The following is a 72,089-nucleotide window of genomic DNA, read 5'->3' as shown; positions in this document are numbered from 1 at the left end:
CTGATCCCTTTCATCTAGGTTATCAAATTTGTGTGCATAGAGTTGTTCATAGTATTCCTTTATTATCCTTTTAATATCCATGGGAGCTGTGGTGATGTCTCCTCTTTCATTTCTGATATTAGCAATTTATGTCCTTCCTCTTTTTTCTTCGTTATCCTGGCTAGATTATATTATATTGATCTTTTAAAAGAATCAGCTTGTGGTTTTATTGATTTTCTCTGTTGATTTCCTGTTTTCATTTTCATTGATTTCTGCTCTAATTTTTGTTATTGCTTTTCTTCTGCTTACTTTAGATTCAATTTACTGTTTTTTTCTAGTTTACTAAGGCGAAAGCTTCATTATTGATTTTAGATTTTTCTTCTTTTCTAATACATGCATTCGATGCTATAAATGTCCCTCTAAGCACTGCTTTTGCTACATTCCACAAATTTTGGTAAGTTATATTTTCATTTTTATTTAGTTCAGATTTTTTTTAATTTCTCATGAGACATCTTCTTTGATGGATGTGTTATAAAGAAATGTATTGTTTAATTTCCATATATTTGGGGATTTTCCTTTTATCTTTCTGTTATAGATTTCTAGTTTAATACCATTGTGTCTGGGAGCAAGCATTGTATGATTTCCATTCTTTTAAATTTGTAAAGTGTGTTTATGGCCTAGAATGTGATCTATCTTGGTGAATGTTTCATATGAGCTTGAGAAGAATATGTATTCTGTGGTTGCTGGGTCAAGTAGTCTGCAGATGTCCATTTTATCTGGTTGATTAATGGTGTTGTTAAGTTCAACTATGTCATTACTGATTTTATGCCATTTGGATCTGTCCATTTCTGATAGAAGGGTGCCAAAGTCTCCAACTATGATAGTGGGTTCATCTATCTTTCCTTTCAGTTCTATCAGTTTTTCTCTGTTGTTATGTGGATACTTGTTGATGATATCATATCTTCTTGGAGAATTGACCTCTTTATTGTTATGTAATACCCTTGTTTATTCCTGGTAGCTTTCTTTGCTTTGTGTTCTACTCTGTCTGAAATTAATATACCTACTCCCACTTTCTTTTGATTAATGTTAGCTAGTAGATTTTTCTCTGTTTACTTTTAATTTACTTTCATATGCCTTCATATTTAAAATAAGTTTCTTGTAGACAACATATATTTGGTTCTTGTTTTTTGATCCACTCTGACAATCTCTGCCTTATAACTGGTGTGTTTTAAGTGATTATTGATATGGTGGGATTAATATCTAGCATATTTGTTAATATTTTCTCTTTCTTATCCTTATTTTTTGTTCCTATTTTTGTCTTCCACTGTTTTCCTGCCTTTTGTGGTTTTAGTTGAAAACTTTATATGATTCCTTTTTCTCCTTTCTTAGCATATCAATTATACTTCTTTTCTTTACTTATTTTAGTAGCTGCCACAGATTTTGCAATATATATTCACAATTAATCCAAGTCCGCTTCCAAATAACACTATACTGCTTCCCAGCTAGATCGAGTTCCTTATGATAACAATAAAATGCTAATTTCTCTCTTGCATCCATTATATTATTGCTATCATTCACTTCACTTATACATAAGCATACGTAAGCATAAACATATACAGAAGCATACATAATCAAATACATTATTGCTATTATTATTTTTGAACAAAAATAATATCTATAAATAATAATAAATAAATCTAAAAAAATAATAAAAAATAGATAAAAAATTATCTATTATATGAAGAATAAGAAAAATAAAAATTTTTATTTTACCTTTACTTAGCATTTCTCTGATGCTTTCCTTTCTTTATATAGATCTGAGTTTCTGACCTATATCATTTTCCTCTTCTGTAAAGAACTTATTTTAACATTTCTTGCAAGGCAGGTCTACTGGAAACAAATTCCCACAATTTTTGTTTGTTTGAGGAAGTCTTTATTTTCCCCATTTTAATAGCTTGACATTTATTGAATATTTCTCTCTTCTTATTGTAAGATAATAATCACAATTCCACCACACCCATACACATTTTTAAACCATCTTTAAATCCTCAATCTCACTGTAAATATTCCTCACATCTATCTACTTCTTTCCATCATCATTGCTCCCACGTAGTGTATCTTTCTGCTAGGCAACTACAATTACTTTCTAACTGATTTTAATTTGTCTGCTCTTGCCATTTACATCTATTCTTCCACAGCAACCAGAGGGATTACTTTAAAACCTAAATTACATCATGTCACTCTTTTGCTCGTTCATTGACTTCCCAGCATAAAATTCCCACGCTAGTTGAGTGATAACCCACTTTTAGGAACCAGATCTTCTTGCTCCTAATAATAATCTCTTTCTTTTAAAATTATGAGTATGGATTTTCAAACTTGAAAATAAACTTGATTTTCAAAAGAAATAAAATTGTAGTCAATGATCGTTTTCTACTAAAATGCTTTCAAAACCAATTTTTTTAAATGGGAATAAAGAGAATTTAAGACTATGATCAAGTCCAAATGTTGTCAGAAAGAAAGGGCTAATGAATACTCCTGATAAGCTGGAATACTATGAGCCAGTTCAAGAATTTTAATTGACAATCAGCTTATATAAGCTTTTTCTCTGCAAAGATTTCCATTTTAACGTTGTGCTAAAAAAAAAAATGGTACAACTAGGGTGGATTTCTTTCAAAGTGAAAGAATCTCTCAAATGTTAGGGAGGTCTTTGCATTTCTTCAGATTTCTTATTTGTTTGTTCAAGGAACACCATGCAGTCTTGACTGTCAAAGTTTGGCTGGACAAGGACGGTGTACTGAAAACATGACTTTTTGCAGTCACAAGACTCAGGTTCAAATCCAAGACACAACGTTTACTAATGTTAGGAACTCGAGCAATTAAATTAAGCTTTGTGAGCCTCAGTTTCCACATTCACATGTTATATGCACTTAATACCACAAACAATTGCTGTAAGGATTTAGCCCTACATGTTAGATCCCCTCTTTCTCAAGTGATTCAGGATTTAAAATAATTATTCTATAAATCAAGGAAACTCTAGAGTTTGCCCCTACATTTTCAGTTCCTTAATCATCTTTCCAATTTTTAATGTTGTTTAAAGACAAGCACACTAGATATGTAAAGTAGTTTAATTGAAATATGTTGTTCTTTCATTTTAATCTCTCTGACAAATCCACAAACTCGGAGTCCCTGCTAGATTTCTCTAAACTTTTAATTTGAAAATTGAAAAGAAAAAATTGCAACATGTATACTTTTTTATGCATTCTTCAGAGGACCTCAAATGTGCTCTTACGAAATTTAAAAATTGCAATGGCTTTCAGAAGCAATCTTATTGTAACATATATGACTTTTAATAAAAATACTAATTTTTATTTACTAATTTTTATTGTATGTTTAATATGTCAGACATCAGACTAAGTGATTTACCCCCATTCCCTCGTTTATTCACTACTACACCTTTGTATACATTATTTTTTTTTTTTATTTTTTTGAGGAAGGTTATCCCTGAGCTAACATCTGCTGCCAATCCTCCTCTTTTTTGCTGAGGAAGATTGGCCCTGAGTTAACATCTGTGCCCATCTTCCTCTATTTTATATGTGGAATGCTGCCACAGCATGGCTTGATAAGCAGTGCATAAGTCCCCACCCAGGATCTGAACTGGCGAACCCTGGGATGCCAAAGCAGAGTGCGTGAACTTAACTGCTACACTACCAGGCCGGCCCTTGTATACGTTATTTTTATATTCCTTTTTACATGAAGAACCTGAGATTCAGAAAGATGAAATAACTTGCTTAAATTCATAGAATAAGTAGCAATGCCAGAATCTGAACACAAGCTATATAACTAACTTCAAAGCCCACAGATTTATCCATTATGTTCTTATAAATCATTAATAAAAACACTTTTTAGAAAATGTATAAGGGTTCATCATAATCACCAGACACTGAGTCTGCCTTCTAGTGATGAGGGTGGGAAGCCCAAAGGGAGGCATTGTCCCTACTGCACAGAGATGGGTCTGAGGGTTGGGTCCCCCTGTGGGGTGTCCACTTCCAGGCCAGCTGATGACAAAAGTTCCAGTTCCAATGTTCCCTCTCTGGTTGACACAGCTAACAGCCTGTTGCATCCATAGACTCTCATAGCAAAAGCTGCCTCAGTGTAACCTTTAAGGACATGGCCAACATTTAATGACCTCTCCTGTGGGGAATGGGGTTTATTTGATGAGGCTCTGAGACAACAGTACCACATGATGCTGGAGAACTTTGCACCTGTAACCTCGCCGGCTCGTTGGTATAGAGCAGGGGATGAGGAGGCATCTTCTGTACAGAGTGTTTAGGCAGAAAAATGTCACAAGATAGGACAGCACAGCCAGGTCCCTCCATCTCAAAGGCTTGTCCCTGTGAGATATGCGTCCTGGTGGTGAAAGACGCTTTGTACCTGGCTGAGCACAGAAATCCTACACTTGTGAGGTATGTGGGAGATGATTCTGGCTCAGTGAAAACTTGCACTGGCACCAGAAGGAGCCCAGTAGAGAAAGGATATGGACAGGGCCTCCTTTGTGACGGACTGCCCTTCACCGTTGGGGAAGTTGGGGAGGACTTCCCCTGGCAACACTGGCCTTCTCTAGCACCAGCACCCCTACTTGAAGTCACACTGCGGCACCAAGTGCGGAGAGTCCCTTTATAGCAGAAAAAGTCATTATCAATGCATTGAATTCAGGAAAACTTTCAGTTGCAAATACAAACTTATTCAGCATCAGTGAATTCAGAATGGAGGAAAGGCCTCATGAGTGAGGGAAATTCTTTAGCCAAAGCTCCAACATTACTTGTCACATTGGAGACACGGCTTACCAGTACAGCGAATGTGGGAAATCTTTTAGCCCGAGCTCCATCCTGAGTAATCACCAAAGGGTTCACACTCTGAAGCAAGGCCTCATGAGTGTGACAAGTGTGCAAAATCCTTTAGAAAAAGCCCTGGCCCTATTCAATACTGGAGAGTTCACATGTGAGAAAGTCCTCATAAGTGCAATGAATGTGGAAAATTCTTTACCCTCGTATCTGACCTTGTTCAACACCAGAGAGTTCACACTGGAGAAAGGGCTCCTTGTTCAGTAAAACAACACTGGCAGAGATCCTTTGTGAGGGGGCCATTTACCTGAATTGAACCCCATGTATCTGAACATACGTAGTGCAGAGATCCTCCACTACTTCTGGGACTTTGGGAAGCTTTAACGAGCTGCATTGTACGTTTAACCTGCCCAGGCCAGGAACCTTGCCAGATTTATGTCACTGTCGGTTTCTGTGCCATAAGCCATTTCATCTCTACCACCTGGCTGGTCCCCGCTGTGTCTATTAGTCACCCCAGTGTAATAAGGGAAGGTAGATGTTTCTTCTCTTCCTCCCATTCCCTGGAGAAAATTATGATGAGTCTAAGCCCTTATCGGGGGGCCTCACTCCTCTCTGACTAGTTAGGGCATGGTCCTGACCCAAATTTGGCCAAGAAGACCCAGTCTAGTTATTGCTGGCAATTTGCAAAGAATTTTATCTTCTTCCAGTTTGGGTCAAATTTGCAATGCTGACGAAGGCCACCTAGGAAAGACTACAGCTCTTCATGGTCCTATTTGGTGGCCCAGATAGTAGTATTTTTTTGGGTCCAGAGGTCAAAGACAGGGGTGGTGTTATGACAACCTCCAGTGGTTTGGGGAGAAGGATGAATTGATTCCCTTTTTCCCAGAGGATGTCACATAATGTGCAGTACTATTGAGGGGAAGCTGCAAAGGAACCCATGAGCTCTGATGTCCAGAATTCAGTTTGCTAGTGTCACCTGTGGTAAGACTACAGGGGCCAGGCTGAAACCATAATTGGTACAGAAACACTGTGTGTGATTAATAGGGTCTGGAGGAGACTGCACCAAACTAGATAGAATGTGCCTCTTCTGAAAGTGTATCCACAGCTGTTTCAGTAGCTATGGCTACATGAGATGAGAGTACATATTTCATACCCATGGTTTTCCTGGAGTTGAGCTCATCATCAGAGAAAATAGAGTTTGTTTACTCCTATAGCCCTGGATTGTTCATCTCAAGGCCATTGATACACAATCAAGAAAATGAAAATAGAGAAAAGGGAAATCCCATAGTCCAGGACTGTGACTTTTATTACTCAGCTAGAGTTTTTGTTGAGTCAGACAGAAACGGGCTTTCTTGCTTGACAACATTTCCTGCCACTGATGGAGGGCTGCCCTTCCCAAGGCATGAAGACAGAGATGGTCAAATCAATAGAGGGTTGCCAAACCTTCCAGTTTCTGAAAAATAGTAGAACTGGACTTTATTTGAACCAATTTTTAGAAAGTTGTATTGAGGTATAACTGACATGCTATAAACTGCGCATATTTAAAGTGTGCAATGGATTAGTTTTGACATACATATAAGCCCACGAAACCATCATAATCATGTTAATGAACACAGGCATCACCCCTATATTTACCTTGTCCCCTTTTATAATCTCTCCCTGCCCTCACAAGCCCTCTAGGTGATCGTTTATTTACTTTCTTTGACATTAAGTTAGTTTGTATTTTCTAGAATTTTATATGATTGGAATCATAAAGTGTTTGCTTTTTTAATTCTAGTTTCCTTCATGCTGCATAATTATTTTAAGATTCATAAATGTTACTTATGCAAATAGTTCATTCTTTTTATTGCTGAGGAGTACTCTGCCATGTGGATATAACGCTATTTGTTTATCCATTCATCTGTTAATAGACATTTGGGCTATCTGATTTTTGGCTATTACAAATAAAGCTGCATATTTGCAGTGTACAATTTGATGTTTTGATACATGCTTAAACCCTTGAAACAAAATTTTTCTTCTTGGTCTTTTTAATCCATCCATGGTGACACATAAAATTATTGATACAAGAACATATCCTACCTTGGGAATAGATGTTTCCATATGAATATAGAAATGGAGAGGAATGCGCTATGAAGGTCCATGAAGTCTTCCCCAATCTTCCATTATCTATCATCTCATGGTCATTCTTGTGCCATTAGTCTCCACCACATTACTGGGCTATTTTACTTATAATCTCAGACATCACGTCATTTAACGCATAACCTCCTCAGAATGCATTTCTAAAATGTAATTTCATAACTTTAGTAACTATCACACAAAATGAAAATATTTTAAAATATGACAAAAAATGGATAAGGGGAATGAGTTGACAATTCACAGAATAGGAAAACTAGAACTGACTAACAAGCACATGAAAAATATCCAACCTCATTAGCAATAAAGATACAGAAATTCAAATAAAAAGAACTATTTAATTTTGTTTGTCCACATTTAGCAAAGAATTAAAAGTACAACAGCATTAGGTAGTTAGTAGAAAAATGGTCAGTCTTATACCAGTTGGTAGGAATACACATTTGTGTCACATTTTCTGAAGTTTAATCTGGCAAATCTTTTTAACCCAGAAATTTTACTTTTAAGAATTTAACCTAAGGAAATAATTAGAAAATTAAAAAAGAAAAACGTAAAAATGCAAATACCCTAAATGCTCAACAATAGGATATTATAAATAAAGTTATGTTGGTGTAGTCCTTCAACGGAATAATATTTTGCCATTTACAATGATGTTAAAATAGGTTAACAAACGCATTTCAATTCATGTGCCAAATTTTTACATATCTTATGAATAACTTCACCTGCCATGGACAAAATTATAAAATTAGTAAAATACGTATACTTTTTTATGGGTTACATTGTTATATAAATACAAGTAAGATTGATTTATTTATGTGTTTAAATGTGAACATTTTGTTGCATATTGTTAGCAAAGTCATGCATATATTGGCAATATTTTGTCAGTGGCAGTAAATTCAAACCATCAATATTCAGTTAATTATATTTTCTTTTAGATCACATGAATTTAATAGGTCAGAAAGACATTTAAAATATGTATCTTCAAAATATAATCAAAAAAGAAATTACAAATTTATATGCACCAAAACATTGATAAAGCTATAATTGATAATAATAGTAATAATAACAAAATAGTAATTGTAAATTGGAGTAACAGGAAAAGCATTTTCTGGCATTATTCTGCAACTGATCCATTATACCTTAGCCCTATTAGACTCTAATTATGATGGTTATACTGTAGTTACGTAGGAGAATGTCCCTGCTTGTTGGCCTAAAATATTTGAGGATGATGGGCATCACGTCAACAACTTACTCGCAAATGGGTCTGAGGAAAAAAGCCGCTTGTACTATTCTTTGGACGTTTCTTTAAGGTTGATATTATTTCAAAGTAAAAATTAATTTAAAATCTAATCAAGTGAACTCACTCATAAATCACACGTATAACATTACAGATGACTAGCGCAATTGACAGATTGCACCTCTGTACCTAATTTTATTTATAACAGAGTGAAGATTTAACTCCGCATCTTGTCAGTATGTTTTCACTTTCAAAGAATGAATAAACTCAGTGTTTCACAGGGTCACATACCATTCTACCTGATGTAAATATAACTATATATTCATTATTAATAGATTTATCCTATCCCGTACTCTTCAAAGGCAAATTTGGAATTTGCTATCTTATTTTTAAAAAATGGATATTCCGTTTACTAAGAACATTTTTTGTTTGGCATTTACATTATGCATTTCACTTGAAATGTAAATTTCTAAAAAGAAAGAGTGAGAGAGAACTATTAACGAAATTCTATGACACATTACTATCAGCAAGACATTTGCCATTTCTAATGTTGTTTTGTATTTTTTGAAACTGGATGAAATGTGCAAAATGTTAACTTTAAAAAGCAAGTTATTAAACCATACTTTTTGCTCACATGCCTTTCTCAAATCTAGAATTATTTTGCCTACTTGACTTTTCAATCTGGAAATTGTATTAGGTTAGTTTAACATGAGAAATTCTTATTAAACCCAGGCTGGATCCTAGTGGTAACCATCTTGCCTCACTAAGAGCTTGAAAATAATTGGTTCAATATTCAAGCATAGAATTATGCTGGAGGTAGACATCAAAGTCCTCCCTCTGCAATTTCTGGAATTTATCTATGCTAACTTTTTCCTCAACCCCACCTCCCCTACCCTCATCTTGACTTGTTTTTTGAAAACAAAGCCATTTGTGAATTTCTGGCCTTCTGGCGCCTGTCACATTCTCCTCCAAGTTTGTTCACAGCAGCTCTTCAATCACAAAAGAAAATGCTTAGACATTGAAGAATGTCATTTGTTTGGATTAATAAACTCATTTTAAAAGTACCCAGGTGATGCCTTTCAATCTTCTAAATCTCTTGTGATCTTAAGACTAGGTCTGTTTTGTTCTTTCTAGTTCAGATAACATTCTTCTGGATAAAGAAGACTACAAACAAAATAGCATCATAGAAGCTATGGATACTCAAGTTTTCACTATCGCCTGTTCCATCAGCTACTATATCTCCTCTCCATGTACATAGTTGTTGTTTTGTTTTGTTTCACTTATTTTCACACCTTACCCTCTCCATGATTTAGAAATCTCAGTGCATTAAAGACTTTGACCTTCATAAAACTCTTCTTCAAATCTTATTCCTTTCTTTTCATTTTTCTTCCCATCTTCATATAGCTGGCTCTTGCTTATTCCATTCTCAACTCCAATATCACTTCCTCAGAGGCCCCTCTTCACCCCTGGGTCTCATGGAATGCATCCTCCTCCCTACACATGTCACTCTACCCCAATTCTGTTTTATTGTTTTTGTATCACTTATCACTACATGCAATAATTATTTTTCTGTCTCCTTCAACAAGAGGTGAGCTCCATGATGGCAGGAATACTACTGTCACTTTAACTCCCCAAATAATAGGACCCAAAGGCACTGCTGTTCTGCTCTCTGGCAGAGATTAATAAACTAATGACTCCCTAAAAAAATCAATGAATGCTAAACAGACGTAGTAGTGTATTCTTTGGAATAAGTATAGTCACCTGCCATAATCTATTACCTCATTAATCCTGACAAAATCCCTATAAATTATTTAAAGGGTGTGTAGCCAGAAACATTTTTTAGTGGGAGAAAAAACTATTATGCAAAATTTGCATATTTTGCCTAAAGTTACCCATAACGTTGAGGAGAGATAAAAAAGAAGAAACTGGATTAGTGAGCTTCCATTCTAGTTTAGCTAAGGAAAATGAGAAATAGTGAGATAAATAGATGAGAAATATAGGGGAAAGGGATATCTTTTTCCTTTCTTTATTCAAGTCTGCACTGCCTCCAAAAACTAGATCAGGCAAATTCCCAGAGTCTGGTCTTAAAGAAGTTTGTCAATAGTGCTAGTCTCTCCACACACAGAAACAGCAAAGACTGAATCTTCCTTCATAGTGGGTTAGTGGGAAGACAAACTGATTTTACCTGACTATCAAGCCAGTCACTTGCCATGGCTACCATTACTTAGGGCTGCCCTTCCTGGACAGTCACTGTACTTCAGAGCAGAAGGAGACTTGATTCCCAAGCAAGGGACTGAGACACATGTTCAGGAATCTTGTGCTAGTGTTTCCCTTCCGTCCTTTCTTCCACCCTTTCAGTCAGTCTCTGTCTCCCTCTTCTCTCTCATACTCTTTCTAAGACAAACTACTGCCCACCATTCCACATGATACCTAGGTTACCTGCATAGTTACAGTTCAAAACCATAGGGCCCATCATTAGGGATTTTTCTACCTTTAGCTTGTATGTTATTTACACAGCACAATGTAAGGTCCAACCTTTGTAAGTTTAAAACGTTGATAGCAATTAGGAAACGTAAATTCCAAAGGTGAGTGAAAGCAAGCTAGGATATTTACACAAAAGCAAAAGTCTTGAAAAGACAACTTCAGTGTCAGGATTCAATTAAAAAGCTTGATACTTTGAGTTATTGCTATATATCCAAATATATTTAAAAACAAAATTGAACAAGCAATAACTTTTTTTAAAAAAGGAGCATCTGTAAAAATACCCTTGCCATAACTTCCCCAAATACTTGTGGCCTTATGTGAGTCAAAGGGCAAATGAAAGGGTAAAAGGCTGCTTTGATCAGATATAGCCCCAGAAGTTCTAGTGTGTTCCCAAATAAATTAGAGAATGTTCACGAAATGTACTCAATAAATTCTAAAGCACTAAGCTAATGTTACTTATTATTTTTAGATCATCTAGAGGAATGAGATTCATAAATACAAGACAGCTCAAGATCAATGACAGTAACTTGAGTATTTTTTTCATCCTAAAAGTTAACTTAATTGTCCCCACTTGAAATAAATGTGTCTATTCGTAGCCCTCTGACATAAAGATGGCCTGTTCACATGACATATTCTAACATATATTATTTGCTACTGTTAGTGTTATTTGATCCAATATGACAGAGATATACATTGCAAATTGCAGAGTATTAGCAAATGTTATATCCAGCCTTTGTATGTTTTTCTTTGTTATAACTATGTTGTTGTAAAGCTGCAATGGTCTTCAGCAATAGTTCAAGAGCTTAGAGCACGTGATAAGGGGGATGGACAGGTGTGAACCGTTGCAAGCTATGTTCTTGGCTCTACCCTCCTCTGTCTCGCCATCCACGTTGGCTTCTCTCATTTCCCACCTTAGCCAGGGCTCAAGTGGCTCTGGGAGTTGAGTCCTGCACCCTCACACAGAGAGGGCTCCCCTAGAACAAGCAGTTCTTTCCTGTCCTACTCCCATTCTTGGTTTCCTATTTGTAAGGAATTCTAAGTCCGGTTTAGAAAGCACATGAGGGGAAGAGGAGAAAAGAGAGAGAGAGAGGAGGAAGGAAGCAGGGGATCGGGAAGTGCGGGCAACCAGGGCCCTTGGAGGAGCTCTCCAATTTATTCCAGCCCCAATGTTGCAGAGGAGAAAACTCAGGATGTGATTTGCCTATGCCCGTACAGCTCATGCACATCAGCCAATACCGGGGCAAATTCTCCTGACTTCCAAGTCACAGTTCCTAGAAGTTTCTGAATCTGGTTTCTGCTGTGTCTTCTAACTCTCAGAACAAAAGTAGATTCACTGATTAATGTATTTTGACCTTAATTTATAAAGGTTATTAAATTGACTACCTTAAAAACTCTAAGAATTTATGAAACTTGGAAAATCTTATATTAAAAGAGGCTTTTCAGAATCTAGGCAGTGGGCTTCTGAAAGTTGTCCTCTTTTGTTAGATCCCTAAGAGCAGGGCCTGTTTTAACCTCAGCTGAAAAAAATCTCGAATCACTAATGGCACATTAGCAATACATGCACTTTCTAGACTCTTTAAATCTTTCCTCCACGGAGGGATTCAGTTGTACATTTGAGTGTACTGAGGCTTAGATCAATTTTGCTGGGACCCTCCAGAAGTCCTCCCGTCTGATAAGACCTCCTATTGGATAACCACAAGAATGAATGAAGTTGTTCTCTCCACTGTGCAACGGGAGGGTCTAAAAACTACAGGGAACCCCTTAAATGCAGGAAATTTGTATTTCATTCTCCCCATCATACTGTGAAATGCAAAAAGACTAAGCCGATTACTCTTCTCTGACCAAGACAGTTAAATTGTTAAATAGAAAAATGAGCCAGTCCTAAAAGCTTCTCTAGGACACTACCCAAAAGTCCAGGAAGAATAATAACCTCCCAGAGATAAAACAGTTCAGCCAAGTACAAAAAAATTTCCCCCCCCAAATTTAAAAACCAAATGTACAAGCCTTAACATCCAGCATTCTACACGTTTTCTTTTTTCATTATTATGCAGACTACTACAAACTCAAAAGCAGAAAAGAATCTGATGCAAATGTGAACTGGTGACTGTCACCAGAGGTTTCACTGACATTCTTCGCCTTGATTCTGTCCTGTCACGCGGATTCTTGTGGTTGGCGTCATGATGGAGCCTTCCACTCCCTTGCTGTCCTCACCAGAGCCACTCGAATTCCTTTGTTCTTCCCAAACCCGTAGATTCTGTAACAATAAAATACGAGGAATACAGTTGATCTGCTTCCCTTGCCCCTGACTACAATTCATTCTCCGAGTGCGACTAAGATAATCGTTCAAACACCCAAATCTGAGGGGTCATTCTGGTTTGTAAAGCCATTCAGCGACTTGCTATTGTCTGAGAGGGAGATCTGAAGCCCATTTCATGGCTGAAAAGGTTCTTAGTGGTCTGGCTCTTGCCTTTTTCTCCAGCCTCATCGCCTGCCATTCTCTCATTTTCCACCACCATCCCAAGCTCTAGTTTTTCTTTTAACTGTTCAAATACACAGCGCTTTCCCTTTCTTCTAGACCCTAGAAATTTCAGATCCCTGTTTGCACTACACCTTCCCCTCCTCTCTGGACTACTCCTAAACTTCTGCCAGATTTCAGGAGAAACAACACTTCCTGCAGGAGACTTGTCTCTCCTCACCCCCACCTCACTGTGTTAAGTCCCTCTGACCTGTGCTCCCATCCACCTGCCTGTGTCCAAATTATTTTCTGTTCCCCAGCCAGGTTAGGTTATAATCTCCATTGGGGTGGGACCATTTGTCTTATTTACCGCAGGGCCCCATGTCCTAATGCAGGGCATATCTTTGGTGCCCAAAAACATTTGTTAAAATAAATCATACAAACCACATAAGCATAAAACATTAAGTAGAAGTTACTTTAGCACAGTTGTTTACAACTGATGCCTGCCAATATTGGAGTACATGGTGTAGCAATTATTCAGAGCTTCCTCCCTCTCAATCCTCAGGTCACCTGCAAGAGAAGAATTTCGTTTTTTCTTCCTCCCTGTCACAGACCACTGACATGTGAGCACTGTGAAGGTGCAACCTTGATCATTCTTCTCCCATTTCCCCTGCCTTCCAGGTCTTACCATTCATGAGTATATGTGATGCCTTGTCAATTGCATGTCACAAGACTGGCTCCATCCTTAACGCATCTACAAGATTCCCCAATATAGTTTAGTCAATAAACAGACTTCCATTTCCAAATTGGAAAACCAATCTGCTATGGGCTGAATTGTGCTCCCTCCCCACAATATATCTGTTGAAGCCCTAACCCCCAGCACGTCAGAATGTGACTGTGTCTGGAGAAAGGGCCTTTAAAGATGTGATGAAGTTAAAACGAGGCCATTAGGGTGGGCCCTAATCCAATTTGACTGGTGTCCTCATAAGACAAGGGAATTTGAAGGGGGGACACCACGGGATCATGCAAAGAGGAAAGACCAGGTGAGGACACAGGGAGAAGGTGGCTATCTGCAAGCCAAGGAGAGAGGCCTCAGGAGAAACTAATCCTGCCAACATCTTGATCTTGGACTTCTGGTCTCCAGAACTGAGAAAAAATAAATTCCTGTTGTTAGCCCTGGCCAACTAATACACTATGAAAGTTAGAAAGAGCTCATCTGTATTCTGGAGCTGAAAATCTATCCTTATCATCATGTTTTTCTAATTTTAACCAAGTCTTTATCTCTAAATCTAGAAATAAATGTGAACATTAAGAAAGAACCTAATAATAATAATTCACTGATCACCAAATATGTGCCAGGCACTGTACTGAGTGCTTCATAGAATGTCAGCTGATTCCCCGCTTAACAGCTCAGGAAACTCAGACCACAGAGGTTTATTAACCAGCCCAAGATTACACAATCAGCAAACAGGAAGAGTCTGTGCTTGAACACAGATTTGTGGAAGAAAGCTGGATGTGGTGGAAAGAGCAAAGGCTTTGGAGCTATGCAACTTGGGTTTGAATGCTGGTTTGTTGCTAAATTTCAGAGTGTGACCTAGGGACAGGTCACTTCTCTTCCATGAGCCTCAGTTTCTTCATCTGTAAAGCAAAATTAAAAATATTTACATTGCAAGATTGGTAAACAAATTCAGTGAGATAATATACAAAAGAACAAGAACACAGCAGATACACAAAAACAGTCAGCTACTCGATTGTAGCTTGCAGAGGCAAAGCCAAGGCAAGAATCCTTGACCCTAATATTAGCAGAAACAGCCTTATTTCAGCAGGACCTTTTTGTTTCAATAAAGGAAAGCCCATTTCTTTATTGATTTATATATGATCATTTAAAAGTTAAACACATATCTGTCAGGTGACTATCTGCCTCTGTCTAAGCTGGAGCCTGTGATGAGGTGCATCTTGGGATGTCTGTGCTCACCCTGGGCACGGGATGAAGGAAAATCAAGTTAGGACTGGCCTGTCCTAACAGGTCAGAACTGAGCCAACAAAGACTGGTGTGTGTATGAAAATATATATTTGGTCAAGGGATTCTGATTTGAATTTCGGTCTATTTTTAACTTATTTTTCTTACAGAAATCACTACTCAATCACGGCCAAAAGTACTGCTCAGTTACAATTATCTCAAAATAAAAAGTTTGATTAAAAAAAAAGTATCATTGAGGAGTCAGCCACACCTTGAGTCAAAGCCACCTCCTTCAATTTCTAGATAAGTGACCTTGGCCAAATTCCGTACCCTCCCCAAACCTGTTTTCCTCATTTGTAAAATGACTACAATAATAACTACCTCACAGTTTGGTTGTAAATAATAAATGCAATTATACCTGTATAGTGCTTAGTGATAATAGCATTTATCTAACACTTGCTGTGTGCCAGGCACAGGTTTAAGCACTTGACTTGAATTTATTTAACTCAGTAGAGTCTTCACAACAACTTTATGAAGTAGGTACTATTACCATCCTCATTTAACTGAGGAGGAAGCTGAGACTCAGAGAAGTTAAGTAACTTGCTCAAGCTCACACAGCTAGTAGGTGGTGGAGCTGAATTCAGACCCAGGCAGTCTGATTCCAGAGGCTGTGCTTTTAGCCTTTACGGGACGCCTACCCCTGAGTAAATGTTCAATATCCAATACCTGCAATTGCATTAAAGGCAACATCATCCCATTTAATTGATTGTTACTTAATTTTGCATCATGTTTTGTTTTCAAGAGAACTTTGTTCAAAAAACTAAATAAAATATAACCTATAAATAGGAATGCTTTCACAAAATTATATCAATGATTGTTTCAGATTTAACTTAGTTTTAGCTAAGAATTATGTTATTAATTATTCAAATTATACTGACAATAGAATTATATAGCTAATGTAAATAAAGCTAAATAATGCTATAGAAGCTGAGAAATGTAAATCCACAAATGTAAACCACAGAGGAGTGGGGATGTGTTTACTGGGTAAAGAGTGCTTTTCTGGTTTTAGAATATACTATATATAATATCCTGTAGATATTTTTAAGTTGAAATGTACATTTAAGATAAAACATGATAAAATATGAAAACATTCTTATTCAAAAATATCCTACCAATGTATCTTTCCAGGCTTACTTTTAAGTTGTGTAAAAAGGTAATCACAGGGGCTGGCCCATGGCATAGTGGCTAAGTTCATGCACTCCCCTTTGACGGCCCCAGGTTCGCAGGTTCAGATCCTGGGTGCGGACCCAGCACTGCTCTTCAAGCCACGCTGTGGTGGCATCTCATATGAAACAGAAGAAGATGGGCACAGATGTTAGCTCAGTGACAATCTTTCTCACAAAAATAAATAAATAAATAAACAAAAGTTAATCACAGTTTATGGTAAATGTCACCATCACGTTCAAATTTTCCATCTTCTCCGGAGCACATATCTCATGTTTATCTGTACTTTTCTTCACTGAGCATGTCAAGCACCCATTTTGAGTGGCCCTTTGCTGATGCTGGAGATGTTCAGAGAAAAAGACAGTTTTCCTTGAAGACACTCAAAAATAGTAAAGCAATTAGAATAATGTGATTGGTGTTTCCACGGTAGAGTTTTCGTGGCTGAGTTGGAAGATGGATGAAGAAAGTGGGAGGGGAAGTACACGTAGTGAGCAGATATTGTTTCGCAAAGGCCTGAGGTTTGGAGAGTGGGCTAGGTTTGAACCAGCGCAGCTGCCTGGAGTGTAAAGAGGGGCCACAGAAAGAGACAGGGCAGGGATCGCCTCCTATGCGATGCCCTGCAGCGTAGATATTTAAGGATTTTAAAAATGAGAACTTCTGAACATGATCAGAGCTATGTTTTAGAACTTTACTGGGAGACGTGTGAAAACTGAATCGGTATAAGAAATTTAAGGGCTAAGAGATAATTCAGAAGGCAAACTGCTGTTACTTTCACAGGAGAAAGTATCAGGGTTCGAACAAGACAGTGGCAGTGGAAACGAAGAAAGGAAGGGGTGAAGAGGTACGAACTGTGCCCTAGATCCCAGCCCTTCCCACGTACTAAAAAAACTGCTTCTCACATTTTCCTCTATCTCACATATATTATTTATTAATAATCCAGAAGTTATTAGTTAAAATGAATATGCATTATTACTTTGCGCCAGGCACTGTAATAGTGCTTTATAAGCATTACCTAATTTAATTTTCATCAAATTCTTGTAGGAACTGCTACTTTACTAATAAGGAATCTGAGGCACAGAGAACTGAAGCAACTTGTCCAAGGTCACACCACTGGTCAGAAGAGGACACAAGATCCAAACAGTTTGTCTGAATTCAAAGCTGGGGCCCTTACCTCTCCCCTGCTCACCCCCAGGCCGCTTCCTGTTCTAGTCTCACTCTTATTGGCTCTTGGCCTTTCAAGCTGAATCCGTTCTTTCTTAAAAGAAAAACTTCTTTGCCTTCTAATCTTTCCAACTACTGTCCAATCTACTTCTTTACATGTAATGTTGGTCTCAAACTCCTGCCATACATATCTTCTCATCAGCCATTTTCTCCTTATATTTCAGCCATTTGTTTTCTGTGCCTCCTAAATTTACTCACACTAATTATTGTCCTGAAAAATTAAAAGTAACCAGAAATCCTGCATTTCCTTGTGCTTGTCAGAGCACTTTCCATTATTAACCACCCCTTTGTTCTTGAAATGGCTTTTCCACATATGCACTGCAATGCTTTGCTCTCCCAACATGTTCCCCTGTCACTCCAGTGGTTCCTTCTCTGCTTTTGTTAGTTCTTTCCTGATTAAAAAAAAGTTCCTTTTCTTCTTCTGTGTTCAGTGCTGCCGTTAGAGGTGTTGGGTTTTTGTTTGTTTCCTCTTTTTCTTTTTTGTCTTCTGCTGTTCTCTTTTAATATGATCCCTCAATTTACCACATTATGATTTTAATTATCTTGATATAATATAAACCTCTCTCCCTATCTTAATTTCTCAACACTTTTTCAAGACACAATTTTAAATCAACTTTGAAGACTTCTGCTTCAGTAGCTTACTGACAGCATATATTTTACCCCGGCTCCCTGAACAGGCTTGCCTTGCTGACCCGGTCACCTTCCCCCGTCTCCTTCTGTAAGCAGCAAAGGGCACAAAGGATTCATTCTGCTCTTAGTTTAAGCCTTTTGCCCGACTTCCATCTCCCCGAGTGCTTAGATTTCTTTGTTCATGAAAATAAATGCCAACCAAGTATTACGCTTACAGAATTAAAATTGAAGCCTGCGGGTGATAACATGAAAGAAAGAAAAAAAAAAGACTAGGTCAGCGGAATAGCCCTGACTGAACGCATCTCAGCACACAGCTTGTACTCAAGTTCCTGAAAAACAGGGAACTTCTTGCCACGCTTAACTTGGAGCTTCTAAAGCTAATATGATTCAGTGAGTAGGCATTCCATTGAACCAATAATTCACCAGGGAAACAGCGACTCTGGAAGTCCTATGCAAGTAAATGATGAGAGTTCCTGAGGGGCGCTCTCAAGATGACACACAATTGACACTGATCTGAAACATAAGTGCCAACGAGATTCCTCAAGTCCCAGCCTTGAAATGATATGATTCAGGGGTTTCCAGCCAAAGCACAGTTCACTTATCTCTAATATCTGTACAAGTTTGTCAACAACACAACTAAGCAAAAAACAATGGTGTTACTTACGTCCACTCCCTTCATCCCCCACCCCAGTGGCCACGAGATGGGAATTGAGACAAAAACTTAGATTGCAAAAAAGCAACATCCCTAAAATTTTCTTTTTTTGTTTGTTTGGTTTTTTTGACGGGTGGGAGGGGAGGACTTGCGGGGCGGGAGGAGGAATTCAAGCTCCGAGTACCTCCTCCGCCCTCCTCTGATCAGGGTGGTCTTTAGCGCACTGAAGGGAAATCTGTTTTAGAAATAACCTTTTTGCTTTTCCTGCCAGCTCCCCACAAGTCACGCAGCCAGAACTCGGCTGCGAGTCAGGAAGGCAAAGATCTCAAAGCTTGGCGCCGGGGAGCGCTCGAGCCAGGTGACACAGTCGTGGGTTCCCCGGCGCGGGCTTGACAGTTTCATCCCCGCCCACTGGCAGGAGGGCGCCCAGCTGGGCTGCCCGCGCGCGCGCAGGGGGCCATAAAAGCTGCGGCCGCGCGGAGACGCCGAGCTCGCCCACCGCCCGAGCAGCGGCCACACCATGCACGTGAACGGCAAAGTGGCGCTGGTGACCGGCGCGGCGCAGGGCATCGGCAGGGCCTTTGCAGAGGAGCTGCTGCACAAGGGCGCCAAGGTAAGCGCGGAGCGGACCGCAGAAACTTGTCTGCCCACCCCAGACTCGCCCCGCTAGCGGAGGGGCTCCCGGGGAGACGGGGAGGATGTGCGCGAAATGCCCACCTTGCCACTTCCAAAACCTGCTAAGGCTTACGCTTTCGAACAGACCTCGAAAGCGGCTGGGAGAGAACCCGAACTTTAATTGCCGAATTTCAGGTTCAAGAGAGGAGCGTCTTGTTGTTTATTTACTGTTCGTCTGTCTGTTTCACGAGCTGCGCGGGACCTCGATTCCTCTCCTCTTGTCTATAGGTAGCGCTGGTCGATTGCAATCTTGAAGCAGGTGTAAAGTGTAAAGCTGCGCTGGATGAACAGTTTGAACCTCAGAAGACTTTATTCATCCAGTGTGATGTGGCTAACCAGGAACAACTGAGAGGTAAGAGAGGGGACTCAATCCATCAACGTGGAACACGTCCTGAGCAAGCAACAACCTGAAGGCAGCCCGGGCCGGCCAGCCAGCCCCGGTGCAGGCAGCTGGGCTACCTCCTGGAGAGCAGCTGCCTCTCAGCTCCAAAAGATAGTTCGGACTGTTATGTTTCCTACTGACATCCCAATAGCCACAAAAACTAAGGGGGGAAAAGCCAAGACTGCTTGAGAAATTCTTTTATTTTAGTCATTGGGCAGCACTTAATGTAATCAAAATTCCTTTGTGTATTCAAAGACAGTGCTGCTACAGTAATTACTAAATGATTGAAATTGCAGATGGAACTTGCAAAGTTAAAAGTAGGCTGAAAGACTGTGGCAAACAGCTTCCCCCGGAAAGCTGGAAGACACAGAGTTGGATGACAATGAAATGTGACCTTGTTTCTCTTTTAAACATACTAGAATGCAAGATCAAGGATCATCATCACAGATAGGCTAGATGCTTTTAACCAGATGTTCTCTCTGGTTTTTCCCCTGTGAGATAGTACTTTAAAAATAATAGCTGTACTGCAGCGTTAGAATTATAGAAGAAAAGTTTCTATCAGACTTTCCCCAATGCTTTCCTGTTTCCGTCTACTCCACTAAAATAGACCAATCTACTTTTGAAATATCAGGGACAATATTGGTGCAGACAATACACAGATTTGGTCTGAGACCCAAAAAGATTTGCCTGGAAAAAATGCCTTTTTTTCTGGGAAAAAAATTGAAAAATAAAATAATTGTATTTAACAAAATTTTATTGAAAGACTGAATAAATTGTTAGGCACATCTTTAATCAAGGGACCAAAAAACTTCCATAAGAGTCACTCTAGTACTCCTTTTCTTAAAGGAACACTAAAGTGTGAATTTCTTTGAAAATGTTGGGATATTCTGTAAAAGAGTGAAAAATGAGTTGTATGTTAGAAGGCAGTGTTACCCTCCTGTTAAGGGAAATTGTTTTAAAGGAAGTTATGTAATTAAAATCTGAAAATGCTAATAAAGACCTATAATATGGATTACAAGCACGAGTAGAAGAGATCTGTAAACACAGATTTTTGCCAGAGGATAAAGTTTTGTTGATTGCACATGATATTTTGGGTCAAGGGTAGAGTCATTTCAAATCTCCACATCCATGCTGATAGAGTAGGGAACAGTATAGATCATCTGAAAGCTGTTTCTGTCTGAATTTATATAGTTTCATATGTGGCATTTAACCTTGTTTTGCTTTCCAGTGTTTAAAATTAGTACCTTGGCTGTAAACACATTCCTTAAGGATAAATGATTATGGAGGAAGAAACTCAGACACATAATGAGTGACCACAAGAAGGTCACTCATTTCTCATGTTGGTCATGAGAAATCCACATGTTGTCTGGACATCAGCCTTTATTTGCATTCAAGGAAATCACAGCCTTGACTCTTCCAATTTCAGGATTTAATGCTGCCTGCAGCTTTTTCAGCTATTTAGACATGTGGCCAAGGGAGACTTCATTGAAATCAATAAAAATACAGAGGTGAAAAGGTTCTTGGAGCTAATCTAGACATAACTCATTTTACAAATGAAAAAAATGCAACACAGAGAGTTTAGGTAAATTATAAAGAGTACCACAGCGTATAAATGTCAGCAAGAGCTGGATTGTTAGTCGCTTGAGCCCAGAATTCAGTTTATGTCAGAAAGAAGATGGTGTATTATATATTGGTAAGGGCAGAGTAGAAGGAATGCAGTGGAGACCAGAAAGAGGAAAGAAAATTAAAGAAGCAATTAGACATGCATACTTAACAATCTAATTTCCTATAAGGTATGAGTTCTGAAGAGTAGAACATACTTAGGATGGAATGCAAAAAAAACCAAATAGTATTCCTTAGATGTTTTCTACTGGAGGACCTTTTCTGGAATCAATTTGAGATCTTAAAAAGCAGTTTAAAAATTCCATGAAAAAGTAAACAGTTTTTATTTTCTTGTTGTTTTCCATTCCAGTATGGGAAAGGATGTGTGAAGGGTATATTTTAGAAAGCCTTGGCATTATTTTGGCAATTAACTTGCATAGTAATTTATGCATTTGGGAACTGATTAATCCATGCCCTTCTCACTATGTCTAGCGATTGTTAATAATTCTATGATTTTACATCAATCAAGATAAAGTTAGTGTGGATCTGCTTTTTTCAAGGAATTCATATGTTGGCCCCAAACCTGAGAACACGTTTGTCTCATTTGGAAAAACAACCACAATTGTTATCTAAAGTCTCAAGGAATAGAACTAGAACCAATGGTTCAAAGGCCCAGGGAAGCACGTTTAAATCAAAAGAACTGTGTGAAAGTCTGCTCTGAGAAATAATGTTTCTCAATACAAAAATGGTAAAGCCCACTATGAACTGGCTAAGAAGGATTTGCAAGGACTGGATATGTGGTTGGACAATGTAATGAGTGACCTTCAGGCCTCAGAATCTATGCAACCTTTACCCTGTGAACATAGTTTTTATACAAACTAGCTATATAGAGTAGTAATAATAGAAAGATAATGAAATAGTAAACATTAAAATTGCAGTAATCAAATAAAATCAACTGAATGAAAAGTACACTTTTATTTACTAGGATATCAAAACTCCCTGAAATGGTCATAATGGAATACACAAGAAGACTGTGTTTAATATAACACTTTATCAAGGGCTCATTAAAAAAAGGATGTTTGTCATAGTCTAAGCCACAGAGTTTCAGTAACTTCTTAGACAGAGAGATGTTGGCTGCCCAAGCAGACTTGCAAGAGCTCTTAGCTTAGGATGCTCAGTTCTCCAAAGCTTACTCTGTTAAGCTACTGCTTATAAAACTTTAATGTGCATACAAATCATCTACAGATCTTGTTAAAGTTAAGATTCTGATTCAGTAGGTCTGGGGTGGCCACAGATTCTCCGTCTCTAACAAGCTTCCAGGTACTGCTGGTTGACGCTGCTCCTCACAAAATGCACTTGGAGAAGCAGGGCATGAAGTCACAGTCTAAGAGTGTGATTTTCACTATGAGACTGGATAAATAAAAACTCATTTTGGGGCCTAGGATATGATTTAAATGTATACGTAGAAAATATGAATGTGTCTATAATGTCCTTTTTTTTTAATTAGATACTTTTAGAAAAGTTGTAGACCACTTTGGAAGACTGGACATTTTGGTCAATAATGCTGGAGTGAATAATGAGAAAAACTGGGAAAAAACCCTGCAAATTAATTTGGTAAGCTATCTTAGCTCTGTTTATTGCTTAAAATTGTTTAATAATATGATATCTTTAAAGGAAAAAGTTTCTTAGATTCATGAAAACACTACAGTGACCAACAATATAGAAAAAGGGAAGTTACAGGAAGCTAGAAAAAAAGCATTTCTGTTTTCAAATAGGAAGACATTCAAGACTTTTAATTATGAAGATAAATCTATCTTAAAATACTGAAAGACAATATGAAAAAAATAGTTTATTGCATAACTTTAGAGTTGGCCAACTATGGCCTACAGGCCAAACTAGCCCACCATCTGCTTTTGTATGACCTGCAAGCTAAAAATGGGTTTTACGTTTTTAAGTGCTTGAACAAAGTTAATAAGATGAGATATAGGAATACAGTTGTGTTGCTCAGTGACAGGGATACCTCTGAGAAATGCATTGTTAGGCAATTTCATTGTTGTGTGAACATCATAGAGTGTACTTAGACAAATCTAGATGATACAGCCTACCACACACTTAGGCTATATGGTACTAATCTTACCAGACCACTGTCGTAGACATGGTCCACCATTGACTGAAACATTGTTATACAGCACATGACTGTATACAAAAGTTAAATTTCAGTGTCAATAAAGCTTTATTGGAACACAGCTACAGTCATTCATTTACATATTGTCTCTGGCTAATTTCATGCTGCAACAGCAGAGTTGAATAATTGTGACAGAAACGCTATGATATGCAATGCCTAAAAGACTTACCGTCCGGCCCTTTACAGAAAATGTTTGCCAACCCCTGGCTTGTTTATTTAAAAAAATAAATTGTACTTTAATTCCAGGAATACCGCAGACAACCAAGGCTAAAGTAACTGTTGGACTTTGTAATTATTAGGATTTTTATCCTGAAAGTTGATGTGTGTGTGTGTGTGTGTGTAATTTCCACAATGTTTGATGACTCTTTAGCTCTTACTTAAATTGTAAAAATGTACAATTAGGAAATAAAATTTCTGTTTTATCCATTGTATCCCAAGTTTGTTGGTTATCTCATTTTGTAAACACACTTGACTCAAGATAATGGGGTTTAGTAAAACTCAATCCTTAGCTAAAGCAAAATGTCAGAGCTGGGCTGTGCGTGGGGTCACCCTTCCCATGGTAAGTTCATTCTTACCTTACAGGCATGTATAAAGTACAGAGGGACCACTGTGTGTGTATAAACATACAGGGAGTGCCCCTCCCCCTTCATGATATTCTCCTAGGATATTATAAACTCCTCAGAAACAGGAACTGTGTTCTGTTCTCCTTTGTTCCCCTCTCAGTATTCAACACAGTTCTCTTGAAGACAGTGCTTACTCAATAAATGTTTGACCTGAATTGACATTCTCAAGAGTAATTACTTAACTGTAGTAACTTGATGGAAGTAATAAGAATTACATTACCTCACAAAAGAGCTGAATCTTTAAGCACCACTTTGATAAGGGTACAAAGTTGCTCCCTAAACTTGACAGGTACCTAAAATTCTCTTACCAATACACATACTCTCCTTCCAGTTCTTTTTGAGATTTGTCTCAAGTATTCCTGGATATCATATTTCAAAAACTTTAAAACCTATTCGTCAAGTTTCCCTCAAAATCTTTCTGAGAGAAGTGTGTGAGCACAGACGTGTGTGTGTTAGTTTAGAGAAACCTGATAACTGCTTTTCCTCAGTTGAGACAATTCTATGATTTTCTTCTACATTGGGCTAGTAATATAGTGAAATCAAATGAAATATTTTCTGACTGTGAAACATACTTACATGGCTTGGCTAAATCACTTTATCATGGTATATCAATGTTTAATACACCATTGAATTTGCTTAGTTAAAACCTAATTTAATTTTATATTTGTGTCTCTCTGCTTATAAATGAACATAGCTTACAATTTTCTTACAATATTCCTATTTGGTTTGAATGTCAATTATTTCTTTGCTTACTTTTATCTCCTTGATCTGTCAGTTTTTGAACAGAAGGCAATCACATCTCAAATGGCAAATGTTAATTTGCCTACCTTGTTCAGTAATTCTGTCAGTGTGTACTCTATATTATAAACCTACAATATTTGGAGCATAAATTGCTGGTGATTATAATTTATTGGTCTTTGATTTTTTTTTAAGTTGTACCTAATTTGCAACCTGTAATGTTTTTGATCCATTCTGTATTTCCACGTATATATGAAATTGGTAGCCATGTTTTCTTTTGGTTCACATTTACCTAGGCGTATGTTTTTTTATTACTTTATTTTGAAAATGTAAGTAACTTTTTAGGTTAAATTTATCTCTTGCTGGTGGTGTAGTGTGAGATCTTATTTCTTAAATCACATCTGTAAACATCTGTTTTTTATATTTGTGAATTTAAGCCACTTATATTTATTTTTACTTTTCTATTAGGATTTATTTCTTCCACTTTAGTTCATATTTTATATTTACTAAGTTCTCTTTTTGTTTTTGTCCTTTTGACATTCCTTTCTTAAATTCTGTTGGATAGCTTTAATTTTCTTCTGCTGGTAAGAAAACTGTACATTTTATATTTAATCTTTGGTGGTTACCCCTAACTTATTATGAACCATATTTCATTGCATCCTCTGGCTGCCAGATAAAACAAAAAAAATTGAATATACAACCAATTGGGAGCTTCAGGAATTTTTAAGAATATGTTTTTATAAACTTATGCCACTCTCCAAAACCACATAAAGTGGCAAGAATTTTTTTAATCGAACTATGCTATTGAAAAAGAACAAATTACACAGACGCTTTCTGCCTATAGTATCACTACTGATACTTTTAATAGTTTCATCAGTGATATCTACAGATATTTTACAGATGAAAGTCACTAGGGTATAAAGTTCTAATATTCAATGTATTTATAATTGACATTGACTGTGTCTTTCCTGAGAAATCAGATGTCAGAAAACAATGTGCAATGATTAGATTTAGTATAAAGAAATGTGAAAAATAATGAAGAGATTATTACAAAGCCAATAGGATTTTAATTATCAGTCTTCATCCAGCTGAGAGGGCATGTTTGCTTTCATATAGCCTGGATGAATAAACACCTGCTCCAAGTTGGAAAGTTCCTACATTATCTGCAAATAGAAAATTCTGGAAGACCAGGGGAATTTTATTTGGCTGCTTTGATTACAACTCACTCTCCTAGATCCTTCCTCATTGAAATTTAACTGACCTTTATTTTTCTTTGGACTCTGCTGACATAGGTCACTCCTTAGCTTAACTCCAGGGACTGATGGCATTTATTTAATTTTATGTAGAGACAATAAGATATAACCTTTGTTACTCATATATAACTTAAAAGCATGTTACTTCCCCTTCTACCTACGACACCTATTGCAAGAGTAGATTAGAGTCTGACCAATCATCGTCCTTCCAACTTGATTATCTCTGTTAGGATAATGCAAATATTTGTGTGTGGTTCATATAAAAAAATTTTAGACTCTGCTCTGTATGTACTTTGCTTCCTTATACATTGCACATGTGTTCTTGTGCATGTTTTTCCATGTTCCTGGTCCTGTCAGAGAGTAACCACTTAGTTAAAGAACCTCACCCCGTATCTCTGCCTCTTCTGACATCTTATTGAACATATTTATACCATTCTCAGAGGGCTTACCAATTTTTAAATTTTATTAGAATTATTTTTATGCATGTGTAATTTATGCTAGTATACTATAGGCTCTTCCAAGGCAGAAAATTATTGTTTTGTGTACACAGTAGATGTTTAATTAATATTTATTGTATAAATAAACTCCCATTCTGTGATATTTTTCATACATGGATATTCATTTTTGTGTTTTAATATAATGTTTGGCTGATTTCCTAATACATCAGTGTTGCTAAACAGTATCATCTGTCCTTCCACTTTTGCTCCTTACCAGACCTACCCGTTCCTTATTCTTCACTCAGCAGAACTCACCACTCTTCCCACGCAAGAGAGACGTTAAACCTCTTCCCAGGCTTTTGTTTCCATTAGGCTGTTCTTTGCTTCCTCCGTAGTCTGGAGCCACCCGCAGCAGCCTTATTTATAGCTGCTCGGAGCTCACAAAGAATGTTCAGGAAAGAATGAGTCTTTGTATAACTATCAAAGGTTACTGTGGCAATTGGGCAAGGGTAGACTTAGCTTTGAATATTGATAAGGCCATTCTGTAATGTACTTCTTTTACATTTTGAAGATTTAATTAACACAAATGACTCATCCCCAGCCGAGTGGGATTTATAATCTAACTTGGGCATATAACTAATGTATATTGAATCCCTTAGTATATTCAAATAAAAATTAAACAGCTCAGAAATACAACGGTTGACTAAAGATTCGTATTGGAAAGGATATGCGTTTAGAACTAGTCAAAACTAGATTTCAGTCCTGAATTTAGAATTCATGAACTTTTATTTCATTTCTCTGATCATGAATTTCCCAGTTTGTGAAAGAAGGAATGTAATCTCCTTACCGCTAAGAATGATTAAGCTTAAATAAACCATAATTTGTATGCAGCATCCAGCACAGCACTACTACATAATATTCACTCAATATATTGCATATCCCCCCCAGAGTATAAAAACCTACACATTCTTCACTGTCACCGTCTCATTTCTGTGTGAGGTGGATTTCTGTGTCCTACTCTTCCTCTAATTGAAGAGTTGAGAACATGGATAGAAAAGTTGTTGTCAAATGGACTCCCTTTTCTTGGCTCCCAAGGATGTTGATTACATGTTAAATTAGTAACTACTTTCTATTATTGGGACTCTATGATATCTAAAGATCCCGTTGAACTAATATAGTCAGGCATAACTTGCTAAATTATAAGTAGCTTCTGAAAGAGGGAAGACAATAATATTTACTCTCAAAATAAGCACAAATGGAAAAAATTTTCACATGAAAAAGTAAAAGATAAAAAAGGATGTCAGAAAAAATGGTCATCTATATTATTATTCCTTGACAACTGGTCTGGAGGAAAGACAAGAAACCTGAAAAGCAAAGTTTCACGATTTGGATAACAGAATTTAAAAAATTACAGTGTAGCACAAGAACCATGAATAACCTTAAAAGGAATCCCAGAGTGGAGGGAGATAAGGAAAATGACATATTAGGAATTTTCAGTAGCAAATGTACACACACACACACACACACACGTTATCTGTATATGTTATAGGAGCATACATACATATTTGTATGTATACATATGTTATAGGAAGACGATGCATGATAAAAAGAGTTAAGTAAGCTATTACCATTTGTCCATTTATCTTTATTACTGGAGAATTATTCCCAGCGTAAGGGAATTTAAGAGAGTGTTTTTTAAGTTAACTAATTATAATTATAATTATAATAATTAATTGTAGAATAATTAATGAAAAATAATTTAATATTTAGAATACAACATAATTACAATTTCAGTATAACATAAAAGTTGTCTCTTCATAACCAAAATATTGAGTACACGTGTTAATTAGATCATTTTGTCAATAATTGAGTTTTTATTCTATGTGAAATTAGACATAAGATTTTCTTTTCTTTGAGAATCAAGTACAAAATTTTAACTACTTTCACAAAATGGGCTAAAATACTACTATATATTCCAGCTATTTTGTCTTTGTAGCTAGAACATGTCTATGATTTTCATTTCTTTTTTTCCCTGGATGCTTGATATTATAATGACCCAATCGATAAAATATGTAAACATTTCCAAAAGACAAAACATATGTTTAGAATATTAACAGGAAACACTTTATCTGTGGTTTTCTAACACTTCCTTTAATGTACAATCTGAGATAAAGAAGATATTGTTATAGTAAAGGAAATCATGTATATAGAGCCAAAGCATTAGCCCTTGTCTTGTAGATTTAGCCAAAGAACTTTTTCATTTGAAAAGTTATTCAGTTCTTAATCTGATAATAGATGGGAAAATAATCCCTTGTCCTCCTCACCAAAGACCTGGAAATAAATTGTGCTTTTAAAAAAAAATAAACATTCCCAAATTTTCTATTTGGCTTCATCTTGTAGATGTTGAAAACATAAAAGCGGGTGTCAGCAAAGCTGTAAATACCTGAGAATAAAAGCATAGCGCCAATATGCATAAACAGAAATTCTGTTCAGACATGCTGGAGACTTGGGCAGAAACTAACAGAATCTGACTGACTTCGGTAATTTCAGCCATCTCCATTTTTACCTTCTTATATAAACCATTAATGTTTTGTTTCTCCTTTTTAAAGGGAATCATGTGGAGATTTTACTCATTCTCCCTAAGCCTCATTAATATCAAACTGACACATGGCTTCAAGTGAATAGAATCTTCAATTTACTTTTTTGTTCTAGAACTACTATTAGGTAGGGAGGCAACTCTGAATGTTTGTCAAGAAAACTCCAAAAGGACTTTTTCAAATAAAAAGAAGGTAAACACCAATGTGTGCCCTCAGTTTCAGACTCATTATCTATTGTATCAGTTTCTTTGCAGTATTGTAAAGAATGAGAGAAGTGGGAATTAAGGTAAAAAGTCAGAAGGAAATTTTCACCTTTTAAAAGTCTGAGTTGGAAGGGAGAAGAGTTCTTAAATCTAAAATGGAAAAAAGTTTTCAAATATGTTTCATATCACAAGTTCTTTTTGGTAGTGATGAATTCTTAAATGTTAGAATGAAACAGAAAAGGTGCCTACATGTAGAGGTGCATAGTGAAGGAGAGTAAACCATCAAAAGGACAGCTGCAGGGATGATGAACAAAATTAGGTGACAGACATTATTGAAGACCAAATGTCTAAGTATCAGAAACTGCCCCACTCAAACTGGGTAAACTGGTTATGTGATCTCACACAACACAGAGTTCAGGATTGCTTGACACGAAAATTCAGTGATACCATTGTCAGGACCCAGTTTCTTTTCATCTCTCCCACCTGCCATCCTTCTTGATGGTTTCATCTTAGGATGCTAGCAATATAACAGTTCGTTCCAGCCATCATACCCATACAAAGCGATGAAAAGGGACTAATGTAATCATTTCTTCCTGGTTTTCTTAAGAGTAAACAAAATTTTCTCAGCAGCATCCTCCTCTACCACCCCACCCAACCCGGACCCCACCAGCTGACTGCTCCTTAGGTCTCACTGGCCTGAAATGGGTCACATGCTAGCTCCTAAACCAGTCACTGGTGAGGAGAATGAGATTTCCATGACTGAATTAGATTAATTCAATGTCTATACTAAAGTTGGGGAGACCACCTTTCTATGTATTACGTAGGGAAGAGGTAGATACAAATGCAAAGTAAAGTTTTTATTAGAGAGAAAAAAGAAGGCAATGAAAACTGTGTAGGAAATTCAGAGTATCCACTATTATATATTCCAAAAGCCAGGATAATTAAACAGACCAGATGAATGTGGAATACCTGGACCTAAGAACCATATGCTAAGAAGGGTAAATAAATTTTGTACGCAATATTTAGAAAAGAAGAAGGATGTATAGAATTCTTAAAGATGCAAAGAATTGAGTTAAGCTGAGAAAACACTATTGGAATACAACCTTAATCATAAAATCTCAGATTGGGCAACTAAGTGAAGTAGAGTTTTGCAGAGATGTGATAAAGTTGCAGAGACAACTTCAGACAAACAAAAGAAAATGAAGGTCAATGACTAGCTTTAAAAAAAGAAAAAGCCATTTCAAAATCTTTCATTGATAATATTTGCAAAAGTCTCCCTAGGTGTCTGGGATAGCAATAAAAACTTTGGTGTCTGACTATATGGTAAAGTATAATGGCTCTGTTGCTTTTCCCATTTATACCTCTGGATTAGGTGTCTGTTATCAGTGGAACCTATCTTGGTTTGGATTACATGAGTAAGCAAAATGGAGGTGAAGGCGGCATCATTATCAATATGTCATCTTTAGCAGGTAAGGACAGTTATTATGTTAATAACAATCTCTTATTGGTAATTAAGACCACAGAAATAAATCTTCATAATATATTTATTATCAACTTGGGTTTGAAATTGAAACTTTGTTTAATTTTTTTGTTTTTTTAATGGCTTTGTGGAATTTTCTATTGCATAATATCCAAAGTTTGAACTATATGTTTATAGTTTTTATCTTACTGCAGTATTATTTTTAAAAAATTTATATTTTGTTATTGTTTTTCAAAGTTTGTTGTGAGACCCCCTAAACAGTAATGTATGTGAAAGCACCTTTGACAAAGTAAAAAGTACTTAAACCAAGTTAGGCCACCCTACTCCCATGTAATTTTAGTAAGAGTGTGTAATTGTAAAATATGGCGTGTATAATAGTTGAGGTATGCTTTAGGGAAGGCCAGACTTTGCCTCCACTCTCTTATGGTCTCTGGCTGGGCCTGAGAATTAAAGTGCCATGAGATAAATTAACAGGAGAAAAGCATAGAGATTTTTACAGATACCTGGGCGCCTCAATAGGAAAGTGAAGATCAAAGAAGTGGCTAGGCCTAGGTGTTTATATACTAAGTTGAACAAAGAGAGGCAATTGTGGAAAAGTAACTAAAATGTATGGGGAGACTAAAAGAAGATAAGAGTCATTTTATTTTAACTAGGTCTGTTTGTACAGACTTCTCTTGGCCTGGACTCCTGGTCTCTGGTGGTGGGAATGTTTCTTTCCTCTCAGGATAAGGAAGGCATCTTCTACACTGGAGTTTGGTCTCCAGCTTTCAGGAAGAAAAGGGAGGTCACAGTGTTTTACTTGCACCTGCAGTTTTTCAAGTTCTTTTACCTCAAAATAATCCTTATGCCAAAGTGGCTTATTTTAGGGTGGCATATTCTGCCACCCTTTGATGCTAAACTGCTATAATAAATAGACCCAAACATGTAATGGCTAAAATAGAGCATGACCTTATTCCTCACTCGTATGTCAGCCCAGGGCAAGATTCATGTCTCAGAGAACCTCTTCTCTATGCAGTCATTTGGAAAACCAGGCTGGCAGAAGCTCTCCAACATGGAACTGCCAAGGTTATGCTGGCACTAGTGGACTCCTTTCTCTCCAACAGAAAGAGAGAGAACATTGAGCAGGCATAGCTGCACTTCTAAAATCCCCAGCCCAGTAACGGCAAATGTCACTTCTGCTCATGTTCCAGTACAGATGTGGTCTCATGGCTCACCCAACTACAAGAGAGTCTAGGAAATGTAGTCTAGCTGTGTGCCTGAGGAAAGAATGGGCTTCGGTGGAGAGTCATCATCTTTGCCACAACAGGCGATCCAAACTATGTTTTATTCAGGGCAGTGTAATTTACTACATTACTCAATATTAGCTGTAAATATTTGGCAGGAACTTTTGGAGCAACTTAGCCAGATGACTTTACTTTTAAAATTCTGGGGAAAAAAATCATTAATTGTTCTTGAATAGTTCAAGTGAAATTATGAAGTTTTAGAAGTCTGATCAGTATTGACAGAAAGTTTAACCTATTCATGTCCAAAAATAGAGAAACTTTCTTAAATTATCTGGTTGGTTTCAGAATAGGTCCTCACCACCCCTCACCCTGTCCTTCACCTGCCAGCTCCTGTAGTATTTGGGGAATCAGGTTTGGAGGTACCTGTGACCACACCAGTGTCTGATTCTCGACATTTTTCTCATTCCTCTGAGAAGCGTTGTCAGATGGTCCTTAAACCCATGTAAACCTAGCACTGGTGGAAACAGAAATCCCCTTCTTCAGCAGTTCTCAAAAATAGACTAGCTTCTCATTTTCTGGGTTACTTAAAGACAGAATGACATCCCTAAGGTTATTATAGACCTAGTTCCATAAATTCTTCAGGGTAATCTGGTTATTTTTTCTAGTATGACGTCTACCTATAAATTATAATATTTCAATTTTAAGGATACATTAAAAGGTGAGAGCATGGGCAATACGTAAAAGAGATATTTGGCCCCAGAGATGGCCAAAGTTTAGATTCTGGGAGGCTGAAACCCTAAAGGCAAATTGTCAAGGCTAAAGCTACACTAATTTGAAATAAAATCATGAGGAAAAATACATAAATGATTAGAGAATTAAAAAGAAATATTTAATATTTTATTTAAAATATAAGTGTAAAAAACAACTAATGTGGTGATCAAGAGATAATTCTGTGGGGTTCTCTCTTGAAGCTAAGAGGGCTAGCAAAGCTTATAGACCCATGACCATCAACAGGGAGCTCCGGCCCGGATGGAGGCACTGATTTCATTCTCAGGAAGTCTGGAAAGCCTCAGGGTTGGATCAACTTAGGACTCTCTGGGAAAGATTCTGCACCATAAAAGGCGGCTTACTTGCCCCAAAGAGCATAGAGAAATGCAATGTAGTACTGCCTTTTATCCAATAAACATATTTAAATATATAGTAACAATTAGCATTCACTGAGCGCTCACTGTTTGTGTGATACTATTTTAAACACTGTGTGTGCATTATCTCATTTAATACTCACGACAACCCCGTGAAGCAGATTCTGTAGTCTCTATTTTGCAGATGAGGAAACCAAGACAGGAGAGTTTAAGTATCTTGCACAAGCTTGCACAGCAAGGAAGCAATAGAGCTGGAATTCACAGGCAAGCAGCCGGATACAAGACCCCTTATGTCTTAACCATTAGATTATTCATCTCTTCTATCTATGAGTTTGTCTGTTAATCTGTCTCTCCATGTCTATCTTAGCCTAACTGTGAAGTAAAAGAAATTGAATCCCTATAACTTTATTGAAGCAGTGTAATTTGCTAGTATCTTCAGCCTCCTGGGCACTGATTTAATCTCAAGACTACAGTGCTAAACTAATCTTGAAGTTTTTGCCCCATTCGACAGACATCCATAGTAAAGCCCTGAGAACATTTGGGGAGCTTACCAAAGTCACAAGTCAAAGCACGCCATTTGAGAAGAGCAATTTAAGGATTACAGTTAGACATCCATTTTGCTTTCTTGGCTAAGAGCTTGCTTTATCACATTACCCACCCCTGGGTGTTAATTCTCTTCCTACTTATCTCAAAGCCAATATTTGGAAACTGTATTGGATCTTTCTCTAATCAGGCAGATAGAACAATGAATGGATTTAAATTCAATGATAATGTAGGTTTGGTTTTAAATTACTTTTCTGGCACTCTTAACATTTAATGAATGTCATAGCACGCCAGACTGCTTCTCCCTTGGATATTCCTCCTGACAGGCAGGGTAAGTATGTTTATAATGGTTAAATAGTTTATCTTTGTCCATTCTGCTTGATTTGGTACCTTCGTCATGATGAGGGGAAGGCACCTCCCTTCATAAATGCCTGATCCCACACCTGGTGCATTTGCATTGTTTCCTAGTTACCACTGGCCAATCCGGACAGCCCCTGCCACCTCTCTTTCCTCCCAGGGCTTTGTCACTAAGGTGCCCTCATCTCAGAAAGAGTATTAAAATGTCTTGTATTTTATCCACTCACTAACAGCTTCTATTCTTCCCATAAAGAGATTAGTTTGATAAAAATTCAGGTTTTTTTAATAGCAGAAGAAGAAAATGTGGACTTCTCAGTCTTCACACTTTCCTCAGAAATGTTACCAACAATTTTATACCCTTGAAGTCAGAATGTGTTGGTAGAGGTCAGATGGCCAAAAGAGTCTTTGAGGAATTACCAGAATCAAAGCATTTATTTGTTTTTCATAGATTTATTAAGGTATAATTGATGAATAAAATTGTAGGAAAAGTATTTCTGTTTGCTTCTTTGTGCTTTCCAAACTTTTCTTCTTCACAGATTTTTCCTGTTTTGCCCCTATTCCTCACTCTATTAAAGAAATAGCTGTGGGTAATATTCAACTCAACCACAGTCTATCCTCATGATCTCTTGCATAAATTCAGTGGAGACCTTCACTGTCATAGTAAAACCTTAAGTTGACACACTGGTTTGGGCAGAGAAGTCAATGAGTAATGACCACTGACGCAGGTGAGTATCAGATGCAATTAATAAGTTTAACAAACAGAGGAGTAGTTAAAGCTGAGCGTGATTCCTCAGCATAGTGAGGGAAGGGTGTGCTCCAGTCTGGAGTCTCAGGAGTTGTTCTGATCATGATTAACCACAGGGACTCTTCTATATGAGTTTTTGTTTGTAAACATAATATATAAGACTGCACTGACTTTTGCCACTTCTATCCTTAACTATTATAAAAGAAAAAATTAGAAGGAACAACAGAAAAGAGTGAAGTCTGGTTTAATGCAGATTATTAAATAGCTGTACTCCCACAAGACATCCCTTAGGAATCAAGGGTGCTTCTTATTTACTGAGTTGCTTCAAACAGTGGGAAGGACAATGTAGTTATCACAAGAAAAGGAATCTGCCTACCAGTCCATTTCCATCCGCCTACATCCTCAGGTACTGAGGTCCTGGTGTTCGCTGGGGCATTCTCTGTGCCTCTAAGCAAGTTACTCCGTGGCATGAGATTCTATGAGAGATCCTCTGAGAGTCTTATTTACTGTGAGTTGAAAACGTTCGAGTCTGAAGAAAACACTTGAACAACATAGATTTTTTTCTAGTGTGTCTTAAATACCAGGCCAGTGATGTACTCACTTGAGCTATAAATTTTGTCTAAAATAATATAATTAGCTTGCAGTTTGTATTAAGGAGGAAGTGTTAAATTTACCACTTTAAGTAACAAAGTTAATCAAACATGTTGAGCATTTACAGAAAGGAAATGGGGATATAAAAGTAACTAGGCAAAGTTTCTACCCCCAAAACTATATATCAGGATCTGTTATCAATGTGGCAGAACTAATTCGTTAGCATAGCATAGACTAGTTAAACAGAAACATGATATTGAGTTGAAAGGCATTGGAACTCCCATGGCCTGAAGAGCAGAAGTTGGACTGGAATGTCACAACAGACCAGAAATTTCAGGTGAGTTAAAGCATTGATCACCTTCCTTAATCACCAGGCCAAAACTAAGAAAATCACGTGGTACCGTCCTCTGCAAATATTCCTGATATAAGGAAGAGGGCCCGACATATTTAGCAACTGACAAGTTCCAGGCGTTGCAATAAACTATTGGCTATATGACATCTAATTCTTACAAATCCCTACTGTAGAAGTCAATTTAATTATCTCCAATTTGTAGTTGAACAACTAATTTCAAACAGAAGCTAGATTACATTACTTGGAAAATGTGGTAAGAATTAGCACTAGTAATAAAAGCAATTTTATTTTGCTATATTTTAGTGTGTGTCATGGAATGGATGAACTTACCTTATCTGGATTTTAATTGGTCAGATGCCAGCTGTTATGAATATGTGAGCCACGTTTCTTGTTTAGTACTGGCAAAGTTCCTCATGGTGTCCATTTTGCTGTCTTATGGCTTTAAATTATTAAAAAGACACAGACTGGAAGGAATCAGTAGGAAAGATGAGATATTAATAAATTGGCCTTTCGAGGAATGGATAAAAGATTTGGAGTTTCCCAGCCATGGGGAAAAAAAGACTATTAGGAAATAAATAGTCTTCTAGAATTTAACATGCAACATGCGTAGACATTACCTAGGGACTTTGTTCAGATGCAAATTTCTGACTCAGTGGGTCTGGGCTGTGTCCTGAAATTCTGCTCCTGAAATTCTGATGTGATGCCAGTCCTTGCACCACACTGAGGAGCCAGCCTCTAGTTTGCATAGGGATATTCTTTGAGTGGCTAAGGAAGGTCATCTCAGTTTCCTCTGATCACAGCATAGGCAATGGCTGAACTTTTAGGAAGGAGGATTTTGGTGGGACATTAGGATTAACTTTCTCAAAATTAACTAAGTTAATTCTTAACAGACAAAATTTCCTTTCTGTAAAGATTTTTATTATAGAAGATGTAGTATTGTTATGAAAGCTTATGCCACTCTTTTATGTCATGTCACACTTTAAAACATGATTTGGTAGTGGCAAACATGAGACTAAAGGAAAAAAGCACTGTCAGATAAGGTGTTCTCTTATGTGGAAAAATCACATAATGAGGAAGTCCACTAGTTACTTTGGTCAGCTTTCTGCACGAACGTAGATAAATAGATTCTCACTAATTCTCCCTTTTTCCTCATATTAGAGAAGTTATGGTTAAAAACAGAAAGATGGGTAGACAGTTTCTTTTTTGATTATGAAGAAAATTGGAAAGATTCAGATTTCTGCTTTTTGGCACAGCTGCTGAGCTCGTTTTATCATGCAAAGAACAGTATCCTTAAATTCTCAATTTATTTTCCCAAGTTGAATTTCTTTAGCACTTCTGTATAGCCTATTTTACATGGGTTCCTATCCGTTAAAAAAAGAAAAAAATGTGTTTAAGGAGTCAATACAGTTGCCTGTCTGAGAAAATTTCAGGGTTTTTTTTTTGTTTTTAGAGATTGGCACCTGAGCTAACAACTGTTGCCAATCTTCTTATTTTTTTTTCCCTGCTTTTTTCTCCCCCAATCCCCCAAGTACATAGTTGTATATTTTTAGTTGTGAGTCCTTCTAGTTGTGGCATGTGGGATCCCGCCTCAACATGGCCCGATGAGCGGTGCCATGTCCACACCCAGGATCTGAACCAGTGAAACCCTGGGCCGCCGAAGCTGAGCGTGTGAACTTAACCACTCGGCCACGGGGCCGGCCCTCAGTTTTTTGCATAAAACCTTTTTTGAGCTTTTTACTTTCTATGAGATGTAGAGATTAAAGTTATCTGTTATAAATATAACTAGAAAGAATATTAAAGATAGAAGAACTAATGTGGAAATGGAAATTATATTTTTTCTAAGTGACTGCCTTATTCGTTCTATAATTGCATATGTAATTTTCAGATATTTAAATTTTTTTTTTATAATTATCTTGTCAATGCCATTTGGTGTTATTATCCTGAGTGGTTGTAGAAAATATTTCTCTGTGGGTAGAATTTCTATGGATAATTTTTTTCTAAATCTGTGTCCACTTATTACAGACATAACCTGCTACTAATTAGATGTGTTAGAATTTGGAAAGAGCTGTTTTGCAATTCTATAAATAAACTTGTACAATGCTGGGCCTAGATTAAGTATTGAAAAATGTGTTCTTAACTTTTTAATATAAACTATCCATTTTTAAGCACAAGATTTCTCACATTAACCAAAATGACATTTCGTTAGAGACTGCTCTCTCATTGTCACAGTTCCTTTGTTTTGTTGTTCTTAAATCCTGTAACATTAAGACAAAATAATTTCCCTGTGCATGTGGGAATTAATTTGCAAGATTTAAAAAACCCAAATTCATTCCAGCAACTGATACTGTAGTTATTATGTTGGCAACCTCTCTGTGAAGTCCGATGGGTTGATTTGGCTGTTCAGTCAATGGAGTTCTACCCTACCCCTCCACCAGGGGTCCTCCTGTTGGTTTTACACATTTCACTAGAGTGTATTTAAAATACTACTTCATTATCCTTGGTACTTAAAAGGTACTAAATTCATAGTTCTTAAATGAATGCACCTCTATAAATACTTTTGAATTAGGATTAGCAACATTCCACAGTTTGCCAAGTTTCAGAAACCAAGCCAAGTTAGGACACTATAGCAGATTTGTGGCATTGTAGCGTAAAAGATATGTAAAAAGGCAAGATGTGGATAAACAGGTAAATAAGTCAATAAAATAAGACTTTGAGGTGTTTCATCGTAAGGAAAAATATTTAACTTTAATTTGTATTTATATAAAAATAATAGCAAATAGTAGTTCTTATTATGTGCCAGGCACTGTTTTAAGTATTTTATGTAATTACCTCATTCAAGACTCACAGTAGCTACTATTACTAGTGTAGTTCACAGAAAAATAGCACTGTAGTACACAGCAGTCACCCCTCTAAAGGGCTAATAGAGCTCACTGTGGGGGATTCAGGTTGAGCTCAGCCAGTCTTGCACCCAAAGTCCAAACCACTGTGCTATAATCTCTCCAGACAAATTCCATTAAAAGGACATTTTTAAATGGTTAAATATTATAAGAAATAACATTATGATAAAATAGTGGTCCTCCCATTGGTTTTAGATATTTTAATTGACTGTATTTAAAACATGCTTTCCTTGTATTTGGCATTTAATTGGTACCAAACAGGTATTTCTAAAATGAATTCACTCCTATAAAACCTTTTGAATGAGCACACACCATATTGTAAGGAAAGAAAACTAATGGGAAATATGTCAATAAATAACCCAAAGCTCCAAAGCTCCCTCTCTGGAGATTGAGACCGAGTAAGGGATCCTGGCTGGAGATCTGGAATTTAAATTTGAGAATTGCGTGTGTGTGTGTGTGTGTGTGTATGAGGAAGAAAGAGACACTGAGAGAATGAATTTCATCCACAGGAGTGGATAAGGTCAGCTAGGGAAAGACTGTGTGCATAGAAAAAGCAAAGAGGGCCAGGGGTAACTCTGGAGTTCTCCAGCATATTGATGGGTCGGTCACTGAAGCAGAGCCAGCAAAGGATGTGGGGAAGTAACTGCTAGTAAGTGTGAAGTAGAAGGACATCAGCATAAATAGGGAAGTGTTTCAAGGAAAGCATAATTAACTGTCTTGGTTGCTGCTGAGGAAGGAATCAAGCAAGGTGAAGACAAGAGATTTAGCCTTAGCAAGTTGTTGGTCATTGGCAACTTCTATAAGATATGTTTCACTGAAGTGGTTGGATGAAAGCCTAACTAGAGTTGAGGAGCAAATGGGAGGTGAAGAGAATAGAGATGATGAATATAATAACTCTTTTGAGTACTTTTGTTTGTCAAGAGAAATGGAGTGGTAGCTGGAGAAAGATAGGAGACCAAGAGACGTACTATTTTTAGACAAGAGATATTGAGACATGTCCATATCTCAAAGAGAGCAATTCTCATATGTCTGCCCTTGATAACAGAAACCACTCTAGACTTCTTAAAATATTTCCATCTTTAATTTCTATGACACAATGCTTACCTCGTTTTCTTCCTACCTCCACTGGTTCATCCTTCTCAGTCTCTTTTGCCTCAGTCATCCTCCTCTACCAGACAGGGCTGCCATGTAGAGTTGTGCAGGTTGTAAATTGCAGGAACTTTTGGGGGCACAATTTACACAAACGGCCATGGGAATGATGTCCCCAGAGTCATATCATAATACTCACCCTGCACAACCCCCTGTGCTGACTCTGATTATCAGTCTCAGAACCCATTTTTATTTGAAGCACATAGAAACAGCAGATGTTGTTGCGGCTCTAAGCTAAGGAGCAGAAGTATGGTTCACCAATAGTGGAGCTAAACCACAATAGCAAGAATATTATACTTTTAAAGGAAAAATGAGTCTTAAGATCCAATGGAAAGTGTTGGATTTCTGAAATATTTCCGCCCCAACTAAAATCATTGTGAGAAGAAAGACAGAAACCTTAAAAAAAAGCTTTTCTCTCTCCATTTAACCTCCTTTCAAAGCCTCAAACTGAGGTAAAGATAATCAGTTTCTACATTGAAAGTCAGTTGGCAAGTTGAAGGGAAAGCGCTGTGAATCACTAACCACCCCACCTGTTCAAAACATAAGCAGCAACGGTTAAAATCTATATGTGCTGGGGAGATAAAGCAAAAGTCTCTGACAAATAAACTAACTACAACTTGCCTAAATAGAATTCTCTTTATTTGTAGTACCCCAGTGTTGGAAACAACACAAATATCTATCAACAGGTGAATGTATGTGCAATTGATGGGTATATCCTCACTGTGGAATAGTTTTAAGAAAACAAAAAGAGAAAAAAAAATGAGGTATTGATACACACTACAACGTGGATGAACCTCATAGTAATTATCCTAAGTGAAAGAAGTCAGACCCAAAAAGAGTTTACACTGTATGATTACATTTATATAAACTTCTAGAAAAGGCAAACTAATCTGTAGTGACATGAAGCAGATCAGTGGTTGCCTTGGGAGGAGAAAGGCAGAAAGAAGGGATGACAAAGAGGCACGAGGAAACTTTCAGAGTGATGGATATTTTCATTATCTTGATGGTGGTCATGGTTTCATGGGTGTATACATATGTCAAGACTTACCAAACCGTACTCCTTAAATATGTACACTTTGTAAAAACTTTGTAAAACTCACTAGCCTTAGCATGGTTTATTCCTTCCATGACCTCTGCTATTCTGTCCAGACTTTATGGTGGGTAAGTTATAGCCTAGGGAGGCAGCCAAGAGGGATATATAAGTTTTTCTGTCAGTTATACCTCAATACAGCTGTAAAAAAAAGTTAAAGAAAAAAGGACACTTGGTTTCTGAATGTCTGAAATTGATTTATGCAGCCTGGAATCTAATATCAGAGAGTGAAAGTAATGCAAGAGTAAACATTTTGCAGGATAGCAGGGAAAATGTCATTAGAATGTTACGAGATTCATAAAACCAAGTGCCACTTTAAAACTGCAAACAAATTCTTTCACATTCTGTTTGCATTTACCATTCTACCTTGAAAGGAAGGTGCATGCTTTGTGCTTGCTGCTTAAACAGAACCAACATGACAGTATTTGATTTATCTCACTTCTGTGACACTTTGAACTAGCTTGGGTTCAGAAGTTCAGTACCTCCACGTATGCAACAAAAACTCATTCCAAATTCATCTTTGACAACATTTATGAGCAGCATCCTTGTGCTTTATGTGACTGTGTCAGCTAGCTTATCTCTGATTAAGGTTCCCTCTGCATTTCCTGCAATCCATGAATACCATCCTACAACCACTGCCTTGGCCTCATAAACATTTAAGGGGTGAGTAAGACAGCGACTAACTTCTAACAGCAAAAAGCAGCAACGCCTGGCTGCACCTATTTATTCCCTTTATCTCGAAGTCCTAATACACCTGTGTACCCTGTAGAGTCGTCATAAATTCTTGTTGACTGACACCAACAAGTTTAATTAACTTAGACATTTTGCTTAAACCAAAAAAAAAAAAAAAACAAAGAGAGAACTACAAGTTACTGTACTTTGAGATCATTGGGTGGACCCACTATGTGTGACCTACCATCCTCAAGGACTTAAACTGCTCTTGAGCAAACATACTTTATAAATTGAGGCCTGGCAGGCACCCAGGGAGTGGTTACGGTGTGCATTTATTGCTGAACTTTGGCACAACACGCTCAACTGACTGTTGGCGTTCTGGGACTAGTTAGCTGGGTGGGGATGAGTGCATCTCAGCAGGCTAATTTGGTATTATTAGGACGACATTTGATATTAATAAAATTATAGTAATCAAGGATCCCTGTCTTGACTCAGAGAAATCAAAAATTTAAAAAATATTAAAACGAGTTAATTCAAGACATTGGTTAATAACTGGAATATGCAAATGGCTCTAGTTAAAAGCTTCTCTGTTGATTAGATAGACAATTGACAATTAGGAGAAATAATCTTGATAGTAATAGTTACCACAGTAAAATAGGTTTTTCTTCTCTTGTTTCTTTTTGGGCGGTTGAGCCAGTAAGTAGGGGAAGTTGCCATACCTGCTATACTACTACTTTTTCTCCAGACTATGAATGTAATGATATTTTTGAACAGTTGCTATTGTGTATATGTGGAAAGTTAAACCAGTTCTAAAATTGCTTGACTTCTGTTGTTGAGTACATAAGTATGAATGGAAATAGAATAAGACTACACATTTTTGTTTCTGGTTTTCTTTTCCGAGGTCATAGGACGTAGGCATCTACTACAGATCAAAATCAAAACAAATTCACTTAAACACTTAGAGGCATCATTCAGTGCTGTTGGTGACAGGGAAATGCATACTAATTTATAGCAAAGACAAATAATCTCCAAATCCCATTTAAGCAATTTAAGCTCAGCCTTTTGTAAGCTTTAAAAAATGTGAAATCCGGACTTAAAAACTGAAAATTAGATGGTAACTTACAGGATTTAAAGATGACTGTTTTGGTGTTTTAAATAACATCAACTTCTCTTGACAGAAAGTCAGGGAGACAGAAAAACTTATATATCCCTCTTGGCTGCCTCCCTAGGCTATAACTTACCCACCATAAAGTCTGGACAGAATAGCAGAGGTCATGGAAGGAATAAACCATGCTAAGGCTAGTGAGTTTTACAAAGTTTTCTGCTGATTGTTTTAGTGTATTTTCTAGATTGATCTTAAAACGGAACAGGCACAAAGTATTCATTTGCATAGCAATTATGGGGATTTGTCTGCTTATTTTTTAATAAAATTGTTTGAATTTTTTGTGTGTTTCAGGGCTCATTCCTGTTGCACAGCAGCCTGTTTATTGTGCCTCAAAGCACGGCATAATTGGATTCACACGCTCAGCAGCGGTGAGGATCTGACAGCCACAGTGTCTCTTTTCCTCTTTACGTACAGATATGAAACATGAGTTCTGTAAAGTACAAGGGAATAAATTGAGAGTTCAATACCTATGGAAAAAAATAGAAAAATAATGTTATACTTCAATCTTTATTATAAAAAATAGTTTTCAGGTCACATAAAGAACCAAATCAAGAACAGATCATTTTTAAAAGGAAGTAGATTCTAGACACTGATGTGTTGTTGAAAAATATCCTAAGGGTAAATAATGAGAAGATATACTTTGTCTTTAAAATTGACTGCAAATTTCAAAATTGTTAACTTCAGGCTTCCTTAAGTAGAATACACAGTATACTCCAAACATTGCCTGCCACTGGAATGTGATTAAAATGAGTGAGAGTGTGGGGGTGGGCAGGAGGGGTAGGGCAGGCATCACTTGGTAGAGTAGTCAAGGATGATGTGTCCATGAAGGCCTAGGGTGAAAGGTAAACAGAGCTTGGAAAAATATCTTAGACCTAACTGACCACGTGCATTGATAGCGTGAAGTGAGAATGCTTGCCTTTTCATGATAACTGGAAAAAAGGCAGCTTCAAGGGAGCTTGACGAGCAAGGGGGAAGTAGGATGAGGAATGACTGGAGATATAAGCAGGAGCCAGAGCAAAAGAGGATTAGGGGCCGCAGGAATTAGCTTAGATTTTAAGTGCAGCCATCCATGGGTCTTTTATACACAGGAGTGACAAGATCAGATTTCCATTTTAAGAAGATTATTCTGGTGCTATTTGGAGAATGTATTAGAGAGGACAATGGGAGAAGAGGAAAGGGCAGTTGGGAGACAAAGAGAGAGGCCACACAGATAAAGAGGAAAACATCAACGAGAGAAAAAATATAGGGATGGAAAAAACAGGTGTGTGAAATGTAAATGTTCAACCAAAAGGAAGACAAGCGGTTCTCACAATCTTAATTTAAGTTGATTGGAAATTTTTATTTAATTTGCAAAGACTTAATCTTTAATTTGACTTTTAGTGAACACATAAAGCTATTACAAGCCAGGTAAATCTTAAAGACCAGAAATTTTGTAATTACAGTGACAAGACTGGAAACTTGTACAGTCAATTCTCATTATTCACAGTAGTTATGTTCTATAAAATCACTTGCAAACACTGAATTAGCAAATACAGAACCACTGCTCCTAGGGGAAATACAGGATGAAGTTCCTGCGAGCCTCTGGTCACAACATTTTGATCAACCGATCAATACACAGCCTTGTTTTATGTGAATTTCTGTTTAAAGATGCCTTATTTACCATGTATTGTATTAACACGGAGCTCAAGGCCAACAGCACTTACTCCTCATGGTACAGGAGGCCTCTCTAATGCACATATTTTCTCCATAAAGCACATCACAGCGTTCCTGCACTCAGGATCAGTAGACCACACTTCAGCACTATGCTTGGGGGCATTTTAAATAGCAGAATCATCAACAAAAAGCACAAACATGAGAAAAACATGGACTAAATATACTGCGAAAAGGACACTTTTGTAGTAAAAGAGCTGCAACAAGAAAGCAGAGCGTTATTTGGTTTGACCTCGGCTGGAACGTCTGAGTCGGGTAACTTAAATTTCTCACTCCTCTGTGCTTGTCCACAAATGACCCCAAAAACTCCCCAAGTATTGAGTTTTGGGGTTACAAATAAATTTTAGCAAGTAAGCAAATGGAATCCACAAAGCATGAGGCTTGACTACAACTTGGTTTACAAATAGTTCGCATAAAATCAATAGGTTGAAAATTAAGCCAAAGAATGTTAATCTGAAAATACTGAAATTGTCTTCTGGATAGTGCAGATTGTTAAGAGTATCTTGAGAATCAATGAAAGTTCTAAAACTTTCCACTAACAGTAATTTTTAAGCAAATATTCTCTGTTATACAACCCTCATCTTTGAAAAAACACTTGGGATATTAATTCTACGCCTCAGCTTCTCACTTTCAGGTTCCTGCAGAGTTCAGTAGATAAGAGCAACGTAGGTAATTATATATTTTCAGGAATTGCCCAGTAGTGTTGATTTAAAAAAATTAAGTAAGATTTTCAGGAATTAATTCAGCTCTTTAAATATGTGTTCTTTTAATTTCTGCTATCAGTCAACTTTAACGTTATCATTGTTATATAACTGGAAAGCTATTTGACTAGTATTTTTCTCATCAGAGACTTTTAAATAGCTTTAATTATCAGTTTGTCCTGTGCTATACATTTACAAAACTACTTAAATCTGCAACCTTCTACTTCTAATTGGCAGATGGCAGCTAACCTTATGAACAGTGGTGTGAGACTGAATGCCATTTGCCCAGGCTTTGTTAATACGCCCATCCTTGAATCCATTGAAAAAGAAGAAAACATGGGACAATATATAGAATATAAGGATCATATCAAGGATATGATGAAATTCTATGGAATTTTGGAGTAAGTAAAACTATACCTTTCTTCCTTTATATGATAAAGCAAAGTAGTATGTAGACATAAGCAATAAAAAGGGAAAAAATAAACTTTTAAATGTGAGAAATGTAATGCAAGCTTCAAAGTTTTGGTTTGGTGAACTCTTTGAAAGAAAATATTTTTCCAGGTTTCTAAATGGAATATGCTTGTATGTTGTAAATTTTGCTTTGAGATATAGATAACACATCATTAATACCTTCAGCCATAATCAGGTATTTATAAGGTGATGTTGAGTTACCTTTAGAAGCAATGATACCTTATCTGCCTAAATTCCAAGCAATAGTCACATATACCCTATGTGAAATTTCACATGGCCCCCTAACTTCAACCATTTTCATACGAAACAGTTGATCTATACACATGTTTAGTGAACGTCTGAGTTAGAGCAGTTGAGGTTCCACAGAACAGAGTTATAGCTATCTTGTTGAAGGAACCAGACCATCTAAACTCAAATCCTGGCTCCACCACTCACCATGAACTTATCTGTCAACTTCTAGGCACTCAATTTTCTCAAATGTACATGGAGATGATGCTAAAACAAACTTAGGGGACTTTTAAAAGTCCACAGATAAGTTGATACATGTAAGGTACTTAAAACAACAACACATAATAGACGTTCAGTAAATGTTAGCTATAATTCTTTGTACTTTCACTCTAATTACACTTCTGTCTGATGAATCTAAGGTCTACTGATAGGGTAAAGATGAGAAAATAATTATTTTCTTAATGTAAATAATAAATATAAATTCACAAAATCCTTCCTGTCAAAATGACAGAAGGTTAGGCATGGAAATCTACCACTAAATTTATCATATAATTTAGTTAACATCTAGTTGAATAAAAAATGGAGGGAGCAATAGCTTCATGATATACGTTTCCCTATTATATGTGAAAGGTAATAGATTCTTCAAAAGTAATTCAAAACGAAGTAGTAATTGTGCCTCATCTTTAGTTTTAAAACACCAATGTTTCCTTTATTTTCAGTCCATCGATGATTGCCAATGGATTAATAACACTCATTGAAGATGATGCTTTAAACGGCGCTATTATGAAGATCACAACTTCTAAGGGAATTCATTTTCAAAACTATGATACAATTCCGTTCCACACAAAAACTCAGTGAACATCTTATATATCATCCATCACTGAGACTAAGCATGAATGACTTATATTCAGACCATATCTTCATTTGAATATAGCTTCTTAAATGAAATGTTATTGTTTGAAGCTTTCCTTCATGCATTTGGTGTTCATTTTTTTCTAAATGATTAGTTAAGTGTATAGATAAAAAAGTTAGGAACTATCAAGATATGATGTGGACCAAAGCCAGGTTTTGCTCTTTATAGTCTAAGTAATGATTAAAACAAAGGATATTCAAGGAATATTCTGCCTTGCAGAAAATGTGTTTAAATTTGTGGTTCATAAATATTAATGTTTTTCAGAACATCATTTTTTTAAAGGAGATACTTGAATTGTTATTTAAATCAAACCAGATATAAAAACTCATTTGTTTCTACGTTCCCCACTTTAAAGTGGGAAACTGCCTACAATGGCAAGTGGTTAGTAACAATAACTTTTCCTTATATACCATCTTTCAGCTGAACATTTCAGCTCTTTAAAGATGTGATGTATTTGAGGATTGGTAGTTAAGGAGTAAATTGCAATGTAAATATATCCCAAATGAAAAATCTGATGTATGGAAAAACAACAGAAAGTAACTGGCTGAGATGCTGATCCACAGTTCAGCCTCCCATGTGGGAAAAACATTTCTTTCCTCTTTGTGTACTTTAAGAACTGTAATTGACTCCAAAAATCTCAGGAATGAAACTCGTAACAGTTATAGCAAAAAGGATAGTTAGTGCTCCTAAAAAGTCATATTTAGGATACACTCTTTAAGAAAAAAAATACAAATGTGATTTTTTTTCAGGTTACTTCTTTGTCTATTTGTACCAATTTCAAAAGCACCTACCTGTCTGGAAAACTCTCTTTCTAATCTCCAGAAGTTACTTAGTGTTCTATGTGTAGCTATTGAGGAGAAGAAACCAATTTTGTCACAGTCTCAATTGTAAGTGTTTTTGTAGGCTCAATGCCATAACAACAAGAGGTAAAAATAGCTATGATGTTTTGCTGTTTTCCCTGTCAGGTATTTTAAGATAGGATCATTAAATGCACCTGCTTTGGGTAACACTATTTGCAAGCAGTAATTAATGCTAATAATAGTAAAAGCACAAGATTTCCAAATCAATCATTTCCTCATAGAAGTATTGCATAAGTGATTCACTTTGCCTCCTGACTCTGGAGCTCCCAGCTTGGAGCAAAATCCATCCATGTGAAATTGATAAGGATTTCCTAGAGGTACTGGAGTGTTGTCATAGCTTGCTTGGTTTTTTTTCTGCCATTAAGACCTGTTGCCTTCACTTTTAAAGAGCAATTTGAATAGGAATAACTGTTGTCAAGATATTCACATAATGTATATGAAAAACACCCAGAAATGGACACCAGTCAACATCTAATAGAGGTAAATTGTATAATTAGACACAAACATGTTTGTACAGCGCGGCAGGGACCAATCAGTGAATGACAGAGGTGTGTGGAGTGTCACTTATCTTACTTATTTTTCTACTGTAACATTCAAAGCTGTAGCTTAAACTTTTCATTTATGGATAATTCTTTGTACTGTCAGCCTTCAGTATACTTTGTGCTTTGAATTAATTTTTTAATTTTGAATTAATTTTAATAAACTATGCAGACATTTAAAATCATATACTGAGTAAAACTGAAAAAGATGTGAGCTGTACTTTAAAAAGCTATTTTACATTAAAATTTATCTTCTATAAATAGCTTTAAATAAGTCTATGTTATATGATAACTCTATATACTGATTGAGAAAAAAATAAATATTAAATCTGGGAGTGGGGGAAGCCTTAGTTTTCTTCATTGTATTTTTCGGTGAAAATCCTAATATAAATAATATGTATTTTTTCAAATGTATTTTTCTTAATAAATGAAAATAGGGCTCCCAGAGCAGCAGAACTAAAATTATGTGGACACTGAAAAAAACATTGAGACTTGATAATGATGTTGAAATGTCCAACAAACTTAATTTTCCCATATAAAAATAATTTTAGATACTTGTAGTACCATTTAAGATTCAAATGATTATGTGATGATTTCTGTCTGTTTTTGCTCTGTCTGTTAATAAATTTAGGATGCCGAAGAGATCTGAAAATGTAAATTTTTAATAAATTTAAGTCAATTCACATACTAAATATCATTTGAAGTGTGGGTTTTTCTTACATTAGAATTTCAGAGGGCAGATTTGCTGTTGCACAGGAAGAGGTGACTGGATCCAGGGTCACAAATGTTGTCATCAGTCCTCCATCTCTTTCCTCTTTGTTTGCTTCCCTCCTGGATCCCAGATGATGGCTTCCAAGATCTACAGCCTGATTCTTACCAGGCTCCAGTCTGGCAAAACAAGAGCTTGTTTTTGGCAACAGAGCTCCTTGGCCTTGCTTCGCTTAGGAGCTGACTACTGAGGCAATCCTTGTGCTCAGAGATGGCTAATCTGCTTGACCAGAACAAGATGGCATGCCTCCCCCAGAGCTGGTAGAATTAGAGAGTGGTGGGGGACCGAAGAGGAAGGCAGGAAATTGACCTGAACCCTATGGACTAAGAAAAGAAGAGGAGTAGTTTCCAAGAAGAAAATTATGCTGCCATTACCAGAAAGTGGGTGAATCCATGCTGAGCTAACAAAAACGATAGATAGCCACTTTAGAGAAGGCCAAAGAAAGAGTTAACAAAAGATTAGTTATGCCTTAATCTTTTAGATAAGTTTGCAAAGACTACCATGGTTCCTATAACATGGCTGGATCTATGTTTTTCAAATTGTATGCGTCCCATTGGATAGGATATGATAGAAAAGAAGAGAAGAAAATGAATAGAAAATACAGCAGGCATCTCATGTACTTATGATTGTACTCATTCTCAATATAAAATATATTTCTTATTGTGAATCACAGTGAAAAAGATTCAAAAACTATTTGCTTTAATATTGACTGCAACCTTGCCTCTAGACTTCATTTTTGAATTTCCAATATACTACCAGTTTAGTGCTGTGGTTCCATTCAAACTCATTAGCACCAATTCTAATTCCTCTTACTAAAATTTTATCTTAAGCATATAGTGACACTAAATTTTAATAGGAATTTCTAAGTTTGACTTGGAACCATTAAAATATCTTTTTTACCCAGTTTTCAAGTAATGCTTCCACACATATATTCACTCATTCCACAAATAATTACTGAATAATTCTTTTGTCAGTAAACTTATATACGTGTGTTTCAAACTATTGTGTTCTATGTAAATATTAGTGCAGACATATGTTGATTAAGGTCTGGTCTGGAAAATACCATTCAAGTCTGAAGGGCTCTAATATGGGGAACTGGTGCAATGTTCTGAGGTCTAGTTCTACAATAGCTAATGACCCTGCAGTCATCTTGCGTATGAGTAACAGCCTATGTGTTTAGGCATACAGATGTATAGATTTATTACTAATTCCTATCACTAATCCTTAAGATCATTTGTCTTCTTTGTCTTATGCTGTGACTTTAGCTGTGTACTCAAGAAGTACTATCTCACCATCACTGTACACGTGCTATAAAGGATACAATGATACTAAAGCATGTTGACGGTCTTATCAAATTCCATCAGATCCTTGGGCCCAGCCTGCCAAGTTTAAATTGTAAGAGGATAAACTGATAAATAAATTCCTGGACTTAGGTTGTCCTAAGGCAATTGCATCCTAATCAGACACCATTGTCTAAAATCTAAATGTATAAATTTAAGTAAATTTTTATTTGCTCTTAAACATATGTGTGTGTGTAACATATATAATATATAAGTATGTATTTATATAAACATATAAGCATTAGGTATATATGTATATTTATGTATTATATATATATTTAATGAAAGAAAGGAAGAACTACATCAGTGGCTTTCAAATATTTTGCTCTCACAAAGTAGTTTTTAGAACTACGTATACTGTGTAATCGTTGAGTAAGAGTAGCGGAGGATTCAGATAAACCTTGAAATTCATGGCTTAACACAATAAAAGTTTTTTCTCTGCTCACACAAGAATCTAATGCTGGTATTCGGTGAGCAGCTTTCCATAAGGTGGCTCAGTATCCTTCTGCCTTGTAGCTCCACTATCTAGGGCCTTAGAGTCATTCGCTTCCAGCCAGTGGACTGGAGAAGAAAGAATAGAGAAGACATACTTACTTCTTAAACATTTCAGTCTGGAAATAACATATGTTATTTTTACTCATAGCCCATTCATGAAAACTAGTTCCATGGCCCTATCTAAATGCAAGGGATGCTGGGAAATGTAGAGCCTGTAGACACAAGCCTCCCAGAAACAACCCTACACAATAGAAAGCATGAATTTTTGATGGACAAGCAAATCTTTTGTGGCTTTGCCACATCTAATATCTCTATAAATTCCTTGTTCCTTGCATTGAATATGCTCACTTCCACTCAAGAGAAACATCCTAAAATCCCATGCAGTGACTATAGCCAACTCAAATCCAGATCTCCAGTAGATGTGCCATTCTCTCCATTAGGACGCTGTGGCTTCTTGCGATCTGGTGACCTATGAACTCAAACGACAATTATCCTATGCACATACACACTCTATAATGATAAGGAGAGACAACATTTAAAACAAAATCTCTCATTTGGCAAAGGGAAGGATGGGATCAGTGGTCAGTAGCAACGATACAATCCTACAAGTAGGCATTGTGAGGTCTCTATCCAGCAAGTAAGGAATTTTCTTGACATTACTGCAATCTTCAGTTTAGGAGTTAATGTTTTTACCATTGTGCTGAGAGGGGAGAGGGCTCTGGCTCTGCCCTAAGGGAAGTTCTTTTGCTCTGTTATCCTTTTTTTCTTTTGGTACCAAATCTTCTGGGAAGTTGTGTAGTTTTCACTCACTCTATCCTATCAGTGCAAGTTTTAAAACCCAAGGTTTAAGTCTTAAACAGTTAAAGCCTTTTTCAATCTGGCTTTTGATTTCTTTAGCTCAAGAAGTCTTTAAAAAATTAGTAGACTTCTGATCTACTTGCTTGCCATTGATTTCATTTGCCTGAGAAACACCCAAATATCTTTAAAAGCTATAATTAATATTCGTAATTCTCAAGCCCGATATATTTCCTTGTGCCTCCTTCCCCCATTCTTCGCTTTTTTCAACATCATGGCAGTTACATTGAGAATAAACAGGCTCAGATGGAACTCCACACTTGGACTTTGTGGTAGAATTGTGCTTTAATAAATCTTTAATGCAGAAAACATTTCTAAGTCTTACCTTTTATATTGGAGTCTAAAACCAGTTGACTTGGCCAACCTAAAAGCCTTCAAATTTCTGAATTCTCTTTACTTTTATTTCCATTTTTATTGAGAACTAGCCAATACCAGTCTGACCTTATCTCTTGGTTCTTTACCTTTCTAAATACAGCCAGAAAACACCAAAACACACCACTAGCATTCTGTCTTCCAAACTCTTCACCTAGAAATCAGCCTGAGTAGGCATGGAAGACAATATACTTACCAAATGTTTTATCTTTGCTTAACATGGTCCTCCATTTTTCTAGTCTCACCACTCACGACTAAGCCAATGCCATGTTTTAAGTTTGTTTGTTGTTGTTCCTGTTGGCAACATTCTACTTCTGGTACCAGTCTGGATTTAGCTAAGGGAATGCTCACTGCTCTAGGAGATAAATCCCAAAACTGCAGGGACCTAACAAAATAGAAATTTAGTCCTCTCAGACACAAGAATTCAGTACAGGTGTGGAGTGGTCAGCATGCCAAGAAGGTGATTCAATGATTCAGGTTTCTTCCATCTTACAGCTCCACCATCATCCAGAGCCTCCGAGTCTACTCAGAGAGTGGACAAGGGGCACCTGCTTCTTATCCACTCCAGCCCACTTACAAACCATTCAGAGAGCTGCTCAGATGGCCCCAACTAGATGCAAGGGGTGGGGGTGCAGTGCTGGGAAATGTGACCCTTGCCTGGGAAGCCACTTTCCAACAAGAATTCTACTCTTTGGAAAGGTGAGTATGAATCATTGGTGAAAGCTAGCCATCTCTGCCATACCCCTCTCATATTTTCAAGTTCAAATGTAATATGTATGAGTTTAAATTGTTACAAAGTAGGTTCTTTTCATATTTTAAATATTACTTTTAAATATCCAATGGGAAAATAAATACCATAATCATTTTATACATGTTATCCACTTTCAAATTCAAGAACAAGTTCTTTTTGAACAGTCAGAAATATTATATTGTTCTGTTTTACTTTTTAACTCATATTCACTTCCTGTACAGAATTTTACCTTAAAGAATGTTTTCCTGGGAATTACTGTACGATCCTTGCTCTCTGCAGCAAGTATAAACACACACTCACACACACACACTTAATATAAGGCTCTAAATGCTAAAAAAAATTCCTTTGGATTTGGTATTATTAAAATTATTAATTCACAGTTTATCAAAATAACAACTATATTAACATTTTTATAAAATATTTTTAAATAGTAAAATTCATCAGAAATACATTTTTACTAATATAAATGAGGGTTTTTCCCCAAACAATTCATGTATTGAAGATCAAATATAAATTTTTTTATGGATAAATTAAGTATCAGCATAAAATCTATTCCCATTGTAGCAGTAAGTTTTAAGAAACTTTGTTCATATAAATAAGTTGCTGGGAATGAAAGGAGTTTTGTTGCAATAGTTAGTCTGTTCTATGAACTCCCTCTAAATTAAATTCCAAAAGCACATAGCAATCCGTCCTCGAAAAAAGTTTTTTTAATCTATTAGGTGACACCTCTGTTATTTACTCCAATTTTTTTGAAAGCAAAGAAAAGTCAGCTTTCTTCACTTAGAGTCTATGAGTCTCTCAGCTGCTGGGAAGTAGAACAAAATGGCTTTCCAAAACATGCTGAATATCTCATGTTTGCCTTCTTAGGTCACTGATGTAAAAAGACTAACTACTCCTTTGCCTTTCAGCACCTGATTTGGTTCAGTCAATAGGATTTCTCAAAAGATACTGGAAAACCAGAGGAAAGCGATGCTGGGTATTTTTCCTTGGCTTCATTCCTGGGGTGTCTGTATCAGCATCTCTCAGGAAGTCCTTTCCAGATAGCTATTCACCCTAAATTCTGAGATCCAGTCTCTCCTTTGCTCTTCCAGGTCGAGGGGTGGTAACACCTCCTGCAGTTACCAGCCCCAGGGTCCTACACTATCCCTTGTTGTTTCCTCAACACCGCAGGTAACTTTGTAAATAAGTGTTTTACTAAACTTTCTTCAAATTGTCCAGTTTGAGAGTGCCGTTTGTTCCCTGATGGGACCAGCACTAATAAACTAAAACTTGTCAAATGATTATTAAGTATAGCTGCTACTCTTTCACGCAGCAGCACTCTGTTCATGGAGTTAAAATTAGACAAAACTGGGGTAAAACACCTCAAACTATTGGAAATAAAAGGAAAATTCATGAATAACTAATTTCAGGAATAAAAACAGGCCCTACAGAAAATGAAAAGATGGGGCCGGCCCGGTGGTGCAGCGGTTAAGTTCACATGTTCTGCTTCTCGGTGGCCCGGGGTTCACGGGTTCCAATCCCAGGTGCAGACATGGCACCACTTGGCAAACGCCATGATGTGGTAGGCGGCCCACGTATAAAGTAGAGGAGGATGGGCATGAATGTTAGCTCAGGGTCAGTCTTCCTCAGCAAAAAGAGGAGGATTGGCAGTAGTTAGATCAGGGCTAAGCTTCCTCAAAGAAAAAAAATGAAAATGAAAAGATATTACAAAGATATTGTTAACCAGTATACACCAGTAAATTTGTATGTTTACATAAAATGGACAAATACCTAGAAATATACAACTTACTAAAGTGGACACAAGAAGAAACAGAAAACTGGATCATTCAGATAACTACTAAAGAGGCTGCAAACTAGCCAATTTATTTAATCTAGAATTAAATACCTTCCCATAAAGGTAATTCTTTGCCCAAATGGCTTCACTGGTTAATTCTACGAAATATTTAAGGAAGAAGCAATTCCAGTTTTACATGAACTCACCCAGAGAACAAAAAAAGAGGCCAATTCCCAACTTATAATCTTGATTACAAAACCTGCCAGGACGTTAGTTAAAAAAATGTACAGACCAGTCACACTTTTGCCATAATGAACATAAATATAGAAATCCTAAATAAATTAGCAAAATATTCTTCCATATCAAAAAATAACAGAAATCAATATGTTGGGTTAATATAGTTAATATAGTAATTCAATTTAATCAGTGAAAATTATATTAACAAAAAGAAAAATTATATGATTATCTGAATATATGCAGAAAAGGCATGTGATAAAATTCAACATCCATTCTTAAAAATGACAACAAAAAAGTCTAAAAAACTAATAATAGAAGAGTGATTTCTTAGTCTCATAAAAGATATCCATTTGGGAATAAATGAAGGATGTTCACTATCTCTGCTTTTATTTGAAATTGTACTGGATGGTCTAGCCAGTGAAATCAGGCAATGAAAGGAAATGGCAATGTAAAAATTGGAAAATAAAAAATAAAACTATCATTATGTGCAGTGGATATGACTATCAATATACGAAAGTCCAAGAAACTTAAATTATTAGAATTAATGATGACTTTAGCAAGTGTTGTAGACTACAAAAAATGGCTGGATTTCTTTGCTGCTTCTCTCAACAAGAGGTGGAGTCTATTTCTCCGCTTCTTAAATATGGGCTGGCCTTGTGATCTCCTTTGTCAAAACAATACAAAAGGATCAATATTGTGTGATTTCTGAAGGCGTTTTTGCATGCTTCAGCTTTTGTGCCTGGAATCCTGCCACCTCATGAACAACCCAGGGGCTAACCTGCTGGAGGATGAGAGAGCACATAGAGGAGAATCAAAACACTCTGATCAGTCAGTTCCCAGCTGATTAACAGCCAGCAGCAGATATGTAAGTGAGCCCTACCCAAGACTGGCCAAGGGTGACTCAGAGCAGCAGAACCACTCAGCTGAGCCCAGCCCAAATTGCCAACCTACAGAATTGTGAGATAAATAAATTGCTGTTTTAATCCACTAATATATGGGTTCTTTGTTATGCAGCAAATGCTAACTGATGCAGGAAAGCTCTGAAAACAAGGTTAATATAGAAAAATATGTAAAAATCCTAAAACGTACACACAAAAATTTAAAATACAGTATGTTCAATGCCGTAAAAATTACCAAGTACCCTCTGGCTTTACAGGCTTCAAGAAAGCAAGAAGCCAGGGACAGAGGACAGGAAGGAGAGAGGGAAAAAGGAAGGAAGGGAAAGACAAAAGGAAAACTAAAAAAAATTGATCAAATAAAACAAAAAACGTCTGGCTGATGGCATAGGAAAGTTACCCAGGCAATCAGAATTTGAGGAACCAGGATGCTGAAGAGAAAAGGAAATGACTGAATTGAGTGGAGTGTTTTTGCTGCTTTTTCTTTGAGGCACTGGCCAGTTTTTAAATGCAAAGGAAGGCTGAGTAACAGAGCAGAGCATGGTTACTAAGTTACAGAGACATGGCTAAGGGGGCAGAACAAAGCGGAGTTTAGGACTATTAAGCAGCCAGGACTTGAGAGGAAAAGATTATAAAGAGAAAGGAGGTACAGAAAAGCAAGCCCAAAGATCTGAGCCAGTTTCACCACAAACCACTCAATGATCCATGAGCAGCTTGGTTTGAGAGGCAGACAAACTTAGTACAAAGGGGATGTTAAGATATTGAAAAGCTAAGCATAGCTCTCATCAGTATCAAGTGTCAGGGAGAAACAAACAGTTCCCATTATGGTGGTGAAGTAATAGAAAATAACCCAGGCTCTCATTTGAAGCCCCCAAGAGGCTTTATTCTACAAGTAAGGTCAAACCAGAAATAGAGACCAGGCCTTACAAAGACTAAAACCCAGACTCAAATCAGATTAACTCCTTATATTTTGCTGATATACTACTATTCTATTTGTCTGCCGTAAGTTAACGAAAAGCTCTGGAGAATAATTGTCAGCTAAAGCTGCTAAAATTTTTAATACACAATTTCTAGCATTCAACTAAAAATATCTAGACTGAAACAAAAGGGGAAATGGGGTGGAAAAATACAGAAAACAGTGAAGAGAAATATGGACTGTAAAACAGTGTAACATAGGTGTAATTACAGTTCTAGAAAAGAAGATAGCAGAAATTGAGGCAGAAGAAAAATTTGAAGCTAATGTTCATGAACTTTCCAAAAGTAATTCAAGCTGCTGATTCAGGAAACAATACAAATGAGAAGAAGAAAACCACACCTTGCCAGATGATAGTAAAAATCACTGAACACCATGACCAGAAGAAATCTTAAAACCAACCAGAGGGGAAAAAAAGGCATATTATCTTCAAAGAAGCAAAAATAAAATTGGCAACTGTCTTCTTAACAGAAATTATGTAAGTCAGAAGGCAATAAAATAATATTTCACAGTTCCAAAACAAACAAAGAAAAAGCCTAGAGTTCGATATGTGCTAAAAAATCTTTCAAATTGAAGGTGCAGTAAAGATATTTCCAGAAAAAAAAACTGAGAAGATTTGTCACAACAGGTCCACAATCAAAGAAATACAGGCAAGGAGTTTTTCAGGCACCTAGAAGGATCCCCAGATACAGAAAGAAAAATGTGGGGAGGCCTGAAGGGTAATGGAAAAGGAGAAGGTGTGAGAAAATAAAAACAAATATTTATTTTATTAAACAATGAAAATAATGACTTCTAGGATTTAAAATAGATGAAACTGCAAAAGGCAAGTGGGAATAAATGGAGTTAAAGTGTTCTAAGGCATTTATATTTTCTAGGATTTGGTAAAAACCACTAATCAATATTAGATATTAATAAGTCATGAATGCTTAGTGTAATACACAAGATAAAAAATGCATAGCTAATAAGTCAATGGAGAAGAAATTTGAATAATAATAATTAGTTGATGTGTCCAAGGGAGGAAAAGAAGAAAAAACAGTATGCATAATGGTGGATCCACAAGACAAACAGGTGCCTGAGTTATCAAATTGTAAATTAAAGCATCTACACTTCTCTTTATGATCCCCAGTGATTTCCCCATGCAGTGAGGATACAACCCTCCCTCTCTGATCTCACCTATTTTCACTTCCCTACTTTCTGATGCTTTAGGCTCCATGGCTTCTCTGATCCTTGAATATATCCAACTTTCTCTCCTCTCGGGGCCCTTGCACTCCCTCTTTCTTCTGCTTAGATGACACTCTTCCCATATAGTTCCAAGATTGGCTGGGCTCGAATATTACCTACCCTAGATGGCCTCCCATGACCACCACTCTAGGTTAACCATTTAGCTATCTACCCTAGGCTATCACACCACCCTTGTTTTTGTTTTTATCGTCTCTGCATTGATTCTATGTGAATTTTTCTTGGTTGTTCATGTATTTACTTCATTATGTTTTTTTCTACTCTACCGTAATATAAGCTCTATAGAAACAAGGACTTTGTTTCTGTTCTCCATCTATTCCCAGCATAAAAAACAGTTCAGGGAACATGGTGTGCGTTAAGCTAATATTGTTGGATGAATGAATGAAACGTCTATTAAATGGCTAAAGCATCCTAGACTGTCTTAAAATTATATAAGTTCCCCAAACACCAGAAGTTCCTCTCTCGGGGCTGGCCCCGTGGCCGAGTGGTTAAGTTCGCGCGCTCCGCTCCAGGCGGCCCAGTGTTTCGTTGGTTCGAATCCTGGGCACGGACATGGCACTACTCATCAAACCACGCTGAGGCAGCGTGCCACATGCCACAACTAGAAGGATCCACAACAAAGAATATACAACTATGTACCGGGGGGCTTTGGGGAGAAAAAGGAAAAAATAAAATCTTTAAAAAAAAAAAAAAGTTCCTCTCTCTACGTTTCTTTGTATTGATCAGAAGACTTCTAAGATTTGTGTTTGAGTCTAAGTACCACATTTTAAGAGGGCTTTGGAAATCTTGAATTTGGGTTTTATCTTAAGTGCAACGGGAGAAATATACAAACTTCAAATACTTAGAATTATCTTCAAGAAGATAGAATAGACAGTTTTCTCCAGAGAACACAGCTTTGAGTAAGTGAAGGTGCAGGGGAAACTCTGCTTTTTTCCTGGAAGCAGGAAGGTCACTGATCCTTGAGATGGTTGAGGTTTATGCCAGCTAGGCACTATTAGGGATCTTGTACACGGCATTTCTGCATAAGTAGGAAGTTGGACCAAAAGAGCTTTAAATCTCTTTTAACATTTTTTTCTATATTACAGTAACATATGATGGTCTTTGCAGTTAAGGTTATACAAAGTAAATACCACTCATAATACTTTCCTTAATCATAAAGGGTCATGGTATTTGTCCACTATTTTGCTTTCTTTCTAACTTTTTTAAGTGTCTGGTTTCTCCTATCTATTTAATAGCTGAAGGGTTTTTTTTCTTTTTTTGCTGAAGAAAATTTGCCCTGAGATAACACCTGTGCCAATCTTCCTCTATTTTGTGTGTGAGTCACTGCCACAGCATGGCCACTGACAAGTGGTATAGGGCCACACCCAGGAACATAACTCAGGCCATCGAACCAGAGTGCACTGGACCTAACCACTAGACCACAGGGCCAGCCCCCAAATATCTGAAGTATTTTGATAGGAGGCTTTCCAGACTGTGTGGCCCTATTTTTCTGCTTCTGTGGCTGCTCCTCCATTGTACAGCTGCCCACATGCCTGCTTCCAGTCTCTAGCAAGGACATTTTTAAATGAGTCAGAGTGGTCATCTAATTTTGGATAAATCAAATGCTTATTTTATTTCATACCAAAAGGATTAAAAAATGATAGTTGATTAGTGGCCTGCTCCATTCTTCCTGTCCATGGGGGTGGGATAAGGAGGTTTCCTTGGCACTGAGGATATTTTGAGCATCAGTTTTCTTAAGGAAATGTTATCATCCTTATCTGAAGACTGCTAAAGTGCTATCATAAAATTTATCCTTTTTTTTTTATAAAGAAGATTGGCCCTGAGCTAACATCTGTTGCCAAACTTCCTCTTATTGCTTCAGGAAGATTTTGCTGAGCTAATATCTGTGCCAATCTTCCTCTATTTTGTATGTGGGATGCAGCCAGAGCACGGCTTGATGAATAGTGTGTAGGTCCACACCCAGGGTTCCGAACCGTGAACCCCAGGCTGCCGAAGTGGAGCACGCAAACTTAATCACTATGCCACCGGCTGGCCCCCAAATTTATCTTTTTTGTTGTTTCCTTGTCCTATAGCCAATCAGCGAGGAGATGATGTAAAAGTACGGGAATGATACAAGCAGACACCTAGGGTGTCATGGGGGTGAACGTGCTGCCTTTTGTGAAACCGAATCAGAAAGTTGGGTCTTTCTAGTCTAGGACCTTTTGTTTTCCCTTCCCTTTTTCTGTGATCCACTTTTACAGCCCAAAGTCAAGTTTTCATAACATCTTATACGTGCTGATGTATTTTGGTTTTTCTCTAACTATTCTCAAGTCTCCAGAGTTTCTCCTAGTCAGTTAACCTTAAATACTGTGTTGGTATAATCTAACATATGCCTCTAGATGGGTCACTCCCCAGCTCAAAACTTTCTGCCTCCTATTTCCAGAGGCATGAAGTCCAGACCTCCAGCCAGACGTTCCAGGCCTTTCACAGTCAGATCACAATTCACCATTCATGCCTTATCTGGGCTAATCCTTGTCAAATTACAGGCTTCCTCAAATCCCAGCCCTGGCTTTTGCTTACTCTAGTTCCCTTTTATCTGCATCTGTAAATCTTCTCCATATTCAAAGGAACAGGAGAATACACAAGGGTGACGGTTAGGATAGATTTCCTGCAAATGGAAGAAAATTAAAATGAGGGTGGCTTGGGAGTGATGGGAGTTTTAGGGTAAAGATACTAGGAGGAGATTTGGATAAATTTCAGAGAAATATGTTTTTCATATTTAGCCTAGTATAAAAGCATAAGGAATAGATTTCTGAATTTAATTGCCCACATACAGATGTTCGTAATCGTTGTTGATTCAGGTTTAACTGAAAAATGCAAAAGTTTTCATATAATCATAGCACATAAGACAGAAAAGCAGGGCTCTGCATGGTTCCCAGCTCCTCACTGGGACATGGGATGTGCTTATTACTTATCGATTTGAACTGTTTTTTGGTAGGGGATATCAATCATAATCCAAAACTGTTCCATCCGTCCCAGCACTTCATCCCAGGCAATTCTTTTTTCTTGTTTCAAAAACATCACAAGGCAGGCCCCGGGGAGGCCGGGTTGCTCCGTCTCTCAGTCTCATTTCACACACAGTGCAACAGAGCAGCGATAGGTCTCTGCTTCCCATTATCTTTTTTCGTCTTATTACAAGTTGTGGTGAGTGACTAATCAGGAATGTGAAACTACAAACAATCTTGTATTTTGTCATTGCTGTAAATATTCAAAACTTAAAAAAAAGGCCTAAGCAGAATAACAGTATTGGGAGAGCCCTTCGCGCAGATACACACAGACTCTCACGTGAACACAACTTGATGAGCCAGAAAGGATAGAAATGGCAACCTCCAATGAGACGTTCTCTTTTAAAAGACTACTCATTTTTAGAGATTTCTAAGGCAAATGCTAGTGTCTTTTTTCCTCTACCTCCTCTTGGCTACTTAAGCATTTGATAGTAGAGAGAAGAGGCTGAGTCATCCTCAGAATAATTCTCAATCCCAAACTTCCCTGAATCCACCCCGATTGGCATTCTGCCGGTTAATATGGAAACAAAAAGTAAATAAAGGGGAAAACTAGCCCTTCTTTAAACTCCCCCTTTTCACTTAAATATAGTCAATCAACTCTGTTGTATTTCAGTTTATCTGTGGCAAATCTTACCTTAATTATGTTTTAACCTGTATGTAAAGAACCAAAGTAATGAAATACTTTTCTATTCTTCCCTGTCCCCTATCTAAAGAGAGAGACAAACTTGCTTTGTCTTAACTTAGTGCTCTGTTGGTATCTAAAACAATCCTTCCCTCTAACAGAAGAGAAATTTGGGAGGAAATTTGATTTTTTCAGAGCTCTTCAGTAGGATATTTACTGAGTGAATTTTTACATTTAATTTAATTTTAAATTGAAATTGCATTTAATATTAATTCCATGAATGTCTGTAGATCTCCCTTCAATTTCACACACATTTACTGAATAGCTACCTTGCTTCAAGCACAGCACTAGACACAAAGGAGCCAAAGGTGAATAAGTCACATGCCTGCCCTTAAGGAGCTCACAACTGTGTTTGGGAAACAAACACGTATAGGAAGAAATCTTCATTCCATGCTGTGAAGAGTGTAATAGATTTATGTATGAGGTGATGGGAAAGTTATAATGGAAACTCTGCTTGAGTGGCTCAGGGAAGGAGAAGCCTTCATAAAAAAGAGGACATGAGCCCAGTCTTGAAAGAGTTTTAGGAGTTTGAGAGGAAGATGTTCCAGGGAAAAGGAAACTGCGTAAGTTCAACATCCTATAATCAGTTCCCAATGATTTCAGCGTAGAATTTAGAATTGAAAGCTGGTATGAAGCATCCTGTGTGTCCCTCCGAAAGGTTCGCACTTTATGTTGGTAATAGGGAAGGTTTCATGGATGTTAATCAGAAGTACTATGAACAGGTTTGTGTTCGAGAAGATAATTTTGGGGTGGCTTCAGAATGGAATAGTTTAGGGCCGGCCTGAAAGTCTGGGTAACAAAGTGGAAAATATTGCAAAATTCCATGGGAGAGATGATAGAGGCCATAACAAATGCAGTAACAATGGAGATGAAGAGGTAGACACAGACAGGGGCACAATTAGGAATCAGAAGCAGCAGTGTCACATGTGAGATGAGCAGTGGAAAGGAGAGAGAGCCCTAGGGCAACTCACAGGTTTTCTAGATGACGTGTACATCATTTTAAAAAGCATTAGCAGCATCATTGATAATATTTACCAGGGGCTTACTCTGTTCCAGACACTATGCCAAGCACTCCCTTTCATATTGTATAACGATCTTATAAGACAGATACTATTATTATTATCCCAATACTAGAAAATAAATGAAGTTTTAACTACCTTGGGGAGATTATTGAAATATGACTGTAATCCTGGTAACCTTAGAACTAGAGTCATTCTTTTCAATAAATTTTGAAGTTTGTTATTTATTTTCTCCATATCCACATGAGGCAGGGGTCAGATATTGAATCCACGTTATTTTAATAAACAAGGAAACTGACCAATCTGGAAAAAAATGCTGGTAGCTCAGGAATGAAACTCTAGGTCTCATCATTCCTGTGCTGGAGAGCTTTTCTGGCTCTCTTAGAATGACTACTTTAGGGAAGATATTGTCTCCAGTTTGTATTTCACAAATCGCATTTCTGCAGAAGAGATTCTAGGCAAAAATATATACAAGTTCAAGCTCTTGGTTTCAAGTGAAAGAAATTATAGGACACCAAGGTGTCTTACAGAACTCAAGGACAGGAATGCAGTAAATGGCAGGAACAACTGCACCCAGGAATTCCAAAAGTATCAGCACAGCCTGTTTCTTCTCATCTACTTGAATCTTCTCTCTTTCTCTCTCTGCACACTGGCTTTTGTCAATGTAAGCCTTTATTTTCTCTCAGGGCATTAAATTTTTTTTGCATATAAATAACAAATCATAGACAAAAAATATCATGGAGTTTTCCTAAATTAATATTCTGTTTATTAAAATAAAAAATTCTAAAATTTAGTTTTCCTTAATCCCTTAACTTTATTTTTTAAATATATCATAAAATTCTATCTATCAGTTCAGTAAAATTTAACAATCACTTTCAAGTTGGTCTTTGACCAATTGGTCATAAACTTTCTGGCATGAGAACCTTTAAGATTTACTCTCTTAGCAACTTTTTCTTTTTGCTGTTTGAGTAACAGATTGCAGAACTCACTAAACAACCAGGCTTCTTACAGATTAGGTAATATAATTGCCTTTAACACTTAGCATTTGTAAGGTTAACATTTGTTGCCTGATATGACCTGATCATACAAGTGAAATTTTCCCAGGTACTTCCTCAGGTGTTTAAACTACTGTAGTAAAGCTAATAAATTAAATTTATAAATATGGCAAATCTGAAGTTTTCTCAAGCATCTCAATAGTCTGTACAATCTTAGAAAAAGTCTCTGTGGTTTTTCAATGTAGATCACAAGTTCAAGTCAATTATTCAATTACAATTTTAAGTAGGAACCAAAAACCTCAACTGCGAGATTGTCCAATAAGCGCAATGTTGTAGGCAGCCTCCAAAATGGGCCCCCGTGATCCTCACCTCCTGGTGTTCTTATTACACTCTCTTATGTAATACCCTCCCATTGGAGGGCTGGTATTTAGTGACTTCCAGTGAATGGAATGTGTGAGAAGGGATGCTGTGTTACTTCCAAGATTAAGTTACGAAAAGACTGACTTCTGTCTTTGGCAACCTCTCTTCTTCTCTTAATTGCTTGCTCTGATGTAGCCAGATGCCATGTTGTGAGCTTCCCCATGGAGAAGCCACGTGGCAAGGAACTGAGCGAGGGCTTCAGGTAACAGCCACTGAGGAGTTGGGGTACTCAGTTCAACAAACCATGAGGAAATGAATCTTGCCAACACCACGTAAAGGAAGTTCGAAGCAGATCCTCCTCCAAGTTGAGCCTTCAGATCAAAGTGCAGCCTCAGATGACACCTTGATTGCAGCCTTGAAGAGACTTTAAGGCAGAGGCATTCAGCAAAGCTGTGCCTTGATTCCTGATCTATAGAAACTGTGAGGTAATAAATGTTTGTTGCTTTGAGCCACTAAGTTTTGGAGTCATTTGTTATAAATATGTTATTAGGGTTCTCCAGAAAAACAGAACCAATAGGCTGTGTGTATGTTTATGTGTGTACATGTGTGTGTGTGTGCACGTGTCCAGGTATACGGAGAGAAAGAGAGAAAGTGGGGCTAGCTAGTCCAAAATCTGCAGGGCAGACTGACAGGCTGAAAATTCCATCGAGAGTTGATGTTGCAGCCTTGAGTCCAAAGGCAGTCTGGTGGACAGTGGGGTGCTGGGGATGGCAGAATTTCTTCCTCTTAGGGCAACCTCAGTCTTTTCTCTTACGGCCTTCAACTGCTTGAATGAGGCCCATCTACTTTATGGAGCATGTAATCTGCTTTACTGAAAATCTACTGATTTAAATGTTAATCACATCTAAAAAATACCTTTATAGAGACATCTGGACTGGTGTTTGACCAAACAAATGGACACCATAGCCTAGCCAAGTTGCACATGAAATCAACCATCATAACATCAATAGATGACTAACGTTTATATATTAAAATTATAAATATTTTATCACCAAATATAAAGACATCATTCTTAATACCAAAGTATTAATTTGAGGTACTTAACTATCTCTATATTTAATTTTAAACCTCTTCAAAGAGACACTTTTGTTATTCAAAGAAGAACTGATATTGCTATCTCAGTATGTTCCAGTTGCTATTGACCTATGATTTGGGGACAGGAAGAAAGACCTGAAATAGCAGACACACAAATTGATACCACTCCTGCCACTGATATTAAGGTTCAAGACATTCCTTTATCTAATATTTCCATCTGACTTGAATAAATGGAATTCTGCCACCTGAGCCTTCAGCTAACTTTTTTCACCACTTAATTAAATTTCTTTTTTATGTTTCTTTTTAGATTTAAGTAACATCTATTGGAGCTTGCATATTTTTCGTGACTTTGACTCAAATATCACCCTAGTGACTACATCCTGGCTTCTCCTATCCACAGAGTAGAAAACACAGCCACTAATTGCTCTCAGACTTCTACCTGTATTCCTACATTCCTGCCATACTAAAGGATACTGACTTCCATTTCATAGTTTTCACTTCTAAAACTCTTATAAGGATTCCAGTTGATCCAGTCCATATACGGTGTCTGTCCCTGGACAGGATAGTGACAGGAGAGAGGAATTATAGAGAAGGTCCTAGAGCACCCATGAGAATGAGGGGTGCTGGGCAGACAATCCCATAGATTTCTAATACATAGCCATTAAAAGTCATGGAATTAGATTTACATTGTTTTAACTTAAGTTGATGAACAGAAAAGATTTGAATTTTTAGTTCTGACAATGGAAAATCTCATAGTAGTACTCTTCCCAACTCCGTACCCTATTGGCCCTTTTCCTCAAGGGCCGCTCTTAGGCTCGTATCCACATCTTCTCCACGCAATGTCTCATCCATGCCTGCCCTTCTGGGGTAGCAAGTAGAGCTCCACATCTATTCTTTGTTTTCAAGACTAGAACTTTGCAACACGTAGGCGAAAAAATACACAGCAAGGCCAGAAAGGTAAGGACCAACCATTTCACATTCCAGGCTTGACACGATTTAATTTGCATATTAATAGAATATTTTTGCATGTAAGCTGTATTAAGCACTCTAAAAGTAACTTGTTGGGACAAGGTCTAAAAGCCAATAAAGAATGTTCCTACAGACAAGAATTCTAGGCACTAGAGGAAATTAAAGAGATGTTTTTGAATACAGAGACTCTAGTGGCAACAAGGTTGGGGGTTGGAACATGTCTGCTATAGGCCCATTTGTCAATACCAGAAAATAGCAGAAAAATAGCTATTTGCTGCTTTCTGCCACCTGAGTTGTCCTTAAGTATTAGAACAAGATGATGTGAAAGTGAAAAAATTGAAGATGTTTTCTTTTATCATTTCCCTTCATTTATTTAAAAGAAAACCACTGTAATGAAGAAGGAACTATAATAAGAACATCAAATTAAAATGTCTAATTATTGATTGTTAGAAGACATAGTGTCAATAGAATCAAGAAGAAAGATGAGAATAGAGGAAATTGATTCCTAGATAACTCTTTATGCACTGAATTGATTCTTTCCTCAGAATTCTATTTTTATAAATTGGATATTCATACATTCCCTGTCTTCAGTCTCATATGGGCATTGTAAATCTTACACCAACCCATATAGAATTCCTAACTTTCACTGGCTGTCATCTTGGTTCTTTTCCTCTTAAATTAATTGTATGTGGCATCTCAGAACTTCTCCACATGGCTGGAGGCTAGAAGTACCATTTCATTATATAGTACTTAGGATCTCGCACATGGTTAAGTACATATACCCAGTTCTAAGAAATGAGTAAAGATTTGCTTGCCATAGAGTAGAAAGGAACTTTCCTTGTCAAACTAGATATGAGTCACATTCAATTTTCCTGTTTGGCAGACAATGAATTCTGTACTTCTGTTTTCCTGTACATTTTTCAAAGATTGAAAGAATAGACTCCACATAAAGGAACTTGGTGAATAATATTTGGTTGCATACTTAGGATTTATTCCACTTTTACTAACTGAACTCAGATTTTCCTTTGGAAACACCCCTCCCGCTTTGTACTATAGTCATGAACTGTGGATGTATTGATTCCATCCCCACTCCAAGCTATATTATTTTTCCCCACTTAAAACAAAGATTGGTTCAGTAGGGGCTTTCACGCAAGCCCAGATTAATCAGTATTTGGTTTCTTCCTGGCCACAGTGACTGCCTCAATCACAGTAAATCTCAGTACTTTTGTTAAATGATTACAGAAAGTGACAATCTCTCTCCCCTTGTGTATGAATCAAGTACCATGTTGCCCTGGTTGTTATTGGCAGCCATTTTGTCAATATGATAGAAGCCAAGCTGAGCATGAAGCCAGAATACAGAGGAGGACACAGTGAAAAGAATTTCAGAAAACTAAGAGACGGCCTTAGTCAAAACAGGACTGAACTTCTCAGATATGTGAGCCAATACATCTGGTTTATTATTTATGCTAATTTGGGTTAAAGGTCTGTTACTTATAACCAAAAACATCCTTACCATATAGAAAGCATCTGGGAAGGTGGACTTACCCAGGGAATGAATACTAGAATATAGTGAAGGTTAAATTAATCACTACTATGCATTTCACTCACTGAAACATTTCACGGATTCAAGAATATCAGATGGAAAAAACTGACAGTTAATCAGGAGCAAGCACTCTTTTGCTATTGTATATATGCAGTCATTGATTCAAGTGTTTCCTATAAATGTTGGATGCTAACTTTGAAAGTTTTATTAGAAAATTACACCCAGAAGGCAGAGTGATTCATGTAGGGGTTGCTTAGTCTAAAATTTTCTCTCTACTAACCAGCTGATCTATCATATAAAATATCCAACGTTAGTCATTCTTTCAAGATAAGACTTTAAAAGATCTTAGTATTCAAAATCATAATCTTAGATGAGCAAAGTAGGAGCAGTTATTTATCATTAAACAACCTGGCAGGAATTAATTTACCAGATCAGCTCCAGCAGAGATAATAACCCTCAGGAAATGGAATACAGATTTTATTAGGTGGAGGAAGGGCATGGAAGCAAGAGTTCTAGACCATGATAATAACCTACAGAAGAAGGTAGGTCTGAGTGGAGACCAGATCACAAGGACAGGTGGGGTGAGGAAAGAGAAGAAAAGTGACAAAGATTATTCGAAAAACTAACCTCACATGCTTTAATTGCCTCCAGAGCCAGTCTATATAGAGAATGTTGATAAATTATATCCTAAGGTTGGGGCTGCTTACATGAATATGAATCCTGACACCAACAATTGTCAAAGTAATAAGAACATGTCCTAGAACTAGAAGAGGGTTCAAGCCAGAAATTGTTACAAACAAACTGAATAGATGCCACATTTTAAACCTTAGTTTTGCCTTCCTGCTCCTTTTCCCCACTTCTCTCACTCCACCAGATCCTGCCAGTCAATGATTTTCTTGGCAATTTGTCCTTTCAAGATATTTGCATGATTCCTCTGCTGCACTTTCCATCCAAACTGGAAGGGAACCAGCTTTGTGAGAACCTTCTACTTGTCTCACTGGAAAAAAGCAATGATTAACTACTAGAATTGCATCCAGACATAACTGAAGCTGGGTCAGCTCTTATTTAATAAACTTTGCTTTTCCAAAAGAAATTGGGTCCTTCTTTTTCCTTCCATCCTGGTATCTACATATAACATCTTTAACTGCCTTTTTTCTAACATATCAATTAAAAGATTATTTAATTTGGGGGAGGTGTCCAAATATTTATGGAGTAGCTTGAAAAACAATCTCTATAAAATCACTTTGGGAAAAATATATTTTTCTTTCTACAGAAAAAAACCCCTTAAATATATATTTTAATTTCTTTCTAACCAAAGAAAGAAGGAGAGATAGAAACATATTATATTAAGGTATGAAACTGTCACTTGACCACTTGGTATTGAGTTAATATTTTAGAAAAAATTATAATATTAAAAATCTCTTTAGTGTGTAAAATTACAATATTAAGAAAAACTCACGCTGTGTACAGAATTTTGGAAGTGAAAAATCCTGCTCTATATATCTCGTTTATGATTTGCTTAAAGGAAAAAAGAGCACCATTCAAGCCTCGTTTGAACCATGATATCAGTTTACCAGTAGATTAATGTCACATCCTCCTATTTTTGAGATTCTGACCTTTTACTTTTATTTTGTTTAATCAGGAAATATTTAAAATTATACTGTTTAAACTTCTAGGTTTCACATTAGCTCATTTGCCAGCAGCCTGTCCTCCTCCACATGGGTTCTGGCAGAAATAGAGTAAGCCTGGTAGAATAGCAAAGTTTATCAAGCCACAGGATCTACAAAGTCTTAATTTTCTTCACTATCCCCCATCCCACATACCCACTCCCACCCTAGAAATTAGTAATGCAATCCAGAAAGCAACCTTGGAGTTATTAAATCACATAGAGTGTAGCAGAAAATCCTAGACTCAGAAGAAAGATCAATTTAAATTGTTTATAAATCTCTAACGAAATATTTGTAAGTATGATATCAAAAAATTAAAATTTAGAAATTCTGCTTGCACACCATTCTCTCTATGGCCCCCATGACCAATTGATAATTTTACTCCTCTCTTATAGCCAAAGAATCTGAATCCAATTTTCAGAAAATACATGAAGTACTTATCAGAAAGAATTTGAAAGAATGGCATAAAGCAAACTCAGGAACTTATTTTTCATTTCCCTCTGGAAATCTCTACCTCAAAGACAGAGGCTTTAATTGCCTAAATTAATGCCTTAAATGACAGCCTTAGAATATGGCATTTGCTAAAATCTTAAAGAAGTAAATTCTTAAACATGACTTGCAACTTTCAGTGTACTGGCATATTTCCAAGAGGAAAACGAAACAAAACTACAAAAGCCACAAGATTCTGTATGGAAAAAATACAGAATATATTGATGATTTTTAAAACAAACGTTTTCAACATTAAAGGGTCCACCAAAATTTATCATTCCTACCTTACTAGCTACCCAAACATTGGTAGACTACTTCTAAATCTAAAAAAGTCGTGTAGATAATATACATAACTCAACTGCAAGCTTTAGATTTTGAATACAAAGTATAAGAAAAATGAAGTAGACACATGATCTTTCATTTTCCCACTTTGCGGCTCCCTTAAGTAGCTCTTTAATGAGCCATGGGCCTACCTCCTCCTACTTCTCTGCCTCTCCCACACATTTTCAAGGAAATGATCCAAAACAGTCATTGAACATTGAGAAAATTGAGCTCCAGAGGAAATATTTTAGGACTATAGTAATAGATTTTTTTTTTCCTATTTTAGTAAAAAGAATGATATCTTGAGTTTAATATGTCTTTCTTTCAAAACATTTGAGCATATCTTTTTTGTTGTTATTGTTAATAGATTACCTAACAATGACATACTTAAAGCCACTTAACTCACTCATAGAGCTAAGACTGGAACCTAAGCCTCCCACATATGTGTCTAGAGTTCATTCCACTAAGTTATATATAGGCCAGTTCATAAGAGACCCACTTCCATGACAGAGTGCAAAGGCCTCTGAATAACAGCAGAAGGTCACACCAATTAGGGCTGCTTTCCCTCTGGGTGTGAGCTCTGTTCCTTTGTGATAGAGCTAATTTTGATTTTTAAAATCAGCTCCTTTTCTTCCCTGTATCATTATTACCTAAGGGAAGAGCAGTCTGAGCTGTTGCCTTTGGGTCTAACTTTTAAGTCCAGTTAGTTCCCTACACGGCCTTTGAGCCCGCCAAGTCTCAATATGTTTCTTCCTACGCAGGTAAGAAGAAAGACCTTACCAAAATTTCAGTCAGGAAGCCAGATCTGAGTCACAGTGAACAGATGGCTTTCCATTTAGTATAAGTAATTAACTTCTTTCTACCTCAACTTTTTTTAATATAGAAAATTTGGATAATAAAACTAATAGCAACTATCTCACAGGATTGCTGTGAATTTTAAAGAGAAATTGTATATATGTAATATATCATATATGATATATGTAATATATTGCATGTAATTATATATACATTGCACTTAGAACAATGCTTGAGTTTAGTAATTAAGCAATTTTATGCTATTTTTATTTTTCAATTTGTATTATTTTTATTTTTATGTGTAAAACAACTAGCAGTTGTTTCAACAGATCCAATGTTGAGCTCAGAAACATTAACTGGCCATGTTTACCTCTCAGGTCCTCAGTCCAATGTGCTCAGGCCTTTACTCTCACCTCTATCCCACCCCTCCCAAAAAATGACTTCATAAAGTTCAGCAGAATTACTTTGATCACCCTAGCACATTTACTCAGGGCTGAAATTCTTATTCCTCAATCTAAATGTATATAAACGGTTGTAAAACTCATTCATGAACTTTTCAATTAGATTTTCAGAATATTACTTAATGTTTAAAGACTATGTGAATATATATGTATATACATTCATATATATTATATGTATGTATATATGGTGTAGGTATGTATGGTATATGTGTATAATATATATTCAATGAAAAATATGAAAGAAATCTTCAGGTGTTAAATGGTCAAGTATTAAGAATAATCACTAATACAATAATGAATGTGTTTAAATTACTGCATGCAGAAGATGATCATAAAAGGAAAGAAGCATTTATCCAAAGGTTAAGTGGATTTCCTTTCAATGTTTCAGTTTTAAATCTGGCCTCATATACCGTGTTTAGTGTATGATACTAAAATTTTAGTTCTCCATCTAAACTCCATATCTCAATATTTTTCCATTCCATTTTTTTCTCTCAAAACACTGGTTTGTTATTTTTAAATTGTTGATATAGCCAAGATAGAATTGTAAAACTTTAACTAAAGACACCTTCAGTCTTCCCTGTTTAAAGTGGATATTGTAAGACACAAGAGCAA

General features: G+C 36.8%; 1 protein-coding gene across 1 annotated transcript; it reads left to right on the top strand.

Moving 5' to 3' along the window:
- Window positions 1-18,721: 18,721 nt before the first annotated feature.
- Window positions 18,722-49,028, top strand: HPGD (15-hydroxyprostaglandin dehydrogenase). The gene is made up of 7 exons (XM_014842133.2): window positions 18,722-19,426; window positions 19,717-19,840; window positions 22,980-23,086; window positions 30,881-30,977; window positions 43,206-43,282; window positions 45,563-45,726; window positions 46,744-49,028. The coding sequence occupies exons 1-7, from the start codon at window positions 19,334-19,336 to the stop codon at window positions 46,880-46,882; spliced, it is 801 nt and encodes a 266-aa protein (XP_014697619.1). The 5' UTR covers window positions 18,722-19,333; the 3' UTR covers window positions 46,883-49,028.
- Window positions 49,029-72,089: the final 23,061 nt, after the last annotated feature.

This window comes from Equus asinus, chromosome 3 (genome assembly GCF_041296235.1).
Source record: "Equus asinus isolate D_3611 breed Donkey chromosome 3, EquAss-T2T_v2, whole genome shotgun sequence".
NCBI classification, from domain to species: Eukaryota; Metazoa; Chordata; class Mammalia; order Perissodactyla; family Equidae; genus Equus; species Equus asinus.
The sequence above is the reverse complement of the archived record's forward strand: the minus strand, read 5'-3'. Positions and strand labels throughout refer to the sequence as shown.

Bases quoted from the DNA above. Each gene is read 5' to 3' on its own strand.
- HPGD (XM_014842133.2), top strand. From the start codon at position 19,334: ATGCACGTGAACGGCAAAGTGGCGCTGGTGACCGGCGCGGCGCAGGGC. The intron at 30,978-43,205 runs GTAAGGACAGTT...TGTGTGTTTCAG, and splicing joins CAATATGTCATCTTTAGCAG to GGCTCATTCCTGTTGCACAG. The intron at 43,283-45,562 runs GTGAGGATCTGA...TCTAATTGGCAG, and splicing joins GATTCACACGCTCAGCAGCG to ATGGCAGCTAACCTTATGAA.